This window comes from Martes martes, assembly GCF_963455335.1.
Source record: "Martes martes genome assembly, chromosome: 8".
Lineage (NCBI taxonomy): Eukaryota > Metazoa > Chordata > Mammalia > Carnivora > Mustelidae > Martes > Martes martes.
In genome coordinates, this window is record NC_137895.1 from 14,718,551 (window position 1) to 14,785,276 (window position 66,726).

General features: G+C 41.3%; 1 protein-coding gene across 3 annotated transcripts; it reads left to right on the forward strand.

The window, feature by feature from the left end:
* Positions 1-16,632: 16,632 nt before the first annotated feature.
* Positions 16,633-44,151, forward strand: PRDM4 (PR/SET domain 4). 3 transcript variants are annotated; one of them, XM_080810306.1, is made up of 13 exons: positions 16,633-16,683; positions 17,058-17,324; positions 21,154-21,287; positions 23,314-23,499; positions 24,954-25,748; positions 29,989-30,138; positions 31,285-31,448; positions 32,649-32,734; positions 33,367-33,494; positions 34,147-34,461; positions 35,791-35,959; positions 42,433-42,943; positions 43,538-44,144. In XM_080810306.1, exons 2-12 carry the CDS (start codon positions 17,314-17,316, stop codon positions 42,743-42,745), a joined length of 2,451 nt encoding a protein of 816 aa, XP_080666432.1. In that variant the 5' UTR covers positions 16,633-16,683; positions 17,058-17,313; the 3' UTR covers positions 42,746-42,943; positions 43,538-44,144. The 3 variants fall into 3 exon arrangements, with proteins under 3 accessions (XP_080666432.1, XP_080666434.1, XP_080666433.1); XM_080810308.1 differs by having other exon boundaries at positions 31,330-31,448; positions 42,433-44,151; XM_080810307.1 differs by lacking the exon at positions 16,633-16,683 and adding an exon at positions 16,725-16,861 and having other exon boundaries at positions 31,330-31,448; positions 42,433-44,151.
* Positions 44,152-66,726: the final 22,575 nt, after the last annotated feature.

The window sequence follows — 66,726 nt, forward strand, 5'->3', positions numbered from 1 at the left end:
GATACGAAGGAAGGAATATATACCTTAGCGACGAAGGTAAGTGTCCGAGTATTACGCTCCTGCTTGTGTGGAACGCAGGACTTTTTTTTTTTTTTTCCATGCGTGTGTGTTACTTTTTAAGAGCACATCAAAAGGTTGAACAGTAACAAACACTTTTAGTCAGTTGTTCTCACGGTGCTTACTGTAAACACAGGTTCAACCCTGCTTCCCGACCTCTTCTAATCCCACCCAGGATATAAGACCATTTTTCCATAGTGCAAAAAGTGTATTTCTATTGTATTCTTCTTTTTGTCTTAAAAACAAAGATGCAATTTATTTTCTCCCTTGGGGGCAGGTGAAGAGCCCCAGTTCCAGGGATAAAGGATGATGGCTTTGAAGACTTGTCTTTTTAACATACCACCAAAAAAAAAAAAAAAAGAATAATTAATCCATCCATGTTGGTGAAAGGCTTTGAAGATGAAAGTGTCATTAAAAACCCAACAGTGCTGGTTAATGTCAAAAAGTGTGTTATCACACTGAAAATCAGATTTCTTGTTCTGCAAACCCAACACATTAAAGGCAGCTTCTACTTTTAAAAGTCCAACTTAAAAACGAGAAGCAAAACCCCCCGACATTTATGATCAGACTTTCTGCCTATTCCTCAGGGGCCAGGGTGTAGCCCTGACATGTTTTTTTGACAAGTGCTATGCTTACCTGTTTATCCTAAATGATTTTTGCCTGAAGCAACTGGAAAAACACCTCCATCAAGGCAAATAAAATAGAAATAATTATTCCTTTTAGGCATAAGTTAGTCACATTTTAAAAACTCCCCATGAGGCATGTACCAGCAAACAACCTAATGTGTCACCTTGATTTCTCAGTAGAGTTGAGAACAATCCAGAGAAAGCTCTTCCGATTAGGAGACAAACCCCCCAGAGAGGTAGAAAGACTACTGGACCACAAGGTGCTTTGGGCCATGTTAATGATTTTGGCCTTTGTTCTAAGAGTGGTGGGAAGTAAATGAAGTGTTTTAAGCAGAAGGTGACATAGTAAGATTTTGTTTGTCAACATTACTCTACTCTATCTGCAGACTGGAGAGTAGACTGGCGAGGTGGGAAAGGGAAAAGGGATAAGAGATACCATATTTCATCCTCAGACTGGAAAATCTAAAAATGGCTAATTCCCAGGGAAGGCAAGAATTTGGGGAAAGGGCAGAAGCATAAATTGCTACAAGCTTTTGGGAAAGTGACTTAAAATTAATAGTGTACATCCCATGTCCTTTGACTCAGAGATCCTACATAGATAAATGCACCAGCGGGAATTTATATGTACAATGTTATCTACTGCAGCATTGTTTGTAATGATTTTTATTTTTTTAAAGATTTATTTTATTTATTTATTTGACAGAGAGAGAGAGATCACGAGTAGGCAGAGAGGCAGGCAGAGAGAGAGAGAGGAGGAAGCAGGCTCCCCACTGAGCAGAGAGCCTGATGCGGGGCTCCATCCCAGGACCCTGAGATCATGACCTGAGCCGAAGGCAGAGACTTAACCCACTGAGCCACCCAGGTGCCCCATAATGGTTTTTAAAAGGAGAAAAAGGGGACAGCCTGAATGCCCATCAATAGAGGGAGGGCTAATACTTTGAGAATATCATATTGTTACTAAAAATAACGAGCTAGAGCTATATGTAAGAACTTGCAGAACTGTACATAATGTGGCGAGTGAAAAAAGCCAACTGAAGAGGAATATATGCAGTGTGAATTTAAAACAAACTCTTCTACATGATACATATGAAGACATATGTGAGCACATATGTGAGCACAGGGAAGGGAGTAGAAAGACACACAGTAGATTTCTGTCATTGGTTGCCTTAAAAAGGTGGCTCTGGGGAGAAGAGGTGTTGTTCCTTTTCTTTATAGATCCCTCTACTGCTTAATTTGTTACAAAAGGTATTACTTTTGTATTTTTTTAATCTAGTTTAAATACTTTTTATATGTGCTGCCGAAGCGAGCACTAGTTTAAATAGTTTTTAAAATAATAAGACAGGGGCACCTGGGTGGCTCAGCGGGTTAAAGCCTCTGCCTTCGGCTCAGGTCATGATCTTGGGGTTCTGGGATTGAGCCCCACATCAGGCTCTCTGCTCAGCGGGGAGCCTGCTTCCTCCTCTCTCTCTCTCTCTCTGCCTGCCTCTCTGCCTACTTGTGATCTCTGTCGGTCAAATAAATGAATAAAATATTTTAAAAAATCTTTTTAAAGTAATAAGATAAATAATGTTTAAGACATTATTTATTATAATAATGCATTATTATAATAAATAAAAATAAAAATAGATAAGTGTCTTATAATAAATAAGACAAAATATACAGAAAACTCAAATGATAACCTGATCGGACCCAAACCAACAGATTTATCATTATAATGTAAACATCTTGGGCCAAGTTTTCTGGCTCCTTATAAATTCTGTCTCTGAGGAATAAATATCTACAAGACTTGTTTCTACTAAAACCACATCAGAAAATGGTTGGATCCTGATTCTCTAGTTATCTTTTTATTGGGTCCAAGTAATGTTATGAGGTATCTACATGGTCACAAAGGATGTTGTTAGTCTTATGCTTCCTGAAAGTGCAAGGGCGTTAGAAATAAGTAGCCTCTCAAGTAGGAGAAGCATTGTTTCGTTACATAATGTGAAGTGTTATTGTCGCATAAGAGATCAAAAGAGGAGGTTCTGACTCCTGATCTCTCCGGTCAGTTTTGATCCAAACAGATGTTCTCGCCAACTTTAAAGGTGTCTCCCATCTGGATCAGGTCTACATATGTTGCAGATACATCTAGAATATATGACAGGTCTGCTCAACCTCCAAGGACACTTCGGACTAGGTTTAGTTGTCCTTTTCGGGATCTGCTTGTAAAAAGGGGACATGGGGATTCACTAAAGACTGGGCACAGTAGATTCAAGGATCTCTCTAAGGCTCCGGAGGACTTCCATCTCTAAAACTCAGACAGGTCCCTTGTCAGCTGCTTTAAATATGTGAGCTGAAGACTTTAGATTGGCTCTTCTTCCAGAATGTTTGATGTCACGTTGATTTTGGTTTCCTAGGCTGGTGGCACAGAGGGGTACATACCTGGCTGTCCCCACGCTTGCTGTTTGCATCAGCTGCCACAAGGGGAAACAGGAAGACCCATGTTACAACCTCATGGGAGAAAGATTTCTCACAGGTGTAGCTAACTAAACCTCAAGATTTAGATCATACGATTCTCTTCTATTCAGTTAGTCCTTTTCTACCTTGCTCGGGAGTGAGCTCTCTGTATTTTCATGTGCAACATCTCCCAGGGGCCCTTGGGGTACAACTAAATACTGAGACTCAGCAAGACTCTCCAGGGCCACATTTGGTGTCAGATTCAGTGGCAAAGATATAGATCAAGAACAATGCGTGGTGGGGCGCCTGGGTGGCTCAGTGGGTTAAGCCTCTGCCTCGGCTCAGGTTATGATCCTAGAGTCCTAGGATCGAGCCCCACATCGGGTTCTCTGCTCAGCAGGGAGCCTGCTTCCTCCTCTCTCTCTGCCTGCCTCTCTGCTACTTGTGATCTCTGTCTGTCAAATAAATAAATAAAATCTTAAAAAAAAAAACAAAACAAAACAACATGTGGAGCAGGGCTGAGCTCGGCATTTGACCTCCCTGGGAGTCCTTGTAATACTCTGCATGACAGTCTGCACAGGTGCGTCTCCCGAGGCCCCGGTAGCCAAGTGACAGCTCAGGTGTGTAGAAGGAACACTCACACCAGCCCCGTGTGGTAGCTCTCCCGACTTAGAAGTCTTCCCTTCATGAGCCAGTTTCATGCCCCTCAGACCCCTCAGGATGCCATTGCTTAATTAATTTTTTTTTAGCTTTGAATACTGATTTTTTTTTTTAGTGTTTCTTTTTTTTTCTCAATTTTTATTGTATTATGTTAGTCACCATACAGGACATTAGTTTTTGACGTAGTGTTCCATGATTTATTGTTTGCGTATAATATCTAGTGCTCCATGCAATCCGTGCCCTCCTTGATACCCATCACCAGGCTCCCCCATCCCCCACCCCCCCTCTAAAACCCGCAGTTTGTTTTCATACAAGTAAGGTTGCCTAATGACATAGTTGACATTCTATCTTTATCAGGTTCCAGAGGACCAGAAAACAGAAAGTTAACTGAAGGTCAAATTGTCACGCAGAAGGGTGAAACCTTCATAAATCCTTCACCCGCATCATTCCGTTCTATTTTAAAGATAATTTACAGCAAGATTTAAAGACCCACAAATATTTAGGTACAATTGATTACTAACTTTTCTGTCCTTCTCCAACAGTATTTGCATGCTAGGCTTTTCTCTGCAGTCTTTTATCATACAGCAATGTAAAATTTTGCTGTAGTCAAATATATTTATCCTTTCCTTATGGCTTTTTGTCTTTTCTCTCTTCTTTAAGGCTGTCTTTTCCTGCCACAAATTTTGCATGGTCTTTTCCTTGCCTGTGTCTGGCACCTCGGTGTGAGTTAGAGAAAGAAACCAAACCCAGGTCTTGGAGATTGGATGGCTGACTGCACAAGTCATTTGGAGGGACAGTTCTTGAACAAGGACGTCTAGATCTGGAGAACTACGGAGAAGGTAACATGCACTTTTAATTTCTGTAAAGATACAAACAAAATTTGGGATTCTAATTGGGATTGTGTTAAATATATGGATGGATTTGGAGAGAGGTTGACTTTTTGAAACACTGAATCTCTCCTGTACGAACACAGTAGAATTCATTCATCCAGGTCTTCTTTTTTTGCCCTTTAAGGAAGTTTCGCAGATTTCTTAGTGTCAGTCTTATGTGTTTCTTATTACATTTATCTCAAGACGTCTCATAGGTCTGGTTGCTACTGTGAATAGAATTTTATTCTAGTTTTTGAAGCTAATGATTTAGCACATGTTAATCTTTAATCCACTCATTTCACTGGCTGGTTCTATCAGCTTTTAACTGACAGAAAATCTACATTCAGTGAAATGTACATATATTAAACATACAATTTGGGGCACCTGGGTGGCTCAGTGGGTGAAGCCTCTGCCTTCAGCTCAGGTCATGATCTCAGGGTCCTGGAATCGAGCCCAGCCTCGGGCTCTCTGCTCAGCGGGGAGCCTGCTTCCCTTCCTCTCTCTCTGCCTGCCTCTCTGCCTACTACTTTTTTTTTTTTTTTTTTTTTTTTTTATAAATGCTCAGGAAAGGTCTGTCAACTGAGAGGTACCATGTTGGATGACCTCTCCAATACAGCTTATTTATTTATTTATTTTTTAATTTTATTTATTTATTTGACAGAGAGAGAGATCACAAGTAGGCAGAGAAAGAGGGGGAAGCAGGCTCCCCGCTAAGCAGAGAGCCCGATGTGGGGCTCGATCCCAGAACCGTGAGATCATGACCTGAGCCAAAGGCAGCGGCTCAATCCACTGAGCCACCGAGGTGCCCCGCCTCTCTGCCTACTTCTGATCTCTGTCAAATAAATAAATAAAATCTTTTAAAAAAACATACAATTCAGTGAATGCTGATAAATGTGCACACTTGTGAAATAATGCCCAACTCAAGATAATTCTAATAGTTATTTTCTAAAAATTATTTTCTAGATTTTTTTTAAAGATTTAATTCATTTATTTGACAGAGGGAGAGAGAGAAGCAGACTCCCCACTGAGCAAGGAGCCCAATGGGGACTTGATTCCAGGACCCTGGGATCATGACCCAAGTCAAAGGCAGACACTTAACCGCCTGAGCCACCAAAACACCCCAATTTTCTAGGATTTCTTAAACTACAATCATATTGTCTACTAACAAAGATAGTTTTGTTTCTTCCTTTCAATGTAACTCATTTATTTTTCTTATTAAATTTCACTGCCTAAGATACCCAGTCTAATGCTAATTGTGGTAGTAGTAGCTAGCATCTTCGCATTTTTATATGGGAAAACTTTTTTTTTAAGATTTTATTTATTTATTTATTTATTTGTCAGGGAGAGCGAGAGAGTGCGTGCACAAGCAGGCAGAGTGGCAGGCAGAGGCGAGGAGCCTGATGCAGGACTCGATCCCAGGATCCTGGGATCATGACCTGAGCTGAAGGCAGCGGCTCAACCGACTGAGCCACCCAGGCATCCCTATATGGGAAAATTTCTAATGTTCTACCATGTAGCAGATATTTTTTATCAAATTAAGGACATTTTCTTCCACTCTTAGTTTGCTAAGAGTATTACTAGTACTTAGTGGCTATTAAATTTTATCAGATGCATCTATGAAAATAATCATGTATATTTTCCTCTTTAATTTAGCATTGCAGTGAATTGTGATAATAGATCTCCTATAGTTGAGCTGTCTTCCATTCCTGGGATTGAACGTTACAGAGTCATGTTTCTTTTAGTACACTGCTGGGTTCAATTTGTTAACATTTCATTTAGAAATTTTCTTTCTAGAGTTCCAAATTGTATTGGTTCCTGGTTTTATTTTCTTGTACTCTTCTTTTCTGGTATTAGGATTATTTCAAACTCTTAAAAATAAGCTCAGTAGCTATCCGTCTATTTCTAGGCTCTGGAACCATTTGTAAAAGGTAGCAATTACCTATTCCTTGAAGACTTGGTAAAAACCCATCCTAAAAACCACATGGAACTTTAGAGCTAAATTTTCAGTTACTTTATTTATTTTTTTAAAAAGATTTTATTTATTTATTTGACAGAGATCACAAGTAGGCAGAGAGGCAGGCAGACAGAGAGAGAGGAGGAAGCAGGCTCCCTGCCGAGCAGAGAGCCCCATGCTGGACTCGATCCCAAGACACTGAGATCATGACCTGAGCCGAAGGCAGAGGCTTTTACGCACTGAGCCACCCAGGTGCTCCTAAATTTTAGTTATTTTAAAACTTATTTTATCTTTCCTGTTGGAATTTTTGGGGACCATTAATAATGTTCTGACCAACACCCTCCTCCCAGTTTCCACCCGCCTTCAGTGGCAACTCCTCCTCCTTTGTGTATCATCCTAGAATCACAGTCTATTTTTTGCCCCATAAAAATCTCTAAAATGGATCAGAACAATACTTTAGTTAAATGACCCCCGGAACCTGGTGGGCTAGGGTTAAAAACTCATTCCTGATTCTTTTCCTTTTCTGAGGAAGACCATTCTATTATAGCTGGCTGGAGGTGATGTAATCAAATAATCATCAAGAAAGAATACAGCAAATTTTAAAATATGCCTCCCATATCAAGTTGTGTTAGTTAAAACCCAAAGTTTAAAAAACCTTAGCTTAGAAGTTCACATTTGAAGGTAACCTGAAAATGCCTTTGGTTAAACTCCACCGATCATTCCTCCCAATTTCTTATTCCACTCAGGCTGAACCAGAAGGCTCTCCGTCCAAAGTCTGAGCAGAGTCAGGATTCCTTCATCAGTAACAGCCTGGGGGCTCCTGAAATTAGCATAGCTCTGTCAAGTCTAAGGGATTGAATTCGTTCAGTGACGCATGTGTTTTGCTTCTGAGGTTCAGGAGTGAACAGAGCACACAGGATTATGTCAGCTCCAGTCCTGCATCCCCTACATTTGGAAAATAAGCCCTTCTGCACTGCGTAGAGGAGTGGGACCAAGTCCAGGCACCCCTGAGATATTTTGCAGGTGGAGTTCCAGGCCACCACAATAAAGTGATCATCACAATAAAGTGAGTCAAATGATTTTTTTCCCAGTGCATATAAATGTTACATTTATCCTACACTACCGCCTCTTATGCGTGCAGTAAACAGTATTGTGTCTAAAAAAAAAAAAAAAACAAAACAAAACAAAAAAAAAAAACCAACCTACATACGTTATTGGGACCCTTGGGTGGCTCAGTTGGTTAAGCATCTGCCTTCAACTCAGGTCATGATCCCAGAGTCCTGGGATCAAGCCCCACATCGGGCTGTCTGGCCAGTGGGAAGTCTGCTTCTCTCTGTCCCTCTGCCCCTCTCCCAGCTCATGCTCTCACTCTCTCTCATTTTTTAAAAACATTTAAGAATACATTATTGCCAGGGTGCCCAGATGACTCAGCAGTCGGTTGAGTGTCGGACTCTTGATTTCAGCTCCGGTCATGATCTCAGGGTCGTGAGATCGAGCTCGGTGTCAGGCTCCACGTTTAGCGTGAAGTCTGCTTGAGATTCTTTCTCTCGCTCTCCCTCTTCCCCACCCCCTGCTTGTGCTCTCTCTCTAAAATAAACAAAATCTTTTTTTTTTCAAAGATTTTATTTATTCATTTGAGAGAGATACAGAGACAGACAGAGAGGAGAGCACAAGCAGGGGGAGAGGCAGAGGGAGAAGCAGACTCCCTGCTGAGCAGGGAGCCCCATGTGGGGCTCGATCCCAGGACCCTGGGATCATGACCTGAGCCTAAGGTAGATGCCTAACCATCTGAGCCACCCAGGTGCCCCTAAAATAAACAAAATCTTAAAAAAATATATGTTATTGCTAAAAAATGCTAACCATCACCTGAGCTTTCGGCGAGTTATCACCTTTTTGCTGGTCGGCCGCCTTGTCTCCATGTTGATGGCTGCTGACTGATCAGGCAGTGATTGCTGAAGGTGGGTCGGCTGCGGCAATTTCTTAAGTCTTGAACCTCACCACGTCCCCTGTGAGGGTTGGAATCAACTTCTTCCAAACCCCTGTTCATATTGGTATTTCGACGTCTTCTAATTAATCATGAATGTGCTTAATGGCATCTAGAATGGTGGAACCCTTCCAGAAGTTTTCAATTGACTTTTTCCAGATCCATCAGAGGAATGACTGTTCGTGGTAGCTATTGCCTTAGGAAATATATTCTTTTTTTAATTTTTAATAGGCTCCTCAGGGGAAGGGGCTTGAACTCATGACCCTGAGATGAAGACCTGGGGTGAGATCAAGAATCAGACGCTTGGGGTACCTGGGTGGTTCAGTCATTAAGCGTCTGCTTTCAGCTCGGGTCATGATCCCAGGGTTCTGGGATCGAGCCCCGCATCAGGCTGTCTGCTCAGTGGGAAGCCTGCTTCTCCCTCTCCCTCTCCCCCTGCTTGTGCTCCCTCTCTCCCTGTGTCTCTCTCTGTCAAACAAATAAACAAAATCTTAAAAAAAAAAAAAAGAATCAAGACGCATATCCGACTGAGCCACCAAGGCATTCCCAAAATGTATTTCTTAAATAGTAAGACTTGAACATTGAAATTACTCCTTGACCCACTGGCTACAGAATGGATGTTGTGTTGGCAGGCATGAAAACAAATTATCTGGTTGTCCTTCTCCATCGGAGGTCCTGGGTGACCAGGTGTGTTGTCAACAAGTAGCAGTATTTTGAAAGGAGTCTTTTTTCCTGAGCAGTAGTTCTCAACAGTGGGCTTAATATATTCCATAAACAGATGTAACAGATGTGTTGTCACTGGGCTTTGTTGCTCCCTTTGTAGAACACAGGCAGAGCAGATTTAGCATAATTCTTTTTATTTTTTTAAAGATTTTATTTATTTATTTGACAGAGAGAGAGATCACAAGTAGGCAGAGAGGCAGGCAGAGAGAGAGGGAGAAGCAGACTCCCTGCTGAGCAGAGAGCCTGATGCGGGGCTCGATCCCAGGACCCTGGGATCATGACCCGAGGCAAAGGCAGAGGCTTTAGCCCACTGAGCCACCCAGGCGCCCCGCATAATTCTTTTTTTAAATATATTTTTTAAAGATTTTATTTATTTATTTGACAGAGATCACACGTAGGCAGAGAGGCAGGCAGAGAGAGGGGGGGAAGTAGGCTCCCTGCTGAGCAGAGAGCCCAATGCGGGACTCGATCCCAGGACCCTGGGATCATGACCTGAGCCGAAGGCAAAGGCTTTAACCCACTGAGCCATCCAGGTGCCCAGATTTAGCATAATTCTTAAGGGCCCTAGGATTTTTGGAATAACAGATGAGCGTTGGCTTCAACTTAAAGTCATCAGCAGCTTTAACCCCTAACAGGAGAGTCAATGTGCCCTTTGAAGCTTTGAGGCCAAGCACTGACTCCTCCTCCCCAGCTATGAAAGTCTTAGATGGCATCTTCTTCCCTTACAAAGCTGTTTTGTCTACACTGAAATCTGTTGCTTAGTGCAGCCACCTTAATGATCTCGGCTCGAGCTTCTGGGTCACTCGCTGCAGCTTCTCCGTCAGCACTTGCTGGTTCACCTTGCACTTGTATGTTATGGAGACGGCTTCTCTCCTTGAACTTCATAAATGAACCCCTTCTAGCCTCAAACTTTCCTTCTGCAGCTTCCTCCCCTCTCTCAGCCTTCGCAGAATTGAAGAGACGTAAGGCCTTGCTCTGGGTTAGGCTTTGCCTTAAGGGAACGTTGTGGCTGGTTTGATCTTCAATCCGGACCACTCAGACGTTCTCCAGACCCGCAATAAGGCTGTTTCACTTTCTTATCATTCGTGGGTTCACTAGTGTCGCACTTTCACTTTCCTTCAAAAGCGTTCCGTTCCCCTTCACAGCCTGGCTAACTGTTCGGCTCAAGAGGCCTGGCTTTCAGCCTGTCTCAGCTTTTGACATGCTTCCTCACTAAGCTTCGTCATTTCTAGCTTTGGATTTAAAGCGAGAGAACGTGCAACTTAACCTTCCCCTTGAACACTTAGAGGTTATTAATTGGCCTGATTTCAACATTGTTGTGTCTCAGGGAATAAGGAGGCCCAAGGAGAGAGAGAGAGAGAGAGAAGGGGGGACAGCCAGCTGGCGGAGCAGTCAGAACACACACAGCATTTATCGAGTAAGTTCACTGTCTTATAAGGGTGAGGTTTGTGGCACCAAGAAAACCTACCATAGTAACATCAAAGATCACTGATGAGGGCGCGTGGGTGGCTCAGTCATTTAAGTGTCTGACTCTTAAGACCGCCCAGGTCTTGATCTCAGAGTTGTGAGTTCAGGCCCCACGTTGGGATCCACGCTGGGCATGCAGCCTACTTTATTTAGTTTTTAAAAGATTTTATTCATTTATTTATTTATTTGATGGAGAGAGATACAGCAAGAGAGGGAACACAAGCAGAGGGAGCAGGAGAAGAAAGCTCCCTGCTGAGCAAGGAGCCTGATGTGGGGCTCCCGCTCACGACCCTGAGATCATAACCTAAGCCGAAATCAAGAATCAGATGCTCAATTGACTGAGCCACCCAGGCGCACCAATAATGAAAACTTTTGAAATATTGGGAGTATTACCAAAATGTGACAGAGAGACATAAAGTGAGCAAATGCTGTTGGAAAAATGGCACCAACTAACTGATTGACACACGGTTGCCACACACCTTCAATCTGTAAAAAATGTGATATCAGCAAAGTGCCGTAAAACGAGGTATGCCTGTTCTTGGACGTAAACTCTAAAGAAATACCGTTGCAAATACTAGTGCTTGATCTTTCATACCCATGTAACATTTCCAAAGCTCTGAGCAGAAAATCAGTAGTATCCAAGAAAATAAAGGCAGCCTCCTTCAAGATTATTTATTTATTTATTTGACAGAGAGATCACAAGTAGGCAGAGAGGCAGGCAGAGAGAGAGGAGGAAGCAGACTCCCTGCTGAGCAGAGAGCCCGATGCAGGGCTCGATACCAGGACCCCGGGATCATGACCTGAGCTGAAGGCAGAGGCCCCAACCCACTGAGCCACCCAGGCGCCCCGAAGGCAGCCTCCTTCAGAGTGGGCACCAAGGACATTACCCCAAGACTCAGTCACTTAAGGCAAGAAGTATTTATTTAGTTCTTGAGCCTGAAGGGCAATGATTGAGGCTGAGTTCTAGTGAAGTCTAGTATGGCCAACTCGGAATCAAGGGGCAGAAGAAAAGGACTCTAGGTGATACTGGAATGAGCTGTAAAGTCACAATTTGAAGTCGGTACATTTTAGAGGTTCACAATAACCACATGTGGTTAATGGCCACCATGTTGGAGTGTACAATTCTACCCTCATTGGCCTCCTTGCAGTTCTTCAAACCTGCCAGATGTTCTTCTGCCTCAGGGCCTTTGCACTTTGCCTTACCTCTGACCGAAACTCTCTTCTTCAGGTGTGCATGTGGATCACTCTCTCACCTCCTTTGGTTCAGATTTCACCTTTCAATGATTTGTCTATCCTATTTTACATTGCAGCCCCTATCTCCGAGCATTTTCTTCCCTCCCATAATTTTTCATGGTATTTATTGCCATTTGGAATGTTATATATTTTAATTAGTTACTTGTTTATTATCTGTATTCCTTCACTATAATGTAAGCTCCATAAGGACTGGCATTTTTTTTTTTTTTTGCCCATTTAATTCACTGCTCTATCCCCAGTACCCAGGGCAATGCCTGGCATATAGTAGCTACTCAACAAATATTTGTTGAATAAATTCTACCTTTCCCATGCCTTTCTGCAAATATTATATAAAGAAAAGTGTCAGAATCTGATAGAATAAATTGTAGTTGTTTCAGGCTTAGGGGGAGAATCTCAAGAATGCTGAAGGCTTAGGGGGAGAATCTCAAGAATGCTGAAGAACAGGTTTATCCACAAAAAGTGATATTTCCAGACTCTTCCTAACATGAGAGATCAAAAGCAGGATTTTATACCTTAATTAGAGTCAGGTGAAAAAAAGGGATATCCTGAGTCGCCCAAACTAAGCCCCAATTTACCCATTCTTGCCCATATCTTTAATGCTGGAAGATAATTTTCCATCCAGCAAAAATGTGAATGGTTGTGATCTGGTTTGTCTCATATACACTTACCTCTAAGTTTCAACCTTTGGGTGCAAACCAGCATCTCTGTTTCAGTCACTTAAATACTTGGGTCCTAAAAGAACAGCTACACTCTTTGTTTCTATTTGTCTGATTGGCCAGTCGTTCTCCTATTATTTTTATTGTTTTACTGGCCCCTTGGTGTCTCCCTAAAGTGGCAAGTCATCCTAAATCAGCTCCGTAGGAAACCTTTGAAGCATTCATTTTTCTGTATGTCTCCAAGTAAAGCGATATGTGAGTTAATAAGCATAGTTTACAGTTATGCCAGTTTAAATTTAATGTATTTATTTTTAAAGATTTATTTATTTATTTATTTGAGAGAGGGTGAGAGAGAGAAAGAGGACGAGATGGGGAAGGGTCAAAGGGAGAAGCGGACTCCTTGCTGAGCAGGGAGCCCAATGTGGGGCTCGATCCTGGGACTCTGGGATCTTGACCTGAGCCGAAGGCAGGCGCTTAACCTACTGAGCCACCCAGGTGCCCCTAATTTTCATTTATTAATCAAATATTTATTGAGCTCCCAGTATATGTCGGGTATTGTGCTATCTCATATAGCATTAAATCAGATAGACATGGATCTGGTTCCCAAAACTTAAAATCTACTTGGCAAGACAGAAAATTAAACAATTAATTACAATAAAGATGAAGAATGATGAGAGAGGGGCGCCTGGGTGGCTTAGTCACTGAACATCTGCCTTCAGCTCAGATCATGATCCTGGGGTCCTGGGATCGAGCCCCGCATCAGGCTCCCCGCTTGGCGGGAAGCCTGCTTTCTCTCTCTCACTCCCCCTGAACATGTTCCTCTGTTCTCGCTGTCTGTCTCTCTCTGTCAAATAAATGAAAAAAATCTTTCAAAAAAGAAAGAAGAATGATGAGAACATACAGTGACCTACTCTAAATAGACTTTCTGAGGATTTTTACATATAATAAAATTCACCAACTTCAGTGTACTGTTTGGTGAATTTTGACAAATGTACCCAGTTGTGTAACCACTACGACAATCAAGATAATTTTCATCACCCTTGAAAGCTTCCTCGTGCCCCTTTATAGGCAATCTCATCCCTCCCATTCATCCCCAACTCTTGACAATCATTTATCTGCTTCCTATGCCTTTTTAGCATTTTATATAAGCGGGTACACATAATATGTGTAGTCTTTTGTGTATGAAAGGTGCACTTTATCCACATATCAATATCTTGCTCCTTTTTGTTGCTGAATAGTATTCCACTGTGTGATATACTCCCATTTGCTTATGCACTCACCAGCTGAGCTGTTTATAGTTTGGCACTATTACAAATAAAGTATCTATGAGCATTTTGTACAAGTCTTTGTATATATGTTTTTATTTTCTCTTGGGTAGATACCTATGAATGTAATTACTGAATTGTATGGTATAAGAAATTACGAAGTTGGGGGCACCTGGGTGGCTCAGTGGGTTAAGCCACTGCCTTTGGCTCGGATCATGATCTCAGGGTCCTGGGATCGAGCCCCGCATCGGGCTCTCTGCTCAGTGGGGAGCCTGCTTCCCTCTGCCTGCCTCTCTCTCTCTGCCTGCTTCACTGCCTACTTGTGATTTCTCTCTCTGTCAAATAAATAAATAAAATCTTTAAAAAAAAAAGAAATTACAAAGTTGTTTTCTAAAGTGGCTGTAGCATTTGGCACTCCCACCAGCAAGATGTGAGGGTCCCAGTTGTTTTATATCTGTCCCAACACTTGTTATAGTTAGTCTATAGTTATATAGTCTATAGTTATAGAAGCCTCTGCCTTCGGCTCAGGTCATGATCCTGGGGTCCTGGGATTGAGCCCCACATCGGGCTCTCTGCTCAGTGGGGAGCCTGCTTCCCCCTCTCTCTTTTTGCCTGCCTCTCTGCCTACTTGTGATCTCTGTCTGTCAAATAAATAAATAAAATCTTAAAAACAAACAAACTTTACCCTGTCTAATAGGTGTGTAATGTTACCTTATTGTGTTTTGATTTGCATTTCACTAATAACTATTAATGTTGTTCATCTTTTTGTGTGTTTAAGTGCCATCCGTATGTCTTCTTTGGTAAAGTGGCTGTTCAGATATTTTGCCCACTAAAAAGAGTTGGTTTGTTTACATCCTTATTATTGAATTTAAGCGTTTCTGTATATATTCCAGATAAAAGTTCTTTGTCAGATATTTGTTTTGCAAATATTTTAAAAAAGATTTTATTTATTTATTTGAGAGAGAGAGCGCGCACAACCTGGGGCAAGGGCAGAGAGAGAGGGAGAAGGAGGAGGAGGAGCAGACTTCCTGCTGGACAAGGGAGCCTGATGCTGGACTGGGTCTCAGGACCCTGGGATCATGACCTGAGCTGAAGGCAGATGCTTAACAGACTGAGCCTCCCAGGTGCCCGGGTTTTGCAAATATTTTATACCCACTTCTGGCTTGACTTCATTTTGCCAACAGTGTCTTTTCAAGACAAAAAATTTTAATTTGGGGGGCGTATGGGTGGCTCAGTGGGTTAAAGCCTCTACCTTCAGCTCAGGTCATGATCCCTGGGTCCTGGAATCGAGCCCCGCATCAGGCTCTCTGCTCGGCAGGGAGCCTGCTTCCCTCTCTCTCTGCCTACTTGTGATCTCTCTCTCTGTGAAATAAATAAATTAAATATTTTTTAAAAAGTTTTAATTTTGATGAAGTTCAATTTGTCCATTTTTTAAGTGGTTCTTGATTTTCATGTCCTATTACAGTTACAAAGATTTTCTTCTCCATTTTCTTCTGTAACTATTAGTTTTAGGTCTTACGTGATTCTACGTCATCATGATTTTTTACATGATTTTTACATCTCTAAAATTAATAACGTTTGAAAAGAATAGGTGTGGAAAACTGGAGTAAAATTACTCAGCCTTTTATAAAATGCACCATTATTCTCTAGGCCCCAGGTTTGAATTTGGTGTTTTAGGGAATACTGTGTCTCATTTACTTGTGAGATGATGACTTTCCTGATTTAGACTTCTATTTGTTGTCAACAAGAGAGCAAACCAATGTGACCTGTCAGGGTTCAGTGATTAGTTCCCTCATCTGGAACTGTGCTTTCTTTTCATGAGAAGGGGAGGGAAACACCACGCTCACCTCTCACTCAGAACATTGTGCGTGACTCTTTGCCCCTTTACCTGGGATTGAATTTGCAAAACTCACCAGTCTTAACTAGACAACAAGCTATTCAAGGTCAAGACCTATATCTTGTTTTGTATTGCTGTGTTTGAGATGTCATCCAGTAATTGATTTGTGAAGAAAGGAGGAATTCCTGGATCTCCGCGGTTTTGCTGGTATCTGGAAGGTACTAGGCAGTTTGTTGTAGTTTTAATGTCCAGTCCTCACAAACTTGACTTTAGAGAAAAACGATCCCATCTCAGTATTCCTAGAGGTTAGCACGGAGCTTCGCATACAGGAGAGAAGAAGGGCAAAGAGATGAGGGGAGGAAAATCTGTACAAATCCCACTCCCCCATTTATGACTTGAAGCAGGGAAACTGGGCATCTTCAGGTGTAACGTAAGGTGAAAGCTATTCAAGACGGATTCCCAGTTCCTCCTGGGCAACAGCGCCAACATCTTTGGGCTTAAGTCCCTTACTTCGAATCTTTGGGGCTTGCGTGGACCCACGCTTCCCCAGGAGGAGAATGGTAAGAAGACTGAAACCTTGAGTCTGAGGATTTAGGGGACTCAGAACCCCTTTGCTACTTGCACATTAGCTCTGGTTGCCTAGCAACTGTGGGTCGATAGCTCGGCGCTCGATGCAATCCAGCCAGCCGGAGACGCGGCGCTCCCGGCGGAGCCTCTCGCAGCCAGGCACCCTCGGGCCTGGGTCCCCGCAGTGCGCACGCGCAGAAGGGGCTCCGTTGGGGGAGGGACGCCGGAACGTCGGCGCCGCTAGCGGGCCAAGGCGGGGAGGGGCGCACGCACGAGGGGCGGAGCGGCAGGCGCCCCGAGTGGCTGAGGAGCCGGAAACGCGCTTCGGAGGGTGCGGCCCTGAGGAGACGGCGGGCTGGGCAGGGCCGGGCCGGGCCGGGCGGGAAACGTTAGGCCGGCGGCCCCCGGGGCGCGGGGGTCGAGCGGGCGGGGAGGGCCCGAGGCGAGCTCTGCCCGGATGAGGAACAAAGCGGTGGGGCAGGCGCGCGCGCCCCCCGCGCGACCGGCAGGTGGGCTGCGCACGGGCCCGGCCGGGGCGGGGCGAGGGCGGCGGGGCCTGCGGGCCCTAAGCCGGCGAGCGGGCGAGTCAGCCGGCCGCCCGTGGGAGGCGGCGTCCGCAGCGCCTGGGTTCTCCGGTGGCGTGGGAACGGGGCCTGCATCCCCTTCCCCTGTTTTGGTGACCGCCCTTGTCCTCTCTTTCCCCAGGTTGGGCAGCCTCCCTCCCGAAGCTTCTGGAGGAAAAGCCCCGGGTGTCCCTCGGCATGCCCCACCTTGCGGCGGGGAGCGCGGCCGCCGGCCCTCGGGAGAAGTTGGGCGGCCCTGGGCGGCCGCGGGGCCGAGTGGCCGCGTTTGTGCAGCGGTTGTAAGCAAGATGCGGTAGCACGTGACCCTGGAACGCAATCCCTGATGCCGGTTCCCCGCCACCCGTGTGTTCTTTTCTCTGACACTTGGCCCCAAGCAGATGCATCACAGGTGAGTAGCTTGGTTGGCTCCGCGCTGGTGACGTCTTTGGAAAACATTTGGCAAAGGAGAGTTTAGAGTGCCTTTCTTTGTTTTTTGATGCTATTGGGGGAGGGTTACAGGTGCGATTTGCAAATGGGTATATGTCCCAAAAGGACCAAGAAATCCAGAAGCCAGAATTGGGTTGAATATACTTTGATTCAACCACATTTACTCCAAATGTGAATAGTTCCAGATAGCCACACATGGATTTTTGGCTCATTGACATTTTCCCTATGCCTTTGAGTTGAGCTTTTAATATCTTGATTTGAATTCCAGAGTGTGTTTTTAGCTTTTCACCCTGCTTCACCTTGAATTTTGCTGTTTATCTTTTGACTTGGACGGTAATGTGGAGAAATTAAGTTCTTAATTTTGCAGGTGGAAGTGATTAGTTTTGCAGATTTCATGCTAATGTTTAAAGTACTTAATAATACCATGTCAGTACAGAAATATGCCAGATATAGTTAGGTTTGGCTGTTCTTTTGGGACCCTTTCATAGGCTCTATGTTTAGGATGGAGGAATATAAAACAAATTCATTGAAGTTGCTGAAACTGCCCCTTGCATTTTGCAAAGTGGCTGCATTTCAGTTAGCTTTTTCTTTTTTAAACATGACTAATTTTTTTTTCTCAGATTTTATTTATTTGACAGGGAGAGACACAGTAAGAACACAGCAGGGAATGGGAGCGGGAGAAGCAGCCTCCCTGCCCAGTAGGGAGCCGGATGTGGGGCTCTATCCCAGGACCCCCAGATCATGACCTGAGCCAAAGGCAGAGGCTTAACCCACTGAGCCACCCAGGCGCCCCTCAGTTAGCTTCTTATATGTTGTTCTAAGAAAAGGGCATAAGATTCTAAGGAAAAGTCATAAGATTAGCAACTGGCAAATGATTTATTCCTAGGTCAGTTAAAAACACACACATAAAGTGTAGAAGTGTGAAAGAAATGATTTTACCAGGAGTGAGTAGGGAAGAAGAAAGAGGTTGGTATGATTTTGGCCCTTCTTCCAAGATTGCTTCCCAGAAACTCCTGTGAGAAAGGTAGGTAGAATAGAATTGTACTTCAGAGAGAGAGAGTCTTATGAGGATCATATTGTAAATTCCCTTCATCTGCTTTCCCTCTGCAAGATACTAGTTACCTTTGGTTTATGGCTGCTGAGGTCATCACGTTTTAGTGACTCACAACGAAGCAGAAATCTGCTGAGGTTCTCACATTAAACTCTGGTTTGAACTGGTTTGAGAAGGCCTAGGAGTCAACCTAGAAACACCATTTTGATTTTTATCTGGAGATTAGGTACACAGATTAATATTCAGGAATTTTTAGAATGGGATTTGAAGCTGTAGACTTTTAAGTGTACTTTAAAAAGTTATTGTAACCTCCTGCTCCTGTGGTTGTAGAGTTTTAGTTACATTCATAGCTATAAAAAGTTATGGGAAAAGTCTGTTTTAAACCAACCCACGCCTAGAAACTTGGAAAATTAAGGTAGCTATTGTTTCTTTAGGCTATGAGGATTTTTTTTTGCACTCTTTATAGCATAATTAAATACTGTTATTAATGTGCTCTCCTTTGTAAGGTGTACCTCATTTGTCATGTACTTCTAGTTGCCTTTCTAGTGGCGATGAAAATGCGTTGCTCCATCCAAATCAAATATTTCAGAGTGCCTGTTCTCCACTGTGAACCTCGTTCATTTTATTAATGTCTGAGAGTTTAGTTTAATGAGCTACCTGGCCTAGGGTAAGATTAAAGCCTGTGGATGTAGAATAATGCAGGAACAGGTCTACGTGGGACTTTAAACACAACCCATAATATAAATACACAGATCCTAATTATTGGAACTGTGTAAAAGGGAAATGGTTATTTTAGTGTAATTGTCTAATTGTAGTTAACAGCTTGAGTTTCTTTAAAAAAATTTTTTTTATTGTAGGGGCCCCTGAGTGGCTCAGTCAGTTAAGCATCTGCTTCGGCTCAGGTCATGAACTCAGGGTCCTGGGATCCAGCCCTGCATCAGGCTCCCTGCTCAGCCGAGAACCTGCTTCGCCCTCCCCCTCTGAGCGGTGTCTCCTCTCTCTCTCTCTCTCTCTCAAATAAATAAATAATAAAGTCTTAAAATTTTTTTTTATTGTAGTTGACATACAATGTTATATTAATTTCAGGTGTTGACATACAATGTTATATTGGTTTTAAGTGCACAACATAGTGATTCGGCTTAGATTTCTTAAATTGGAAGACCTGGATTTAAATCCCAACTGTCACTTGTTACATAATCTTGGATTAAGTTTCTTAGCCTCTCTGAGTCTGTTTTCTCATCTCTAAAATGGGATCAAGAATAATACCTACCTCACAGCAGTTATAAAGATTAGGTGAAATAATTACATGTAAATCACTTAGGTCAGTGCCTTATACATATAGTAAGGGAGTAGTAAGTGTGAGCTATTATTATTTTCAGGTTTATTGATAGCTGATACTGCCATTTTTCAGATTAAAACCTATTTAGGTTTGCTTTCACTGCTAAGGAATATGTAGATTCATTTGATTCCTCCTTTCCTTCTTTACTCCTCCCATGGGATAGACACAGAAGAACTTGCATTACTGTGCCCTATGCTTACTCTCAATATAAGATTGGAGATTTCTTTTGTGTGTGAAGATTTTATTTGAGAAATAGAGATTATGAGCAGGGGGGAAGGGTAGAGGGAGAAGCAGACTCCCCACTGAGCAGGGAGCCCGACTCAGCACTGTAGGGCTCTATTCCAGGAACCCTGAGATCATTACCTGAGCCAAAGGCAGACACTTAACCGACTGAGCCACCCAGGTGGTCTGGGATTGGAGGACTTTAGTAACCTTCAGATAACCTGTTGGCTAGCCTATTGAAATTATAATGTTTATAATATGGCAGTCTCTAAATCCTGACATAGGAACTATAGTTCTTGATAGCCTCCAATAGCAAGCATCTTGCTCAAACCAGTGTATTCTGATAATACTGTTAAAGATGATGTAAGATAGGTTGCATAGAAAAGGTGATTCTCAGATTTTTTGGCTTGACAAAAATGGTCTGTAGATTTGAAAAAAAGAGGTTTGATATATTAAGAAATTTCTTGGCAGTGTTTTGCAGCAGCATCTGTGCTCTTCTACTTAATTGCTAGGATTTGGTGCGTATGACATGTCTTCTTTGAGACTGGTTTCCTCATTTATTTTGACGAATTGGTGAGAGAATATGAAGTAAATTTTTATAAAGTATGTAGCAAAGCTTACATAATGAACTTCGCTATATGGCAGATATTAAGATTTTTATACAGAATTTTATTAAAATCTAATCCATGGTGGAAATACAGTGCTTCTTCACACAGTTAATAATCTAATTCAGACTCTGTATCATTGTAACTCTTAGTAAAACAAAAATTATCTTTTGAGTGAGTTAAAACAAACTACAAAAGTCTCATTGCCATCTGAAGAAAATACTGTGAAAGAAGAAACTTGGTGATTGAAAAAAAAAACCAAACTCTTAATTGCCATGTGCTCTAAGGATTGGAGTTTGCTTCAGTCAGTATGCATAGGGTTTGGAACAAAGGGCACCTGAGTTAAAGCCTATTTCTGCTTTGTGTCATTGACTGAGTTAATGACTCTGAATCCCAGTTTCCTTATCAGTAGAAAGAATAGGACCCTCTGTCTCAGAGAACTGTAAGCATAAAAATGAAGTAGTAGCTGGTCAGCTCTCATTTCCCTACCCCCATCGTTTCAAGTTCTTCAGTAACTTAAATGGAATCACTGAGGTAAGATTTTGCCTAACTGGTTGTGTGTGCTCTTCCTTAGGATGAATGAAATGAACCTGAGCCCAGTGGGGATGGAGCAGCTGACTTCATCCTCTGTGAGCAATGCCTTGCCCGTCTCAGGGAGTCATCTAGGGTTGGCTGCTTCACCCACTCACAATGCCATCCCTGCTCCAGGTGAGTAGTAAGGGAGAGCGACTGAATTTCCTCACTTCATTGCATAGTTGTTCTCAGTGGATCCTAAAGGGAGATAGAGCCCCTTTAAGAGTGTAAAGGAGAAGCCAAGCACGTCTGCACACCAGTTCCACATGTGGCACCATCATGGAAGAAATGTTTTTGGGGACTACTGGAGTTCTGGTGGATAGGAGAAGCAGTTTTTTCTGATTAGTTCTCTTGTGGGGTTGGTGGCCTTTATCTAGAGATGTAGTTGACTTGGCATTTTATCTAGGTTTATCGATTCATCTGGTTCACACCCTTGGAACTCTGTCCCTGGGTTAATAGAAGAGAATGAAAGTTACTCTACTAACTGTTCCCAGAAATTAAGAAAAATTGAGCTTTATTTTTTTATTATATCTGAAACTGGCAACAACTGCAAATGCCCCAGGCTTAGAATTCAAAGAGGAGGTACCAGAGATGGAGCTCCTACATGTAACTCCCATGAGCCTCAGTACTCAGAGGAATACTATAGAAAAAGCTCATTTTCCCCCATCACTATACTTGTAAAACCTTTTTATTTGTTTTATTTTCTTTTTCTTTTGAAACAAAAGAAACAAGCTATTTTTTTTTAAAGATTTTATTTATTTATTTGATAGAGATCACAAGTGGGCAGAGAGGCAGGCAGAGAAAGAGGGAGGAAGCAGGCTCCCCGCTGAGCAGAGAGCCCGATACGGGGCTCAATCCCAGGACCCTGGGATCATGACCTGAGCCGAAGGCAGAGGCTTAACCCACTGAGCCACCCAGGCGCCCAGAAACAAGCTATTCTTAATGATCTATGATGTCGTAATGTATTGGGCTTTCTTTTTTTCTTTTCTTTTTTTTTTTAAAGATTTTATTTATTTGACAGAGAGACACAACCTGGGGAGTGTGAGAAGGAGAAGCAGGCTTCCCACTGAGCAGGGAGCCCGATGTGGGGCTCGATCCCAGGACCCTGGGACCATGACCTGAGCCGAAGGCAGACGCTTAACAACTGAGCCACCCCGGCGCCCCTGTATTGGTCTCTCTTAAATCAAAATTAGAGTTAAGGCAGACATCTGGCTGGTTCAGTCAGTGGAACATGTGACTCTTGATTTCAGAGTTGTAAGTTTGTAGAGATTACTTAATAAAATTAAAAAAAAATGTTTAAGAGTATTTTAAATCTTTAAGTTGTTTAAATAGTTCTCTGTAGGGAACTACCTGCTTAATTGCTAAATGCAGCAGCTAAATAAATTCATCTAAACTATGGTCTCCACATTCCTTTCAGTGTCCATAAAAGAAATTTTAAAAAATTTTATTAGTATTTAACTTATTTGATTAATGAGGCATTAATCAAAAGGAATGTTAGGCATTTGTTTTAGTGAACACTCTTATTATGGAGGAAAAGCATATTAAAAAATAGTGCCACAGGCAAAAATAATGCAAATCAACACTGCTCAAGTTAGTGAGTATTCATTGTTATACTTAGGCATGGTAAGAGTCACTTCTACACCTTGCAGGTATAGTCCAAGGTAGATGTAATCTAAAGTTTAAATTTTTTCAATCACAAAATACAGTACATGTACAAAAGACTATATGAAAGTATATTTATACAATTTTGGATTTAACTTCCAAGTATAAACATATCTATGAATTTTTTAAAAGTAAAACATTCTCACCATATAAAATGGTAAATGTAAAAAAGTAAAAAAATTCATAATATCATTACTCAGAGACCACTCCTGTGAACTTTGGTCTTTTTTCCCATTGTATCTCTATGTGATTTGTTCTCTTAAGTTGTATTTAAACTGGGCTTTTAATTGTAATTAAATATTTTCAATTTTAAACTAACTTGAGAACTACCTTTAAGACATATTTGTGGATGTCTGCATAATACTGCCTGGGGATATAAAGGGATTTTAGGTGAGATTTTTTTCCCCCCATATGCAGAAACCTTCCAAAGAGTTTAGTGATTATAGAGAGAGTTTTTAAGTACTTACCTTCTTTTAATTGAGAAAAAACTTTTTCACAGGTCTGCCAGTGGCAATTCCAAACCTGGGTCCCTCCCTGAGCTCTTTGCCTTCTGCTTTGTCTCTGATGCTCCCCATGGGTATTGGGGATCGAGGGGTGATGTGCGGGTTGCCTGAAAGAAACTACACCCTACCTCCACCACCTTACCCCCACCTGGAGAGCAGTTACTTCAGAACTATTCTACCTGGTAAGTATTATGGTTATTTGGGACATTAGAAGAAAGACTAGAGCCTCCTCTTAACCTCCTTAATTGAAGACTTGAATAACACTTTTTTCTGTTTGTCAGTATTGGATATTAATCTCTAGGTGGGTAAAAATACATAGATTTTTGTACCTTTCCTCTTAGAATGTACAGATAACACATTAATATAGCAGTTTGACTAGGCTTAATTTCTTAATGGCACATAAACAGTTTTTCCCCTTTTTCCTCCGGTATTTCCTAGGTTCAGTTTTTATAATTCTGCAGTGGTAATTCTTGTCAGCCACGTGTCCTGCTAATGTCATTGTTTATAATAAATTAAAGTTTGTTTTTTTTTTAAAGTTTACTGACTTTTTATTCTAAGCGTGTATTTACAAAATTTAGCAAATAGGGAGAGAACCACTCATAGTCCCTTCATCCATCTTTTTGGTGTACTTTCTTCCTGCCTTTTATCTTGGTGTATAGAATTTTTACTGTTTTTCATAATTAAGACAATACTGTTTATATGATTGTATATCTTTATCTTTCTCTACTTTGTATTTTTATGTAGTTATTTTCTGTAACTGCTGCATGGTTTCCATAATTACTCTTTTTACTGTTGCATTACAGTCTACTGAATGGATATTCCATGGTTTATTTATATATCAATCTTTCTTGTTGGACACTTTGGTTTTTCTAGGTTGTTACTTTTGTAGGAATGACTTTGTGTATAATATCTATAAAATGCATTTAGGCAGGATTATCCTAAGTGGAATTTCTTGTGCAAGAGCATATGAATATTTTTGGAATTCTTAATACATGTATGTTCCAAAGAGGTTTTAGTAATTAACACTCCCACTGGCAATGCAGCAAGAACCATTTCACCACATCCTGATAAGTCCATGTGTTCAAATATTTCTTTTGGTTTCAATAAAGCAGATTCAATTGTGACTTTTGTTTTGAATAGAACCTAATGTGCTATGATAGTTTAATAACTTAAAACTTAGTTATATTTAAATTTTATTAATTAAATTTTTCATGTGGAAGACCTGCTTTTAAATCATTTTACCTTTTAACTTTGATAGAACAAATTTCAGCACCTTGGGTCTCAGGAATTGCAACTATGTCTATTTTAAAGGCATCATTTAAATGCTTAATTTCCGGTGACTTCAAAGGAACATAGTTAATCTTTTACAGTTTCTCAGTTTCACAAGGAAAACTGAATTATGATATATGCATGTTGCTATTTATAAAGTACATATATATCAATTTAACCAAATAAGGAGCTAGAAGATTATTTTATGTTCTACTTACATTGCATTTTTATAAGGTATATCAGTTAAACCAACAAAGTGGTTAAGAGATTTAGTTAAATTTGTAAGGAATATGGTTTCTAGCATTTGGAATTCCCTATATTTAACAATGTACTAAAAAGTGATATCTCATCTTTTCCTTTTCCTCAGGCATTTTATCTTATTTAGCTGACAGACCACCTCCTCAGTATATCCACCCTAACTCTATAAATGTTGATGGTAATACAGCATTATCTATCGCCAATAACGCTTCAGCTCTAGATCCCTATCAGTCCAATGGAAATGTTGGATTAGAACCAGGGATTGTTTCAATAGACTCTCGCTCTGTGAACACACATGGTGCCCAAAGTCTTCACCCCAGTGATGGCCATGAGGTGGCCTTGGACACAACAATCACTATGGAGAACGTCTCTAGGGTTACCAGCCCAATCTCTACAGATGGAATGGCAGAAGAACTTACAATGGATGGTGTTGCAGGCGAGCATTCCCAAATCCCAAATGGCTCCAGAAGTCACGAACCTCTGTCTGTAGATTCTGTGAGCAACAACCTTGCAGCAGACACTGTAGGACATGGTGGTGTGATACCCATTCATGGGAATGGCCTAGAGCTCCCTGTGGTCATGGAAACAGACCATATTGCAAGTCGGGTCAACGGGATGTCTGACAGTGCCCTCAGTGACTCCATTCACACCGTGGCCATGAGCACCAACTCTGTAAGCGTGGCACTCTCTACCTCACACAACCTCGCCTCCCTAGAATCTGTTTCCCTTCATGAAGTTGGCCTAAGCCTAGAACCTGTGGCTGTCTCCTCCATCACCCAGGAGGTTGCTATGGGGACAGGTCATGTAGATGTATCTTCAGACAGTCTTTCTTTTGTACCACCTTCACTGCAAATGGAAGACTCCAATTCAAACAAGGAAAATATGGCAACCTTGTTTACAATTTGTGAGTGTGTTTAGCCTTTTTCTTTTGGAAATATTGGTAGATAGGGCCAACATCTCTAACAGATTTAATCACAAAGTCAGACATTAAGGGAGTATAGAAAGTGACTAGATTTTGGAATTTTTCTTTGTGTATTGTCCTTTATATTAATGTGCCTTTTCCTCGTGAAGCCAAATGACATATAGGCATTTTGTTGGTTCTTAAAGTATTCTGAAGTAAGGAAACCATAGTCATTTCCTTCTGTATTTTGCAGATAAGGTCAGCCCAATAGTATTCAAGACATTTCCCTGGGTTTCAGAAATAGAGTTATTATAGAAGTAAACTTCAGTGAGATATTGTCTACGTGACATGCTATGTGTTTTTTCAATGTAAGACAAACTTATTAGATTATGTGTACTTTTTTAATCCCCGTGGAAAAATGTAGGAAGATACAGATGCAATTTTTATTTTTGTTCAGAATGCATATAAATTACTATAGTTGGGCATGTTAAAGTTCTTTACGTGGGACAACAATAACAGAAAGCAATATAAAAACTGGTCATTTGTTGGTGTCACTACATGCTTCATTCGTGCAGGAAACGTTCGAGGGCTTATTCTCTGCTAGCCTGTATGCTAGATGCAGGGTAGAAAACAGTCTGTAAGAGACGACACATGCCTTTAAAGAGTTTATAGTCTGATGGGAAGCATAGGCTAGTAAACAAACTTTTACAATATAGTATGGTAAATGGGAAGATGGGATTAAGTATGAGGTCTCAAAGAGCCTCAGGGGGGAGCATCTAACCAGGCCATGGAGGAAACAGGGAAGACTTACCAGGGGAGGCTGTGCATGTGTTAGCACAGACCTGAAGGGCAAGAAAGATGTTGGCAGCTGAGTATCAGGATAAACAGTGTCCCAGACAGGAGCTGGCACCCATAAATGCCTAGAACTAAAAAAATTTTATGTGCTTAAAAATTACTGAAGCATAATATGGGGGTGATGAGAAAGAAGTAGGAGTCAGAATACAAAGGGTCTTCTAAGACCAGTCAAGGGTCTTAAGGAGTGAGGTTTGGGATGGGGGCTCTCTGCAGTGTGAGGCGAGTAGACAGGTAAGGAAGAGGATGCCGTAATTTCAGTGGAAGGTGATTTTTTAACCTAGAGTGGAGGTAATGATGATGAGGAAAGTGGGGGAATATTTACAAAGAACTTAGTAGAGCGTGCTGATGGGTTGAAGTTGGGGGAGAGAATGGTTAAGGAGATAGATATCCCTGGTTTCTGGCATGGGAAACTAGGTGGATAGTGGTACCACTCCATAGGATAATGGTGGAGGAGGACTGCCTTTTTGTTTGTTTTTGAGGAGTGATGTTGAGTCTGGTTTCAGACATGTTGATTTTGGTGTATAAAATACCCAGGAGAGATGTTTATTGAGACTTTAATATGGAGCACAGAGATCTGTCTGCAGATATTCAGGGATCCTGAGTATTAAAACGTTACTTACGGGCTCCTGGGTGGCTCAGTTGGTTAAGCAACTGCCCTTGGTTCAGGTCATGATCCTGGAGTCCCGAGATCAAGTCCCGCATCGGGCTCCCACCTCCATGGGGAGTCTGCTTCTCCCTCTGACCTTCTCCCCTCTCATGCTCTCTCTCACTCTCTCAAACAAATAAATAAAATGTTAATAAATAAATAAAACGTTACCTATAGCCATGGATGTGGGGTGGAATTATCTCCTAGTGAGAGTGGAATGTAGAAAGGCTGGGGATGCCAAGGCAGTGGTGGAGGAAGAGCTTCCAAAGTAGACTGAACAGGAGGGTCAGAGGAGTAGGACAAAGCTTCTGGTGCCTCAGGAGCCAAGCAATGAGGAAAACTATGTTAATCTTTTGAAATCTGGAAATTATAATTTTGAAATGTCTTAATTTGGGAATGTGATTAATGTAGGCTCATTAACTTAGCAGATGAGGTGTCCTAAATAAGTCTCTTGATCCTTTTTTAAGTGGGCATGTGGAACCCCTTGCTCCTTTGTCTGTTTCTTTAAAAATGAGCTATGCTGGTGTGCCTGGTGGCTCGGTCAGTTAAGCATCTGCCTTCAGCTCAGGTTGTGATCTTGGGGTCCCGGGATCAAGCCCCACATTGTGCTTCCTCCTCAGTAGGGAGTCTGCTTCTCCCTCTCTCTGCTCATGCTCGCTCTGTCTCTCAAATACATAAATCTTAAAAACAAGGAAATGAAATAGAATTCACATATACATTTTAAATTATACAATTTAGTGGTTTTTAGTATATTGACAAGATTGTGCAAGCAGCACTACTATCTAACTCCAAAATGTTTTTATCACCCGGTAAATGTGCTCCACTAGGAGTCGTTCATCATTCCCACCCTTCTAACCCCCTCCCTCCCCACAACCATCCTCAGGTAACCACTAATCTACTTTTTATAGATTCACCTGTTCTGGACACTTCATATAATGGAAGCACACAACATGTGGCTTCGTGTGTCTTCCTTCCCTTAGCATAATGTTGTCCTGGCTCATTCATGTCATGGCAGGTATCCGTCCTTCATTCCTCTTTCGGGCTGAATGATAGTCTGTCATGTAGCTGGACCACGTTTTGTTTATCCACCTTCCATTCATGAACGTTTGGTTGTTTCTCCTGGTGACTATCGTGAATGATGCTGCTATGAACATTCATTTACAAGTTTTTGTATGAAAATGTTTTTAAGTCTCTTGGGTATGTATTCAGGAGTGGTATTGCTCCGTGTTTAACTTTTTGAGGAACTGCCAGACTTTTCTGAAGTAGTTGCACCATTTTGAATTCCCAGTATCAGTGTGTGTGTTTTCCAGTTTCTCCACATCTTCTGAACACTTTCTGTTATAGCTGTTTTACTGGCCGTGGAGTGGGTGGGAAGTAGCATCTCATGGTGGTTTAGATTTGCATTTCCCTAGTGACAATGATGTCAAACCTCTATATGTTCTCATTGGCCATTTGTGTATTTTCAGAGAAACTCCCAAGTATTTTTTTTTTGCACTATGAAACCTGACTCTCCTTTGGAGATTTAGCCTGGTGTCTTGTTAAGAGCACTGGAGAATCAGCTCTCACCAGTGTAGGTGATCTCTAATCTGATCTTCAAAGAACTTTTAGTCAAGTAATAGTTGAAGTAAGGTATTATTTCTGCTTTGCCTAAATATGAAAACCTACTGCTATTTTATGTCATTTAAGGAGAAATGTTTAATGATTGCTTAGGGGAAAAAAAAATACTTAGATGACTGTGGTTCTGCGGTTGATGTACTCCCAACTGTTTTGTGGATTAATTTGGAAAGTTTGTACATAACCAGTGACTGATAGGTCACGTGTACTATTCCTTAGCAGTGGTAGAGCACAAGATTTATGGAGAATGACACGCATGAGCTTGGAAAAGTGAAGTTACAGTAACCGTAGAGAGCAGCACCCTTTGACACTGCAAAAAGAACATATGAACAGTAAGAAATTAAGAAATTTAAGCAAACATGTCTGCAAGAATGTGATTCTAACCTACTGTCCCTAAGAGCATTTTTTTTGTTGGCTTTTTTTTTTTTTTTTTTTTTTTTGTCCTAAGAATCTCATCAAAACCTGGGTGACCGGTTTGTTAATAGTGAAGCAAAAGCAAACAGTGTCTCTGACTCTTGATCTATGTTATCATCATCTTTGTTGTGGCTTTGCATGATGGTGTTTCAACTCCAGTTTCCTCAGATAGTTTGGTAGAATTGGAATCTTGGGACTTTAGATATCAGATCTAAAGGTATTATGTGTCTAATGTATCTACTTTATGTAAGAGACAATGTACTTTTTTCTTAAATTAATATAGTGTTTCTTTTTAGTCAGTCTCTATGGACTGAATAGTAAAATTGTCCTGTGAGATTAAAAAAAAAATCAGATCTTACTGGAGAGAGATGTAAGAGTGGGATATGTAGCTTAGTGTAAGAAAGTGATTGTTTGATCAGAGTATTTTTTTAAGATTTTATTTATTTATTAGAGAATGAGGAGGAGGAGGAGCAGAGGGAAAGGCAGACTCCTGGCTGAGCATGGAGCCCCATGTGGGGACCCCAGGATCGTGACCTGAACTGAATGCAGATGCTTAACCAACTGAGCTACCCAGATGCCCCGATCAGAGTATTTTTACTAGACCTTTGCTTTTTATTGGTTATAGTTGAGTAATTAGCATTTAAATAAGAAAGTAGGTGGTACCAGGCTGCTTGAACTAACCCCATTTTTGTCTCTCAAATTTCCTATCCATAGGGTGCACTCTCTGTGACCGAGCCTATCCCTCAGACTGCCCCGATCACGGACCAGTGACTTTTGTTCCTGACACTCCAATAGAGAGCAGAGCAAGGCTTTCTCTCCCCAAGCAGCTTATTCTCCGCCAGTCAGTGGTGGGAGCAGAAGTTGGTAAGAATCTGGGAACCATAAAAGCCTGTCAGTTCTCTTCCTTTGTAGGTTAGGGTTGTAAAAGTGGATATGTATAATTTAGTCATTATTTGGTTGATTCGGAAGTCAATTTACTTAATTGACTTCTTAAGATTTTTCTTTCTAGGAATGTTTGTCCAGTGATAGCAATAAATCAAGTTGAAAGTTTCTTGAGAAAGTTCCTCTTTCTTAGAATCAGAATTGAAGACAGGAAAGAATTGTGGCCTGAGTCTGAAGACTTTTATTCTTGGCTGTATCATTCTTTAACAATTATGGCAAAACATTCCTTGATACTTAAGTTTCTTTTATAAAACATGGTAAATTCATCACTGATAACCTTTGTCAGATTGAATGTTCATAAATTGTCTAGTATCCCTTAAGAAAAAGGAATAAGAAGTACAGACTGCCAGAGTTTGGTTACCCATATTTGAATTTAAAATGGTTTTTAAGGGGCGCCTGGGTGGCTCATTTGTTAGGCATCTGCATTTGGCTCGGGTCGTGGCCCTTGGGTCCTGGGATTGAGCCCCACATCGGGCTCCCTTCTCAGCAGGAGGCCTGCTTCTCCCTCTCTCATTCCCCCTGCTTGTATTACCTCTCGGGCTGTCTCTCTCTCTGTCAAATAAAAATAAATTAAAACAATAATTTAAAAAATGGTTTTTGAATTACTGTCCATTTCTTTGAAAGTATCAAGCTAGGTTCATTATTTTTTTAGCTGTAGTTTGGGTATGAGTCAGTTGAAAATGTTAAAACAGCTTAGATAGTATCGAGCAGTGCTTTAAGCACAGATCATTTTATAAGTTTGATTCATTTTGTAGTAATTGCTTTATGTTTTGATAATTGAGTAATGTTCTCTCGTCTTTTTTTATGTATTAATTCCAAAGTAACACTTGGAGGGACTTGGTTTGGTTCCTTGTGTATAACACTGGGTTTAGGGATTTCTGATACTGCTTCTTACTCTGCATGTTTCTTCTGAGCCACATTTAATCTGCTTGTTACATTTTCTATATTTATAGGATAGAACCCATAAGACTTAGCTACCTTACAGGAGTGCTGGAATATCTGTAGTTGTTCCCCGAAGATAACATTCTTTACATGAGCTAAGCCACTCTCTCTTGTGTATCTTGTTAGATGCTGAAATCATTGATGGGGCAGTTGGTATCTTTTCACTGATAGGTGTGTGGACTGGAGAAACCATTCCTGTGCGGACTTGCTTTGGGCCTCTCATTGGCCAACAGAGCCACTCCATGGAAGTAGCGGAATGGACAGACAAGGCAGTCAACCATATCTGGAAGGTCAGTGTTCATGAAGCTTTTCTGTGACTTTTGGGTGTTTTTACTATAGTGAGGTAGTTAAAAGTGATGTAAAAGCAAAATTGGCCAAGACATGTATGGTGCCATTCACCTGTCAGGCACTTATTTAATATTCCATCCTTTCTGTTCTTTGTAGCCAAATTATAATATTTAGCAAAACACCATCTATGGAATTTAGAAAATAAACTTTTATAGTCCTCCCTTTGCTAGATAATCCAGTAGTTCTTCATTTTAATTACTTGAGGCAGCTGAGGGCATGGAATTTGTTTATATGATGAAAGTCTTACTTTGTAATCAACTAAAACATCCCTCAAATAGTTAGCTTAGGAAACAGTTCTGGGATTGGAAGCTAAGATCATTTCTCTAGTTTTTTTTTTCCTTTTAATGATTTCATTTATTTTTGAGAGAGCAAGCGAGTGCAAGCAGGGGGAGAGGGAGAGGGAGAAGCAGACTCCCTGCTGAGCAGGGAGCCAGATGTGGGGCTATCTCCCAGGTCCCTGGGATCATGACCTGAGCTGAAAGCAGATGCTTGACTGACTGAGCCACCGGGGAGCCCCGGATCACTTCTTTCGTTTTCTAATGGAAATCCTGGAAATGCAGGGTTTTGATGTAAACAGATATTCCTTTAACATGTTTATAGATTCACTTGTAGTCAATAGATTGGGAATGATGCCTGCAAAACTGAAGTGAGAGGAAAGTGGGTCTTGCGAACATTGGAAAGGTAAGGTGCTGCCAGCATTGGGGACATTAATTTTGGTATCGGAAAAGAATAGAGAAGAACGCTAGGTCCATTGGAGAAAGACTGAGAAGAGATGGTTCTGTGACCTTAATGTCTGTTTAGTCACTCCTTGTCACCATGCGGTGGGTGATGAAGACAAATAGGCTGTTTTTGTTTGTTTTTTCCAGTCCAGCCAGAGTGTGAATAATGAACAGCAAGGTCATTGTATCTATACCTTGAGCACTAACTATCGGTCTCCAGTGGTCTTTATTACCTTGCTGGAGATGGGGGCCAGGTGATATGACAGAGAGAACGCCTTGTTAGAAGGCAGCCGTGGAGTTCCACACTGACTAGGAAAGCAGAGGCCTACTGCAGAGTAAATGGGATTGTCGTAGCCGAAATTCAGTAGCACTTTGTGTTGCTTGTTAGTTCCTTTGACATGTATGTTTGCCTTCTGTTCGCAGATATACCACAATGGTGTCCTAGAATTCTGCATCATTACAACGGACGAAAATGAATGTAATTGGATGATGTTTGTGCGCAAAGCCAGGTAAGAGTAGTCTGGGATGAAGAGATGGTTAAGATTTGGATGTTTTTCAGTAGGAAGCTTTGCATAGAATAGGGAAGAGCCCAAAATTCCAGATTATACTGATGTCTAAACATACGTTCAGGACTAAGGCTTTTTACCTTCTCCACTTCAGTAGTTGTTAATTAATAGTGATTATATAATCAACCCAAACAGAAGAAGCTATCCTTTTTTAAAATTAAATAGTTTATTCAACCTACCAGCGCAGTAAGGAATAATACAGTCATCATTGAATTTACAAGTGGGTACCTGCTCTTTATATCTGCTGTTAGTCAACCCTCAGGCTGTTGTTGCAGTTAGCTCTCGTTCAGCTAGCTCGCTCTGTGTCTTTGTGCTGTTGCTCATCTAAAACTTAATTTTACTTTATTTTCTTACTTCAGAAACACTGTAGTGTTTCTGACTATAAAGGGCAATCAGCTGATGGACAGAAGTAAGAATTCTGTTTTCTGTGTCCCTCCTGATAGAATAGGGAATTAGAAAAATGACCCAAAGAAAATAGTTCTAAGTTTTCATATAGAATTTTTGCTTAGGGATATGATATGTTTAGTATATATTCTAAAATTAATATGCTTGATCTATTAAATGTGATAACTTAGGAACCGGGAAGAGCAGAATTTGGTGGCTTATCCCCATGACGGAAAAATCTATTTCTGCACCTCACAAGATATCCCTCCCGAAAATGAACTGCTTTTTTACTATAGCCGGGATTATGCTCAGCAGATGGGTAAGTTACTATGAGACTTGTTTCTCCTGAATTTAGCATAGTAAAAACACCAAGGACCAGAAGTAGTTTTGGTAATGATTTATATGTTAGCGGAAGCAAATCACATACATTTGTATATATAAAAGCAGGGTATTACCCCTATGTTAGAAGTGTTAAAATCTGTGAGGTTCTTCACAAGCTGAATGTTATCAATCCAGCAGTATTTGTATGAAAGGAACTTCTGTGTTAAGATTTTGATTTGGGGTATTTGAAGTTCCTGAGGCTGCTTTTTTGAGGCCAGTACCATTGTAACTTAAGTTCATAAAGAAAAGAAGGTCCTTTAACTGATTTAACCTTCATAGTCTTTTTCTTTGCACTGTGTCGTGATGACAAGCAATGTTTTATTAGAGTTTATACTGCAAAAATTTTTAATGGAAGTTTTTTTGCCTAGGAAAGATGTATTATAATCCATTATGTACAAGTGCTGCTTTTATGCCCAGCACCCTATGTGTGATGCTGGGAATAGAGTATTAAACAAGACATTCCAGTTTTACAGGTAGTGGGCAAGATGGAAATTTTGGTAGAATGGAGAATTGTAAGCAACATTATTAATATCAAGAACGAGTTTTAAAATTTAAGTACGAGGAGACATTGAGTAATTTTTTTTTTGAAGGTGTTCCTGAACACCCAGATGTGCACCTCTGTAACTGTGGCAAGGAGTGCAATTCCTATACAGAGTTCAAAGCTCACCTTACCAGCCACATCCATAACCATCTTCATAGCCAGGGCCACAGCAGCAGCCATGGGCCAAGCCACAGCAAAGAAAGGAAGTGGAAGTGCTCAATGTGCCCCCAGGCTTTTATCTCTCCTTCCAAACTTCATGTCCACTTTATGGGTCACATGGGTATGAAGCCCCACAAGTGTGATTTCTGTAGCAAGGCTTTTAGTGATCCCAGCAACCTGCGGACTCACCTCAAGATACATACAGGTAAGTTATATTAGACCATCGAAATGGAATTTCGCAACAATTAGAAATTGGGATAGTAAATTGCAGCTAGCTAGTCTTCTAGGTGCAGTTAGCCTTAAGAGTGCAGCTGACAGCAGGACTTCATTGGGTGATAAATCTTGGTGGGATAATTGTGCTTCCTCAGTGTTAGCTCCCATTATTACGATGTTTCACCTTCTAAGTGCCCCCACCATAGTTTGAAGGTGACTGGGAAAATGAACTTCATCAGGAAGTTGATGCGTGTTTGGACTGAAAGCAAAGGGAATTTTGTAGAAACACTCAGCCTTGCATAGACCTTGTTCCTAGTCAGTGGCCAGAGCCAGTTTTTTTTCCTGTGAATATTGTCCAGTCAACACTGCCAAATTTTGTATTTTGAGTTTCCATTCACTAAACTCCATGTAAACCAACCCCTTTCTTTTAGCACATATTTTTTAAATACAGCAAAATAACCGATGACATCTTGGTTTTCTTGGCTGGGTCATTGGTTCCCCAAATCTTTGAAAATAAAATTCTGCCTTGTCCTTTTGCATTTAAGACTGTGTGGTCATGATGGAAGCTATATGACCCACAAAGCTCCAGATACAGACTAGACTTTACAAAAGGTTGGCCAATCCCTGACTTATAGTAATCTTATTTCTGCGTTCTTTTTTTTTTTTTTTTTAAGATTTTATTTATTTGACAGATAGAGATCACACGTAGGCAGAGAGGCAGGCAGAGAGAGAGGGAGGAGAGGAAACAGGCTCCTCGCTGAGCAGAGAGCCTGATGTAGGGCTCGATCCCAGGACCCTGGGACCTTGACCCAAGCCAAAGACAGAGGCTTTAACCCACTGAGCCACCCAGGCGCCCCTTATTTCTGCATTCTTAGAAGGATTTTTTTTCGCCTCTAGTTTATGAGGTCATATGTTTTAAAAAAGAAAACTGTAGGTTGTAAAAGTATGTTTGTCTATTCACAGATGTTACAATTCATGAGGTTTTTAAAACATCATTGGGTTAGGTTGGTTGCTAGGATTATAAGTAATTTCTTTCCAGATTTCATATGTGTCAGCTATAAACAGTAAAAAAAAATACGTATAATAGACAGGTAAGTGGTCCTCGAAGGAGGTCAGATTTATTAGCTTCGCTGGCCTTTGTTGCAGAATATAAATTCATTTTCTCTGACTGGTTCTAGGTAGATAGCTCTAGAGAGTGATGTTCCATTTATCAGTTCTGTTTCATTCCTGCCTCTGCCACATACCCATACATGTGTCTGTTTATCTGGAGAATGCTAGTGATTGTTTTATTCACAGTGTGACAATTTGGGTTAATGTGCAGGTCAGAAGAACTACAGATGTACTTTGTGTGACAAGTCTTTCACCCAGAAGGCTCACCTAGAGTCCCACATGGTTATCCACACGGGTGAGAAGAATCTCAAGTGTGATTACTGTGACAAGTTGTTTATGCGGAGACAGGACCTCAAGCAGCATGTGCTCATCCACACGCAGTAAGTTACCCCACAGCCCACATGCTCCTTAGGTGGTGAATTTGAGTTCTTGCAAGTGCTGACCCATTGTCTCCTGCCTTGGTAGCTGCTTCCTGTGTTCACATAGCCAAATGAAGGTTGGAAATCTAAGTTTTCGGGTTTAACCTGGAAGATTTCACTTGTTTGCTTTATTTTTCTTATTTTCTCCTCTATTTACTTACTTTTTTCAACACGTAATCTCATTTAGCAAATATTTTTTAAGTACCTCCTTGATGCCCACCTTTATGCCAAGCGGTGAAAATACGGAGATGAAAGACATAGACTTTGTCTTTAAAGAGCTCAGAGTCCACTAAGAGAGCCAGAACAGTAAAGCACTACCGTACCACGTTGCAGTTAGAGTAAGCATCAGATCCTGAGAGGCTGTGGAAGAGGGATCACAGACCCGGCCAGGGTGTGCTGGAAAAGCTTCCTGGTAGTCTGAGCTAAGTGTAAAGATAAGTTAAAATTATTCACAGAGGCAAAGAAGGGTCAAAGGGTGGGAATATCTAGACATATTTAGAAACACAGATACAAGAAGGACTGTGGAACTCGTGGTTCTTTACAGTTAGAGCGTAGTGTACATATGAGAATGATAGAGAAGCAGCAGTGAAGTCATGAACCTTTTATCCAACTAGGAAAATTAAATTTCTTTCTGGAAATAATGGGGAGCCACTGAAGGGTTTTACCTCCCCATGTAGCAGGCACTGTGCTGGGTGTGTGTTTTAATTACAGTTAAAAAAAAAAAAAAAAACAAAAAAAAAAACCCAACCACGTAATATAAAAGTTACCGTCTTAACCATTTTAAAATTTTATTTATTTATTTATTTATTTTAGCCAGGGCCGGTGGGGGTGGAGGGCTAGATGGGGGAGGGGCAAAAAGAGATTCTCAAGCAGGCCCCATGAGCAACACAGGGCTCCATCTCACAGCCCTAGGATCATGACCTGAGATGAAATCAAGAGTCGGATGCTTAAAATGACCAAGCCACCCAGGAGCCTCACCGTCTTAACCATTTTTAAGAATACTGTTCAGTAATGTTAAGGTGTGTTCATACTCTTGTATAAACGTTGAAGGACTTTAAGAAAAGGATGTCATGGTGAGATGTCCATTTTGTAAAGATTACTCTGGCAGCAGGACAGGATGATTGAAGGAGAAGGTCAAATATTGCTCGACCCATTAAGACTTCATTGCATGAATCCAAGTGTAATTAAATGTCGGGTTGTGTTAGTTACAGTTGTGGTAAAGAGAAAAGAATAGATTTTGTGGCCCGAGCCTTTAGCAAATGTTAGAAGAGGGAGAAGACATTAGCTTGTATTATGGAGGTACTGTTTAGAAAGTCATGTTCAGTGGAAACTTGATATTCTTTTTTTTTTTTTTTTAATTAAGATTTTTAAACGTGTATTTGAGAGAGAGCACACAAGCAGGGGGAGCAACAAAGGGAGAGGGAGAAGAGGGTCTCCGCTGAGCAGAGAGCCTGACATGGGGCTTGATCCCAGGACCCTGAGATCACGACTTGAGCCAAAAGATGCTTAACCGACTGAACCACGCAGGCATCCCAAGACTTGATATTCTTACTCTAAGGTTTAGTTAGCTACTTTGCTTTCATATTCGCACTTTTGTCTGATTCCTAATCAACTGCAACCTGAGGGGCATCCGACTCTTGGTTTTGACTCAGATGATATTCTCGTGGATCGTGGGATCAAGGCGTACATGAGGCTCTGCACTCAGCGGGGAGTCGCTTCTCTCTTTCTTGCTCTCCCCCTGCTCACATATGCGCCTCTCTTTCTCATTCTTTTTCTCTCAAATAAATAAATAAATCTTTTAAAAAATGCAACCTGAGACACTAAAATATCAAATAAGTTTGGATCTACATTCATAATTCTCAAAATGACTTTTTTAAAAAACGGTGTTCATGAGAGAGCTCCATTATTAGTGTGAAATTTTAGAAATTAGACATAGGAATTATCAAATACTATATAGAATTATACATCATTAGAGCCGAAAGAGATCTCTGGGATCATTTAGTCCAGCTGCTTATGTTAGCCAGCTTGAACTCCCATAACAGAATACCTTTTGGAGACTGGAAATCCCAAATCACGTTGCTAGTATGGTTGGATTCTCATGAGAGCCTTCTTCCTGGCTTGTAGATAGCTACCTTCCTGCTGGGTCCCCACTGGGAGAGAGCAGATGAGCTTTGGTCTGTCTTTTCTTCTGACACTTATCCCAACATGGGGGGTCCAGTCTTCATGACCTCATCTAAATCTAATTACCTCCCATAGTTTCCACCTCCAGATACCATAACATTGTGGTTTAGGTCTGCAGCATAAGAATTTACTGGGGGTTGGGGCACACAAGCATTCAGCCCATAGCACTGCTTATAATAATCACTTGGAAGATGTGAAAAACAGTTGGTGCCAAGGCCCTGCCTCCAGGGATTCTAATTTAGTTGGTTAGGGGTAGAGCCCTGGCCGTGGTAATTTTTAAAGCCTCCCCAATCGACTCTGATGTCTAGCCAGTGTTGAGAGCTACTGAGTTCATCCAGATGAAAGGCTTGTTTCCACAGTGTCTCTGGCAAGTGGTACTGTGGTTTCTTCTAGAATACCACACAACTGATTTATTTAGTTTTGAGGAAAAGTTTTGCTTGAATCAGCTTATGTGAGCCTCAATCCATTCACTCTACACTTGTCTCTGGAATGATACATGTAGGTTTAGTATCTCTTTAAACTCACAGACTTTAGTACTTAATGATTGCTGTCATGTTCCCTTTAAACCCTGTTTTCATCAGGGTTAATGTCCTAATTTCTGCAGCTTTCCCTCTTATCACCTGGTTTCAGATTTGGTACCCAGAAGTAAAGACAATATCCTGGATATGATCTGTGCTTATTAATAAATGGAATTATTTTCTTCCTTGACTTTGACTTTCTCTTCTTTTAGGTGATGCCTAAATTTGCACTTGCTTTTTCTGTAGCCATTTCACAGCATAATGCAATATAAATTATTTTGAGGTTAGTGGTGTAACTGTTTCTCCATTGGGCTTGAGAATTGGCTTAATCAGGTATTCACCAATGAAAACAATTTTCTTTAAGTGTGGATCCACACGCTTTGTCACAACGGTGAAACATAATAACCCTCCGTGCCAAACTCCCATGGGATAAAAAGTTTTTAGATCATCAGAGCTTTAACCTAGTGTGTAAGTCATTCATAATTAAGCACTACTCAAAATATTTTTTTAAAGATTTATTTATTTTAGAGAAGCAGAGAGAGAGAGAGTGCGTGTGTGCGCACATGATAGGGGAGAGAGATGTTTGTATTTTTTACCTTTAGACACTTCAAAATGGATATAGCAGCATTGAAATTCATTTTGTTTATCTGCTTAGGAAAAAACTTAGCTACAGCCCTAAAGCAAGTGCAGGAGTTCCTCTCCCACAGTTTGAGGGGAGTGTGAGGCATGTGGCAGAGACTGACTTGGCCCTTTCCCTCAGAAAGAGCAACTTGAGAGCCCAAGCAGGGATGCTTACTACTGGTCATCTCCGTAGTCCCATGGCTTTTTAGATACCATCTTTACGATTTATATCTCCAGCCTTATATATCTAACCATCCACTGAGCATCTTTCAGTTTTGGATGTCCACTAAGGCAGCTCAAACCTGGTATGTCCAAAACTCAGCTCTTAATATTACCGCCACAAACTTGGTTTTCCCCCACTGATCATCAGCTCAGGAAATGGTGTCCCTGTTCATCCCAGTGGCTTAAGCCAAACACCTCAGAGCTGTCTTTAACCCAATGTTCCATTCTCCATTCAGCTTTATCTAGTCCAGACCACCAGCATCTTTTGTTTGGATCAGCTCAGTAGTCTTCCAGCCAGCCTCTCTGCTCCTGGTCTTTCTGCTCCTGTTCTACCCAGACATGCATATACAGGCACTATATTCTGTCATAATAACTGGAGTGGTCCATTTAAAACACAAGTCAGACTGTATTGTCTCTGCTCATAATTCCCCCGTGGCTTCCCATCATACTTGGGTTAGAAAGTGTGAAAGTCCCTTCATGATGTAGTGGTATGAGACTGCCTCTGCCACTTCATTTTTACTTACTTTTCTACTCATGTTCTGCTTTAGCCACATTGCTCCCCCGCCCCTGCCAACCCTTGATGAGACTCTGGCATACTAAACACACTTCAGTCTCAGGACCTTGTCTGCCTACCCCACTTCATTCAGGTTTTTGCTCAAAAATGTTGTCATCTGGGGTACCTGGGTGGCTCAGTGGGTTAAAGCCTCTGCCTTCAGCTCAGGTCATGATCCCGGGGTCCTGGGATCGAGCCCCACATCGGGCTCTCTGCTCCGCGGAGAGCCTGCTTCCTCCTCTCTCTGCCTGCCTCCCTGCCTACTTGTGATCTCTCTATCAAATAAATAAATAAAATCTTAAAAAAAAAATATTGTCATCTCAGAATGGCCTTCCTTGACTATCTTTTTTTTTTAAATTATTTTTATTAACATATAATGTATTATTTGCCCCAGGGTTACAGGTCTGTGAATCATCAGGCTTAAACATTTCATAGCACTCACCACAGCACATACCCTCTCCCTACCTCCTCACCCCCCAGCAACCCTCAGTTTGTTTTGTGAGATTAAGAGTCTTATGGTTTGTCTCCCGCCCAATCCCATCTTGTTTCATTTTTCCCTTCCCTCTTCCTTGACTATCTTATCTAAAATAGAACTCCAACACTCTTACCTGGGGTTTTTTTTTTTTTTTCCCCATAATAGTTTTTACTGTTTGATATGATGTTATGTATTTTTTGTTTAATGGTGTAACTCCTCCATTAGAACATAAACTCTGTGAAGGCAGGGGCTTAGTTTTCCACATTCCATAACTCTACAGAATTCCTCAGTGCCCTCTCCTGCTAGGAGAAGGTGGTAGAAATGGTAAGGAGGCCAGACTTCAGAACTTCTCACTGCGCCCTACCACTTCTTCAAGGATTTTGACCGCTTTTTATCTGTTTTGCGTATTGAGCCTGTAAGATGTAGGGTTCAGGGGCGCCTGGGTGGCTCAGTGGGCTAGAGCTCTGCCTTCAGCTTAGGTCATGATCCCAGGGTCCTAGGATCGAGCCCTGCATTGGGCTCTCTGCTCAACAGGGAGCCTGCTTCCTCCCTCTCTCTCTGCCTGCTGCTCTGCCTACTTGTGATCTCTGTGTGTCAAATAAATAAATAAAATCTTCAAAATAAATAAATAAATATTAAAAAAAAAAAGATGTAGGGTTCAGCTGCTCAAAAAAAGAGTTACAGAATTCCTGATATACATGATGTCTTAGGTTTTTTTTTTTTTTCAGCTCTAAGATGTCTTAGCCAGGGTTACTCAAGCCTTGCCACAACTGACATTTTGAGCTGGGTAATTTTTTGTTAAATGGGATACCATTAGCACCATAGTGAGATCCCATTATGTATTGGGCAATTGTCAAAAATGTTCAAATTTGAATCTTCCAGTTGAGAACGTGGGGCAGCAGGAACTCCCAAGTGGCTGTTGATGGGCATGAATGTATTAATACTACCTCATTAGAGGGGCAGCTGGCTGGTTCAGTTGGTAGAGCATGCAGCTCTTGATCTTGGGGTTGTAAGTTCAAGCCCCATGTTAGGGGTAGAGATTACTTCAAAATAAAATCTTTTTTTTTTTTTTTTTAGATTTTATTTATTTGTTTGACAGAGATCCCAAGTAGGCAGAGCAGTAGGCAGAGAGAGAGGGGGAAGCAGGCTCCCTGCTGAGCAGAGAGCCCAATGCGGGGCTCGATGCCAGGACCCTGGGATCATGACCCGAGCTGAAGGCAGAGGTTTTAACCCACTGAGCCACCCAGATGCCATTTCAAAATAAAATCTTAAAAAGAAATACTGCCATATTGGAAAACAGTTTAATATTATCCAGTGAAGTTGAAGATGTGCGTATCTTTTTATCTAATTATACGGTCCTGAGTATGTGCCCTAAAGAAACTCATGCATATGCAGACCAATGTCAAATATAGTAATATTCATAGTGGTCTTTCCTGTGATGATAAATAATTGGAAAGCACCAAAACATCCATAAACAAAAGACAAATCCGGTACCACAGATAAGTTGTGGTGTATTTGTAAGTCGTATATACAGCACTGGAAGGGAACAAACTGCTGCAAGTGCAGCAACTTGAATTGATTTTGTCACATCAGACACAAAGGAGATACATACAGTGTGATCCCAAATAGGCAAAATCAAATATTAGACTCAGGTCTTGATCTTGGGGTCATGAGTTCAAGCTCTGGTATTGGGCTCCATGCTGGGCATGGAGCCTTCTTAAAAAAAGGGGGGCGGGGGCATGATCTGATTTTAGAATGGTAGAGCTCTTCTGACAAAGACCTGAGGAGGTTATGAAGAATAAATGTGTGCCTCACTTATCATTTGTAACCCCAAAACAAATGTTTTCTCTCGTGTTCCTTGTAGAGAACGCCAGATCAAGTGTCCTAAGTGTGATAAGCTGTTCTTGAGAACAAATCACTTGAAGAAACATCTCAATTCTCACGAGGGAAAACGGGATTATGTCTGTGAAAAATGTACAAAGGCTTATCTTACCAAATATCATCTCACCCGCCATCTGAAAACCTGCAAAGGTCCCACCTCCAGTTCATCAGCACAAGAGGAGGAGGAAGATGATGACTCAGAAGAGGAAGAACTAGCGGACTCCGTGGGGACAGAAGACTGTCGGATCAACAGTGCCGTGTATTCAGCAGATGACTCTCTCTCGGCACATAAGTAAAAAGCCAACGATTTTGGATGGAAAACGCAAAAGGGAAAAACATGAAACTGGTTATCCACTACAGTGGTTTTTATATAAAATGGTTTCTGATTTTCTTCCAGCCAACAGTCAAAGCAGACTGAATGGGAATGGATAAAGCACTTACAGAAGAGTATCCTAATGAAAACACTTTAGAACAGATTGGGAAAAGAGAGCAGGGTAAATTATTTTTAAGTGATGTATGGGGAAGAAACTGTCAGCTTCTGGAGTCCGTTCCTTATTTTCATGATAAACTAGGTGATGCATTTATACCTGAGTCAAAGCTGTCCTCCGCCCAGACAAATCAGATTTATTTGAAATTCTTCCCATTGTTCCTTTTTTCTCCCGGCCCTGTGATGTAGTAGCACTCTAAACTTGGTCCCTGCCTCACTGTCATCCCGATTGCTGATTGTGGTTCTGGTGTTGTGTTTTATGTAGACTGTTGTGACTTAAGTCATCCCAGAATGAATTGGAACACAGCAGTGTAAGCTTATTGCTTTGACTTAAGCTGACAAGTTTAAAGCACCACCTGCCTTAGTCTCTCTTGGCTACTTGGGAGTTTAGGGTAGATCTTCCCAGAATTTCAGCAGATGCCTCAAGGGCAAATAAAAAAGAACCAGCCAGGCAACAGGCAATGGTGGAGAAAAGAAAAGGAGAGACATCTGGGCCACTGTCCAAAAAAACTAGCTTTGATGGAAGCCAGTTTGAGACACCTGTTATTGTTCCTTAGAGATCTTTGTAGGTTTAGACATGTCTCTCTCTCTCTCTCTCCAGTAAAGCTTTTAGCCTCTAGACAAAGGGGAGCTGGAGGTGTAGTGAGTCAAATAATGCCTGTTGGATTATCTCCTGACAACAAGCACATGTGGACTCAGCTGGCAAAGTGGTACCTCGGACTGTGGAAAGAAGGAGGGAATGATCCTTTATATTTGGCTTATCCTACGAGAAAGAACAAGACACCATTAAAATGCTGCCAACTCAGAGTGACGAGGGATTTCAGACATTAGTGCGTTTGCAAGGTTAAGCCTCAGTTGTCTGTGGTGAAGGCTCTCATCAGTTAAGCATGGTGGGTGTCAACGGATTTCGAAGGTATGGAAGGCTTGATGGTCACCACATGGGTGTGTTTTCAGGGTCCCAGCGTATTTAATTCATCCATCCATCTGGTCTTTCACTTGATCTCACACATATATCCTGCTTTCAGCAAGAAGCAGACACATCGTTGAGATGACGGTGGATGGAACAGGTTCTGCTCTAAAGGGCAGCCTCTGGGCTGGAGTAGAGAGGACTCTGGTGGGAGGGTTTTGCTGCTAATGTATTTATGGAATGAATGTATTTCATTCAAATCTGTATTCCTCTAGGAAGGATTAAAATAAAAACCTTTTTTAAAATACAGGCTTCTCTTGTAATCTCATTTTGTGGAAGAAGAAGAATGAGTCATTTAGGGAAAAACTAGGTATAGCTTGGTTTTGTTTTCTACGGTTGGAAGTGAAGAAAGTATTTTCTAAGTAGCATAACTTTGGGATAATATTGTATTGTATTTCTTCATAACGGTGGCTAAGTGAACTATGCTTTCTCTGTTTCCCATTCTCATGTCCGGCCCTCGTCCTCCCTAAGGGAGTGCCTTTACTGCCTTCTTGGAGAACTTGGTTGGGTGTACAGTTGAGGAATTGGGCGAGGTGGTGGTGGTTAGAGCTGGCTGCTGATACTGGGTCATGAAGCCTCTGTCAGATAGCGCTGGTGGGACTGGGGCAGCTCCAGACAGCCTTTTGCCAAAGGCATCCTGATTGCAGGCCACCTAAGTTTCCAGGAAACTTGGTGCTGAACTACCAGCTCCCTCTTCCATCTATCTCACTAGCTCATGCTGGGTTAAATGCCTTCATTTCCCAGCACTGGTTGAGATGCTGTCCATGATTGTTAGCCTGATGGGAAAACAGGAAGCCTGGGAAGTGGTTTGAGAATGTAGCCGTTGCTTATTTACAACTATCCTTTCCATGTTTTCCCTCTTAGACTTATATGGCACATTCTAAGTCATTCCCAGGAAATAAACCAATTGGTAACTGCACTTTTGCCAAGGGTTTACTCAGCCATCTGTTACTGTTGCCGGTGGCCTTGTCTGCTGCTGCTGTTGGGGTCAGTCTGTTGTTGGGTAATGGTCACACTGAGAGGCAGGACGTGAGTTGTGGGCTCCGGAGCCCTGCCGAATGTCTGCGCTCTGGGCTTTGCTGCATGATGGTTTGTATCCTTAGCCAAGTTTTATGAACTCTTTATTCCTCTGTTAACTGTAGAAGAGAATAGTAAGTGTTCCCATTTGTAATGCTGTTTGATGTTAATACATGTAAAGGGCTACCATGGTGCCCCATGTATGGTAAACAGTATTAGCTAATCGTCCAGTTTTAAATTAGCCCAGCATAGATTTCTAGTCTGTAGGTGACCCAAGAAGCTCCAGGTTTTACTAATACAAGTAAAAGACTCATGATTTGAGTTTTCAAGGCCAAACCTAGAAGCTAGTTTGCAGTTTTCTTATAGTTTAGTACACGAGGCTGGTGTTTCTTTCCTTAAAAGGTGAGTTGTTCATAACCTCGTGTGTGTGCTGAGCTGAGTTCCTCAGCACATCGAAGGGCAAAGAGGTGACAGGAGTTAAGAGTCTCCTTCAGCCTTTTCAGCACGTTGGCCTGTATACACGCTTGGAGGTAAACACCTTCAGCTGTGTCCTGAGGAACATGAGCATACCAGAAGCTGTCAGCCTGTCATCAGGTATGTGAACTTGCAGTATCTGATCACCAAAGCGGCATCGTAGGGTCAGACACTCCAAAATCGCCTATCTGCAGGTATACAAGTGACTACTGTCTGTTAGGGGTTAAATTGTGTTACCCCAAAATTCATATATGGAAGTTCTGACCTCTAGTACCTCAGAATGTGTGAGCATATTTGGAGATGACATCTTCGAAGAAGTGATTGAGTTAAAAATGAGTTCCTTCATCCGTGTCACTGGTTTGGTAAGGAAATTGGGACACAGGTGAAGATCACTCATCTGTAAAACAAGGAAAGAGGCCTCAGAGGAAAGAACTCTGCTGATAACTTGACCTCCGACCTCTGGTCTCCAGAACTGTGAGAAAACGAATTTCTGTTGGTTAAGTCAGCCAGTCTGTGGTACTTTGTTATGACAGTCCTGGCAAGCTCAGCAGTGGCCAACTGGAGGTGGCATCTTTATGATGATTGCTCAGTGAGGACCAGCTTCCAGAAGCGTGGTGATAATTGTAACCTTAGCTTTGCAAATCCCCATGAGCAACATAAATGGCAGGAGCAGTTCACCGTGGTGTACACAGTCACAGATTCCTGTGCTTCTGAAAGGGATAGAATCACCTCTCAGCAATGTTTTTTTTTCCTTCGTTTTTCTTGCATATACACACCTGAGAGTCATGAAGTGCCCCCAGACCCGTGTAGTCCTCAGACAAGGACAAAACTTTCTTCTCAAAAACAGTCTAAAAAATACCGGCCCAGTTTTTAAGGCATTATAGGGGAACAGAAAAAAGGAGCCGGGACTCTACCCCTGCCCTCTGGAAACAAAATCTTGCAGAGACCTGATTGTGCAGCGGGATCACCCATGGAGCTGAGATGTCAGGTGTCCACATCGGCCCCAGGCCTACTGACAAGTCTCCTGGGCTCCGCACGAGTCTTCTGTTGGGAGCCTCGGACGACAGGGCTGCAGACGTCTATCCCTGATGCAAGCCAGACTGTGGTGAGTGTTGCAGGTATAAGTATTATTAAAATCCAGGAGCAAGAGTGGAAAAGTCCTAAGAGAAGACTAGTAAAGAAAAGTGGGGTAGACTGGCCTGGATCTAAGTTGTAATAAAGATGGGGCAATGTGTTCGAGATAGAGGACTGAAAATTTTAGAAAACCTGGTTTACCAAATCAATAGCTGCTTTTTGGTTGTTTTTAATTACAGGGATACTGTTTACTTGTGGCAAGCATTGTTCTTCTAAATGCTTTATAAATAACATTTAAGCTGCATAGTTGACCTGTGACCTGTGATTATCCCTACTTGACATCATAAGAGGCTGATGTGCAGAGAGTTAAGTGGCAGATGGTTCCCTGACTAGTTGAGGCGCAGTCTGTGCCTCGCTAGCCAGGCTTTATTGATTCTTCAAGTGGCCCAGTTAAATTTGGAATCTCACCATGGCATATATCCATTACACCTCTTCAAAAGAAATCACAAAATCTAAGCTATACCATTAGATAAAGCTTATTTATAGACATGAATTAGGAAGCTCGTGATGAGTATGCTCTAGTTTTTGTGTTCTCTGCTCTGTGGCAGCATGTCCCCGGCCCTTCTGTACTGCTTCGGACTTGCTGAGGCCCAGGCTGAAGATGGACTTTGTTTGGGGGTAAACATCAAGGTCCATTTACAGCCACAATAAGAGAAGATCACTTAAGGAGGAAGGTAGCGATCTTAGGAAAGTTTGTCAATAGACCACTTCCAGCCCTTCGTAGCTAATAACATGGTCTCGGGCGTTTTTGACATATTTACTTGCACATACGTCCTAGAATAATAGTAGTATATTTTAGTTTAATGTCTGTTTAGTCCTTCTAGAGCATTATGAAAGTAGGTTTTATCTCATTTTATAGATGGTGAAAACGAAGTTCAGAAAAATTAAGATTTTCTACATTTCCTATCAGTGATCTGCCTGGTAGTACTTCCTGAACTGTACGTATTTCAGGGTGCCTGGGTGGCTCAGTTCAGTGTCCGTCTCTCGATCTGAGCACAGGTCGTCATCTCAGGGTGGTGAGTTCAAGCCCCATGCTGGGTTCTCTTTCATGTTCCTCTGATGATGTGGCACCTCATTTCAGGGAGCATCACACTGCCACCTGTAGTAGTTGTGTGTTTTCCCTGGGGTGTGAAATGCATTTTTATAAACAGAGAACACCTTTTTGGGTTATTGTGCTTAATTGGTTTAGAGAACTGGCTCTCACTTTTTCAAAGCTCTCAGCTTTGAAAGATAAATTATTCAGAAGCGTGGGAGATGACATCATACTCAATTACGGAATTTTTCAAGATGCCTGACCCAGATATGCTTCAGTGAAACGAATGTGAGCCAGGCTATTTTACATCTGAAATTCCAAAAACGCAAATAGCATTTCAGTATATACTCTCTTTGGGAAAGGAACATATTAGACTTCAAGGGTGGTAGGGAGAGAGGTGCATATGTAAAGAAAAGCAATGGCTTGTGACCCAGAGATGCAATTTCAAGCTTCTAAAAAGGGAAAAAGAATGAAAAAGGTATAATGAAAAAGATATGTATGGCATCCTAGTCCTTTCTTACGGCTGTGTGGTTAGGACGAAGGACTATATCGGTGTTTTTAACGGTGTAGATGGAAGAACTGTATGTGTCCTCCGGAATGGCGGTGTTGAATAAATCATGGCACATCCATAAAAATAATACAATGCTGTCATCAATCAGGATGAGGTAATCCATATGTTAACGTGAAATTATCTCCAAAACATACAAAGTGAAAAAGCATGTTGTCTGACCTATTACCTATATCTACATAATACGGTAATCCAAATTGTACAAAGAAGATACCATAGATTATCAATTCCCATTTATACTTTCCTGGGCTATAGAGTCTGGAAAGCTAAAACCTGCTTCCCAGACTCCTTTAGAGCTAAGATTCCAAAAAACCCCAAAGTTCTCTGATCAGATGCACTTATACGAGATTTTGATGCAGAACTGAGTTATGTGGGGGGAACAACAAGGCCCGAGGCATCTATTGTATTATTATGCAGGCTTGGATCTTACCAAGGGTGATTTTGGAGCTAATGGCTGTGATGGATGGAGGTTTTCTGATGTGGCAGGAACTTCTTGATCATAAAAACAGCAGCTGTGCCTTGCAATTTCACTTCTGTGATTATGGGTTTGGAAGTCATTCCTGGAATTCAGCCTACAATCCGTTTCAGGCCTTTTCAATGATACCATGAGTTGACGATACTGCTTAATAAATTCCTTTTGCTTAAACTAGAGCAAGGAGATTCTGTTGTCTGAATATAAATGCTGATCAAGTAATTGATATCAGAAATATTGCAGGAAACAAATCCTCAAGGAACTGTGATCTTAGTTTAGTTATATGACCTGGAATTATACTGGAACCTGGTTTAGAGCTTCGCCTTTGATCATTGCATTGAAATGTACCCTTATCAATAAATTCAGCTTGATCTAAATTATGTTTGTCTTCCCTTGGGTTAGCATCCTCAGAGGATTTTGTTTTTGTTTTTGTTTTTAACATATGTTCCTCAAGAGTTATGAAATCCTTGTAACTCTGTTAATATGTAAGCCTTCTTTTCCAGAGTTTGACTTTGGAATTACAGAGAATTTGAAGGTTTGGCTTAGGCAGGGGTCAGAGGCAGTAAGAGGTGTAGGAGTGGTAAATGAGAACTGGAATTTTATTTTGTTGTGGTCATTAGAGGGTATTCAAGAAAGTCAGCCAACCTCATTAGATAGGGGAGGAGGAGCTGCTTCTGTTGACAAGGGAAATCTTTGGGGTTTTGGGTGCTTGAAGTTCCTAGAATCCTCTCAAGTATCACCATTTTACCTTTCAGGTTTTTACTCCACCACCACCACCACCACCACCCATAATAATTCTCATTTAAGAAATCTGTTGAAACTGTGAATCCAACCTGTGTTGTAAATCAGTAACAGCTACAAGAGGGAAGATATTATTCAGAACAGTTACGAATAATCCCTGGTTCTCTGAACTAGCTTATATGTCTATTAGGCAGTTGGATAGGAATGTGAAGTGTGCCTCACTGTTAAGGTTTTCCATTTTTTTCTTGTAACAGTTCTGGTAAGTTGTGCTTTTCTAGGAATTTGCCATTTTGAAAAAACATGTTCAAATTTAGTCACTTAAAGTTCTGTATTTAATCAATGTCTATAACATCTGTAGTGTTCCCTTTTTTGTTCCTGGTGTTGATAAATGTGTATGGTTTTTTATGATTAGTATTACTCATAGGTTTATTAATTTCTTAGCATCCTAAAGAATCCATTTTTTTTGCTTTGATCATTTTCTATTGTATGTTTGTTTCCTATGACATTAAATTCTACCTTCAATCGTTCTGTGTACATTTTGTGTTCAAATCACTGTTCTTTTTCTTAGACTGGCTACTTAAATAATGGAACTTAAAGTCTATTTTGTCTAATATAAGTATTGCTAACCTGACTTTCTTTTGACATCTACTTGCATGATAAATGTTTCTTCATCTCCTCACTTTAAGTCTGCAGGTGTTTTTAGGTCTGAAATGAGTCTTTCGTAGGCAACATGTGGTTGGATCTTGTCTTTTTATCCATTATGTCACCCTGTGTCCTTTGATTGGAGTGTTTAGTACATATACATTCAAAGTAATTATTTCTTAACTATTTGATTTTTTTTTAAGTAAGCTCTATGCCCAACATGAGGCATGAACTTATGACCCCAAGATTAAGAATCACATGTTCTACCCACTTAGCCAACTGGGTGACCCTCAAAGTAATTTTTTTTTTTAAGATTTTATTATTTATTTATTTATTTGACAGATCACAAGTAGGCAGAGAGAGAAGGGAGGAAGCAGGCTCCCTGCTGAGCAGAGAACCCGATGCGGGGCTTGATCCCAGGACCCTGGGATCATGACCTGAGCCGAAGGCAGCGGCCCAAACCCACTGAGCCACCCAGGCGCCCCAGTAATTTTTTTTAAAAATATTTTATTTATTTATTTGACAGACAGAGATCACACGTAGGCAGAGAGGCAGGCAGAGAGAGAGGAGGAAGCAAGTTCCCTGCTGAGCAGAGAGCCTGATGCGGGGCTCGATCCCAGGACCCTGAGATCATGACCTGAGCCAAAGGCAGAGGCTTAACCCACTGAGCCACCCAGGCACCCTCAAAGTAATTTTTGATACGTATTTATTGCCATTTTGTTACTTGTTTGTGGTGGTTTTGTAGTTTTTTTTCTGATCCTTCTCTTGCTCTCTTTCATGGTTTATTGGCTTTCTTTAGTGATCTATTTGGATTTCTTTCTCTTTATTCTTTGCATATCTATTACTGCTTTTTGATTTGTGGTTAGGTTTGTATATAATATCTTCAGATCGTAGTCTGTATGAAGTTGATGGTTGTTTGAACCCATTCTTTTTTTTTTTTTTAAGATTTTGTTTATTTATTTATTTATTTATTTATTTATTTTTTAAAGATTTTATTTATTTATTTAACAGACACAGATCATGTAGGCAGAGAGGCAGGCAGAGAGAAAGGGGGAAGCAGGCTACCCGCTGAGCAGAGAGCCCGATGCGGGGCTGGATCCCAGGACTCCGGGATCATGACCCGAGCTGAAGGCAGAGGCTTTAACCCACTGAGCCACCCAGGCGCCCCTTGTTCATTTATTTGACAGACAGAGATCACAAGTAGGCAGAGAGGCAGAAGGGGAAGCAGGCTCCCTGCTGAGCAGAGAGCCTAATGCAGGCCTCCATCCCAGGATCCTGAGACCATGACCTGAGCTGAAGGCAGAGGCTTAACCCACTGAGCCACCCAGATGCCCCTGAACCCATTCTTTTTTTTTTTTTTTTTTTTCTTTTCCTTTTTGTAGGCTCCACACCCAATATGGAGTCCAACACGAGGTTTGAACTTATAACCCTGAGATCAAGACCTGGGCTGAAGAGTCAGATGCTTAACTTTTTGAGTCTCCCAGGTGCCCCTGTTTACCCATTCTTTATTCTTTTCCCCCACCTTCCATGTTTTTTAGGTAGGCAGTGTCATATTTTATATCCTTTTATTTTATGAATCTTTTACTGATTTTTATAGAAGCACTTATTTTTACTGCTTTTTCTTTTTTTCCTTTCCATTCAAACAGTCCCCTTTAATATTTCTCATAGGGCTGGTTTAGTGGTCACGAACTCATCTAGTTTTTGTTTGAGAAACTACCTGTCCTTCTGTTTTGAATAATTGTCTTTCTGGATAGAGTATTCTTGGCTGCAGATTTTTCCCTTTCAGCACTTTGAATATATCCTGCCATTCCCTTCTGTCCTGTAAAGTTTTTGTTGAAAAATCCACTTATAGCCTTATGTGGTTTCCCTTGTGTGTAACTGTCTTCTGCTTTATTATTATTATTATTTTTTAAGAAGTATTTTCCTTTTTTTTTTTAAGGTTTTATTTATTTATTTGACAGATCACAAGTAGGCAGAGAGGCAGGCAGAGAGAGAGGAAGGGAAGCAGGCTCTCTGCCGAGCAGAGAGCCCGATGCAGGGCTCGATCCCAGGACCCCAGGATCATGACCTGAGCCGAAGGCAGAGGCTTTAACCCACTGAGACACCGAGGTGCCCCTATTATTATTTTAAAAAATATTTTATTTATTTATCTGACAGCAAGCACAAGCAGGGGGAGCAGCAAGCAGAGGTGAAGGGAGAAGCAGGAGCCCTACTGAGCAAGGAGCCTGCTATGGGGCTCAATCCCAGGACCCTGAGATCATGACCTGACTGAGCCAATAGCAGATACTTAGTCGACTAAACCACCCAGGTGCCCCTCTTCTGAGGCTTTAAAAAACTTTTTAAGGGCACCTGGGTGGCTCAGTCATTAAGCATCTGCCTTCGCTCAGGTCAGGATCTCAGGGTCCTGGGATCGAACCCCACATCAGGCTCCCTGCTCAGTGGGAAACCTGCTTCTCCCTCTCCCACTTCCCCTGCTGTGTTCCCTTCTCACTGTCTCTCTCTCTCTGTCAAATAAATAAATAAAATCTTTTTTTTAAAAAGTTTTCTTTATCACTGCTTATTGCCATTTTGTGTCTTGTTACGGACTTCCTTGGGTTGATTTTTTGGGGGGTAATCTCTGTGCCTCGTAGATCTGAATATCTATTTCCTTCCCCAGGATAAGAAAGATTTCAGCTATTATTTCTTCAAATAAATTTTCTGTCCCCCTTTCTCTCTCCTTTTCTTCTGGGATCCCTATAATGTGAATGTTATTATACTTTATGCAGTCACTGATTACCGTAAAACTGTTTTCAATTTCCACATTTTTTTTTCTCTCTTTTATTTGCTCAGCTTGGTTACTTTCCATTACTCTGTCTTCCAGGTCATTAATTAATTCCTCTGCTTCCTCTAGCCTGTTATTTATTCCATCAAGTATATATTTTTAAAGATTTTATTTATTTATTTGAGAGAGAGAGTGAGAGAGAGAAAGTGTGAGAGCAGGAGAGGGAGAAGCAGATTCCCTGGTGAGCAGGGAGTCTGATGCAGGGCTTGATCCAAGAATCTTGGGATCATGACCTGAACCAAAGGCAGATGCTTCACTGAGTCACCCAGGCGCCCCCATCAAGTGTATTTTTAATTTCATTTATTGTCTTCATCTCTGGTTGGTTCTTGTTTTATCTCTTTGTTAAGGGTTTCACTGATGTTCTCCCCTCTTTTCTCAAGTCCAGTGAGTATCTTTAGGATCATTACTTTAAATTCTCTGTCAGGCATATTACTTATATCTGTTTTGCTTAGGTCTCTTGCTGTGGTTTGGTCCTTTCATTTGGGACATATTCCTTTGTCTCATTTTGTCTGACTCTGCTTCTGTGTGTTAGGAAAGTTAGCTACATCTTTTGCTTTTGAAGGTAACAGGCTTATGAAGAGGTCCTGTAGTGCCCTGCCATGCAGTGTCTTCTGTTCCCCAGGGCCTGGCACTCCATGGAGTGTCTCCTGTGTGTGTTGTGTGTCCCTTGCTGTTGAGTCCTGGCCTTTTTTTCTTTCGGTCCAGTTGTCTGCAGTAGCTTTCTTTGCCTATTGTGGGCAGTGTTTGGTCCCTCAATGGTCAGGGCATGATGTTTTAACAACGTGTATGTTGGTCTGCTTTCGAAATGTGACCTGCTGCCACCACTGCTGCCGGAACCAAGGCCTGCAAAAGGTGTGGGTCAGGAGATGAGATATTGGTGGGGTTTGTGCCTGTGTTCTGGGGGAAGTGGCCCACAGCACCAGGACTGAGGCAAGCTTGATTAGGAGGGGCAGATGGGGGGCGGGGCCTGGTGTAGGCAAGTTAGGCAGTGTCAGAGCGGGTTCGTGCAGGTGGCCTATGTTTATCCTGGAGGGTGGGAGAGGAAAGTGGTACATGCCAGTTCCTTTGTTCCCGGGGTTGGGGCCTCCCTGCACTCTGTCTCTCCAGGATATACTCTGAGATGAGTAAACAACTCTCCCATCTGCCCCCCCCCCGGCATTTTTCAAATTGCTGCTTCTACACTGTATCTCTCTGCTGGCTGTTTAAGGGTGGGGACTCAGATTCCTAACATCCTCCAAGCTGAAACCCCCAATTTAAAAATTCCAGGCTTGGGGCACTTGGGTGGCTCAGTGGGTTAAAGCCTCTGCCTTCGGCTCAGGTCATGATCCCAGGGTGCTGGGATCGAGCCCCACATCGGGCTCTCTGCTCAGCAGAGAGCTCTCTCTCTGTCTCTCTGCCTGCCTCTCTGCCTACTTGTGATCTCTGTCTGTCAAATAAACAAATAAAATCTTAAAAAAAAAAAATTCCAGGCTTTAAATCCCACTGATTGTAAGAACTCACAGGATTCAGCCGCTGTTGCTTTCAGAGCCAAATGTTATGGGGATTTGTCTTCCCTGTGTGAGCTTTGCAGTGAGAGAGTTAGTTTCCTGCCCTTCTCCACAACCCCAGTTTCCTCTCCGGCATGGATGATGGCCATGGTCCCTTTTGTTCCCAAACTACATCTTCATCCTTCCTACCTTCTTCAATGTGACGTCTTCTCTGCCTTTAGTTGTGGAGCTTGTTCTGCTTGTCTTGGGGTTGTTTTTTGGGTTATTTATGCTGATGTGAGTGTTGTCTAGTTGTATCATGAGATGAGGCAATCTTAGGGTCCTCCTACTCTGCCAGCCTCCCCCACTCTTTTACTTTCAATCTTTAAGTATTTTTATAGATTGTGGCTCCTGGAAGCAGCGTATACTTGCTTTATTTGGTTTTTACAGATTTGAATAACCTGCCTTTTAATTACTTAGATCATTTACATATAATATACTTCTGACTATATTTGGGTTTAAGTCTTCTATCTTACTACTTGTTGTATATTTATTTTGCTCATTCTGTATTCCTTTTTCTCTCCTTACTTCTTTTAGATTAATCAAATATTTAGTATCTGTACTCCTCCTCCCTTTTGGCTTGTTGTGATTTTTTAACTATTCTTTTAGTAGTTAGCCTATGAATCACAACATGCATCCTTGATTTATTAGAGTGTAGTATTTATTGCTTTTTTTTTTTTTCTTTTTTGAGAGGGAGAGAGAGGAGGCGAGGGGCAGAGGAAGAGAGAGAGAACCCTAAGCAGGCTTCATGCACAGTGTGGGGACCGACACAGGTCTTGATCTCATGACCCTGAGATCATGACCTGAGCTGAGATCAAGAGTTGGTTGCTTACTTGAGCCACCAGATGCCCCATATCCATTGCTTTTATCCCTTCCAAAATAACATTGGTATCACAGAATAATGTACTCTCTTTGTCTCTTTCCAGCCTTTTATACTATTGTCAGGCATTTTAATTTTACAGACATTTTAAATCCTATGCAAAATTGTTGTTGTTTTATATAGTAATATTTACTTAAATTTACCCACATTGATCATTATTCCTTTTCTCATTTCCATGTTTCCATCTGGGATAATTTTCATTCTGCCTAAGTTTAATTTTTTTTTAAGATAGGTTCCACAACCACAGTAGAGCACAACATGGGACTTGAACTCACAACCCCGAGATCAAGACCTGAGCCGAGATCAAGAATTGGATGCTCAACTGACTGAGCCACCCAGGTGCCCTATGATTCTGTATAAGTTTACTGTAGGTTTAAAGATAATTAATCTTCTTAAAGACAATTGCATCTTAAAACATCCTTGTTTCATCTTTTAAAAAAACGGCTTTATTGAGGATGTTCACTTAATCATAAAATTCACCCATTTAAATTGTACATTCCAGTGGTTTCTAGTATATTCAAAGATGTACAAGCATCACCACAATCCTATTTTAAAATATTTCTGTCACCCCAAAAAGATCCCTTGTGCCTTTTTGCCCTCACTTCCCATTCCCACTGCTAGTGCCAGGAAATCCGTAGTCCAATGTCTCTACAGATTTGCCTTTTCTGAAAATTTAATGGCTATGGACTTCTATAATATGTGGTCTCTTATGTCCGGCTTTTTCCATTTAGCATGTTTCAAAGGTCCAGTCACGCTGCAGTGTGTATCAGTTCACTCCTTTATCACAACAGAATTCCGTTGTGTGGATATGCTACAGTTTGTCTACTCACTTATCAGGTGATAACGTTTGGGTTGTTTCTACTTTTTGGCTATTATGAATAATGCTGCTGAGCACTTGCATACACATCTTTGTGTGGACAAGTTTTCATTTCTCTTAGCATTTACTCAGAAGTGGAATTGCAGGTTCATAAGGTAAATTTATTTTTATTTATTTTTTTTTAAGATTTTATTTATTTATTTGACAGAGAGAGATCACAAGCAGGCAGAGAGAGAGGCAGAGAGAGAGGGGGAAGCAGGCTCTCCGCTAAGCAGAGAGCCCGATGTGGGGCTCGATCCCAGGACTCTGAGATCATGACCTGAGCTGAAGGCAGAGGCTTTAACCCACTGAGCCACCCAGGCGCCCCTTTATTTTTATTTTTAAAGATTTTATTTATTGGACAGATAGAGATCACAAGTAGGCAGAGAGGCAGGCAGAGAGAGGAGGAAGCAGGCTCCCGGCTGAGCAGAGAGCCCGATGCGGGGCTCGATCCCAGGACCCTGAGATCATGACCTGAGCCGAAGGCAGAGGCTTTAAGCCACTGAGCCACCCAGGCACCCCAAGGTAAATTTATTTTTTAACTTAAGAAACTGCCTATTTGGGGGGCACCTGGGTGACTTAGTCGTTAAGTGCTGCCTTTGGCTCAGGTCATGATCCTGGTGTCCTGGGATTGAGCCCCACGTTGGGCTCCCTGCTCAGCAGGAAGCCTGCTTCTCCCTCTCCCACTCCCCCTGCTTGTGTTCCCTCTCTCACTGTGTCTCTCTCTGTCAAATAAATAAAAAAATAAAAATAAAATATTTAAAAAGTGCCTATTTTCCACAGTGGTCGCATCACTTCACATTCCTGCTAGTAATGTGTTAGGGTTCCAGCATCTGCACAACCTCCCCAGCACTTGTTTCTATGTATCTTTTATTATGGTTTTTCTAGTGGGCGTGAAGAGATAACTTATTATGGTTTTAATTTGCATTTCCCTGATGTTGAGCATTTCCCATAAAGGGCTTCTTTTTTTTTTTTTAATTTTTTTTTTTAAATTTATTTATTTGTTAGAGAGAGAACGAGCGAGCACAGGCAGACAGAGTGGCAGGCAGAGGCAAGGGAGAAGCAGGCTCCCCGCCAAGCAAGGAGCCCGATGTGGGACTCGATCCCAGGACGCCAGGATCATGACCTGAGCCGAAGGCAGTCGCCCAACCAACTGAGCCACCCAGGCGTCCCCCTCAAAGGGCTTCTTTTATTGGTGCCTTTCATCAGTTTTGGAAAACTTCTTAACCATAGTTTCTTTGAACACTGCTTTCTCATCCGTTCTCAGATTGCAGTTATGTGTATGTAGACTTTTGCACCATGTCTGTTGGTGTGTTTTATGTTTTTTTTGTACTTTTCTTTTTTCTTAAGATTTTATTTATTTACTTGACAGAAAGCACAAGCAGGGGGAGCTGCAGGCAGAGGGAGAGGGAGAAGCAGGCTCCCTGCTGAGCAAGGGCCCCGACAGGGCTCGATACCAGAAGCCTGGGATCATGACCTGAGCTAAAGACAGAGGCTTAACTGACTGAGCCACCCAGGCGCCCCCTATACCTTTCTTTTATGCTTTAGTCTGGATAGTTTCTATTGACCTACCCTCACTAATGTTTCTTTACCTGTGTCTGGCTGGTAATTATCCCATACATAAAGTTCTCTATATCTGTTCTAGAATTCCCACTTGATTTTTTATAGATTCCAGTTCTGTGATGATAATACTCACTGTTGGCTCATATTTTATTGGATGTATCAATCGTGGTTATTTCAAAGTCCATGTCCGGTCAAAGTCCATTGTGTGAATTCCCTGTGTGGGTATGTTTCTCTGTAATACTTGATCTTCTTAAAAAATATTTGAGAGAAAGAGGAGCAGAGGGAGAGGAACAAGCAGACTCTGCTGAGCCTGATGCAAGGCTCAGTCTCACGACCCTGAGATCATGACCCGAGCCGAAATCAAGAGTCAGACGCTTAACCAACTGACTAACCCAAGCACCCATAGATCTGTTTCTCTTTTGGTTCTATTTCCTGGTATGTTTGGTAAGTTCTGATGAGAAACTGGGGACTGTATATGAAAAACAGTAGAAGCTGTGGATGAAATTACTTCTTCCAGAAAGGATTCACCATATCCTCTGGCAAATAACTAGAGCAGGGACCCCTCAGTCCAATCAAGACTGGTATTTTTCCTGGCTGGACTTCAGATGTGATAAAGTTGACTACCTGTAGCGCACCTCAGCTTCTAGATGTAGCCTTTTAGGGATCACAGTGAGAGCCTGAAGTTTTTAGAGGCCTCCCTCCTGAGGTCCTCAGGTGGTTTTGTTTTTCCAGGGTTGTGAGTCTAATGAATGCTCTGCTGTACCCACCTTCCTTCCTTCCGTCCTTCCATCCTTCCTTGAGCAGCAGGCAGAGGGAGAGGGAGAAGCAGGCTCCCGGCTGAGCGGAGAGCAGAAGGCAGACAGGTAACCGACTGAGCCACTAGGCGCCCCTCTGCTGCACTCTTCACCTGCATGGTTTTTCCTTTAGTTTCTCACCTGACACAACATAAAAATTAGTGAACACCTGAGAAGACAGCTAGCTTAGATCACTTTCCTACATGTCCTTTCTCTCAGAATCTTTGCACCTTGGGTGTTAGTTGCCTTAAAAACTCTCTAGTGACTTTGAATCGATGTGGCTCGTGTTTGTTCTGCCTTTCTTCTTTTTAGTGGCAGTGTTACAAGCTCACCTGGCAGAGCTAGAGACAGAAGGATAGAACAAGTTATTTTTGAACCCAAATTCTAGATGTTTGCTCTGATGGTATTTTTCTTCCTGTTTATTAATTTATTTGAGACCAGGAAAAAAGTGTGTAGTATATTGAATAATCACCTTTATTGAGAACATTTTTGTAACATGTAGCTGGGGTTGTCACGAACAACCGAGGCCTTACCATTACACGTGTATAACATTACTCCCCAGCCCTCAGAATAAGTTGCTATTCTACTCTGTGTAATAATTGGTCTCAGTGAAATTGAATTCCAGGACCTCATTATGTAGAGCCTACCTATTTCTAGGTCAATTAAAAAAAAAAAGTGTTAATTTTTCACTTTGACAGACATGATCAACCCCGTAGCATCCCCACGTGCTGTCTACTAAGAACGCCGATCACCAACAAACTGTCAATGTTGAAAATAATGCCACATCTTGTTCTCCCATTTTCCCCGCGACAGGCGTTCTCTCTGGGTTGCAAATCTTTGGGCTCAGATCTCTTCTCACTTAAGAGTGGTGCCTCCCTATGGCAGGAAGTGACAGGGGACCCTTCTCTCTGACTGTATGGCACCGTTGAGCTTCCTTTGAAATCTATCATCCCGACTTGGATTTGAATCCCCATGTTTGCGTGTTTGCTCCCATGTCTCACCTGCTGCCCGCACTGGCTTTCAGCAGCAGCTACAAGCCCGGCCCAGCCTTCTTCTGCTCCCAGGTGCCCAGATCGCCCCTTCCGGGAGCTCCACAGGCACATTCTCTTGGCTCTGAGCACACCCCTGCTCAGCATTCATCACGCCTTGTACTTCCAAGTTGGAAATAGAAGTGTCAGCTCTATTTTACTATTTAAAATTGTTCTGTATTAAATACACATTCTTATTGTTAGACGTATTTTAGGCAGAGCTATATGTCAACATAAAACAGTGAAAATTCTTTATTTTTTATACATAACTCTTTTCCTGAGAACCGAAGTCCAGGAATTTTTTTTTTTTTTTGTAAGTAAGCTCTAACAGCCAGTGGGGCTTGAAATCATGACCCTGAGATCAAGGGTTGCCATGTTCTATCAACTGAGCCAGCCAGGCACCCCCCCCAAAATGCATTTTTTTTTTTTTGCTGTTCTTTGTATTCAAAAACACCAAATTTGAGATAAAATTAACATTGAGTTTAAACCTACCAGAGGTCTCCTTCTAGCTGTCACTGATTTTTAGTGGTCTGGGGCTTATTTTAATATCTAATTAAAAGCCAGATCAAAACAAAGAAAAACCAAAATTGTTACCCTGTCCTTCAATCTGCTGTTTTATTTTTTTTTAAGATTTTATTTACTTGACAGACAGAGACCACAAGTAGGCAGAGAGGCAGGCAGAGAGAGAGAGAGGAGGAAGCAGGCTCCCCGTGGAGCAGAGAGCCCGATGTGGGGCTTGATCCCAGGACCCTGGGATCACGACCTGAGCCGAAGGCAGAGGCTTTAACCCACTGAGCCACCAGGTGCCCCTAATCTGCTGTTTTAGAAAGAGATTTTGGTGGACCCAAGTTACTGTGCTTTTATACCAGTGTCTGACTTGGAACATTTCACAGGATTCACACTCAAATGTTTGAAGTCATATTCATGACTGACACAGGAGATACTAACGGTTCATGGACTGATAGCTTTTTTGTTCTACTAAGTTACAATGGATCTCAGAAGGCCATTTTTACTGCTTGTTAAAATTCACAATCTGTAATTATATTGTTGTCCCACTGGGTAGAGAGCAAAGGCTTTCTTCATTCACACTGGATCTCCCATGCTCCATATAGCACGGGGCACAGGAGAGGCACTCCATGTTTGAGAATGAACAGTATGCCTCTTCTTTCTCTCCCTTTCCAAGTGTCCATTTATGTATTGTCTGTGGCTATTTTGGTGCCACAAGAGAGTTGAGTGTTGTGACAGATGCAGTTAGCTAACTAAACGGAATGTCTGCTTTTTGGAAAATTTGTGATCCCTTGTTTTACGTCATAGTAATCAGGAAACACCTCATGGCCAAATATGCTTCTGGGCATTTTCATCCTTTGGGTTAGGTTTCTCTTTATCACAGAATTCTTCTTCTTCGTATATTTTAATATCTGCCTGTTCCACTTACTCTAGTATGGGCCTCCTGATAGGGAGTACTCTTTGTTTATTTGAAAATAACTTTTAACTTTTTTCCTTAAAGGATACTTTTGCTAAGTACAGTATTCTAATATGGCTATTTTTTACTTTGAATATATACATGTTCTCCTCCGGCTTCCACTATTTTTGTTAAGCCACCCGGAAGTCGAACTGTTGCTCCTTTAAAGATAATATGTTCCTCCCTGTCTTGCCATGGCTACGCCTTACCTTGCTTTAGTTTTCGGCAGTTTACCATAATGTGCCTAGATGTGGTTTTCTCTGGCATATTCTGCATGGGGTTAGTGGTGCTTTCAAATCTGTTGTTCAATGTCATTAGTTCTGGAAACTTTTTACCCAATAATTTTACACATACAATTGGCTTTTTCTTCCCTCCTTCGAGAGAATTATATATGCCATTTTGCTTCTTTTCAGTTATAGCTTATCTGTTGTTAAAGCCACTTACCAAGTTTGTAATTTCTCTTATTATGCCTTTCAGTTCCAGCTTTTCCATTTTATAGATTTTATTTGTTGGGGGGCGGGGGGGAGAGAGAATGAGAGCACAAACGGGGGAGCGGGAGAGGGAGAGGGAGAAGCAGGCTCCCTGCAGGGAGCCCATTGCGGGGCTTGATCCAAGGACCCTGGGATCATGATGAGCCAAAGGCAGGCAATTAAACGACTGAGCCACCCAGGTGTCCTGAGCTTTTCCATTTTAAATTCAATTTCTACTTTTGGCCAAGATTCTCAATTTTTAAATTCCCTTGACCATGTTAAAGATAAGTTATTACAAAATCTGTTTCTGATAGCTCCTTTATTTGGATCTTGTATGTTCCTTTCCATTGTCTGTATTTTTCGGTTTTTAATTATGTTTGGTTTCCTTGTGTACCTGGTTATTTGTGTGCCCTGATTTTTACATGTCAAAATTATAATAAAGAGGTGCCTGGGTGATCTCAGGGTCCTGGGATTGAGCCCCGCTCTGGGCTCCTTGCTCAGCTGGGAGCCTGCTTCTCCCTCTCTGCCTGAATTCCCTCTGCTTATGCTCTCTACCCCCTCTGTCAAATGAGTAAATAAAGTAATTAAAATTTAAAAAGTTTTAAAAAATTATAATAAAAGTGTGAGGCCCAATATGACATTATCTTCTTCCAAGGAGGATGTGTGTGTTTGGTAGACAGCTAAGGGTATCAACAACCCTGGATTACATTAGTGAATTATAATTCAGATATTTAAAAACTGGCCTTCAGTCTGTGGAAGTTTCTGGTAATCATTATTTCTAAGCCAACTCAAAGCCTTGGGTGGTTATTCAAGCACCACCTACTTGATCCTTCTTGATACCTGTTTTGTTTCCCACTAGCACTGTTCCGTTCCTCAGGCCCTTAGCCATCTTTCTGGAATCTACACATATTCATTCTTAGGGAACAAATCGTCCCAAATGCCAGGCTCTTTTTCTGGTTTGTTTTCTCCTGGCGATTGGTGCAGTATTTCCTCAATGATTTAATTCCTCAGGACTTCTGGGCTTTCTAGGACATGTATTTCTTAGTCCAGCATTTGTAGAATTAGATGGTGAACTCTGTATGGATGCTGGGATGTACCACCTAGAATCCCTTCCATGAATAAGCAGCTCTTTCCAGAGGTGCTGGCTACTGACTGCTCCCAGAAGCGGATGTTTTCTCTGGAAATGGCTCTCAGCTTATGGCAGCTGCCTTGCCTGGGAAGACTGCTTATTTCTGGCAGAGAGCCTGAACCAAATGCTGAGGTGGGATATGTCTCAAAACCACAGTGCCTTACTTAATTCCAGGCTTTTGTGGAGGGTCATTTCAGCTTGACAGCTAAAGATCTGAAAGGGACATCTGTTGAAACTTCATAATGGTTCAGCTTTTCCCTCAGACCAGCTCCGCATCTCTGATTTCCTTACAGGTTTTGTTTCGGAGTACCTCCCAATTTAAACAAATTCCAGTAAGCCAACTTTATGTGTCTGTTTAATTTCTTTTCATATAATCATTATTATTTATTTTTTGTTATATTTAACTCCTTTTGGGGGGAGAAAAGTTAGTGTTGGGATAAGTAGAACATTGGGGAGAAGTAATATACTTTGGCCATGACAGAGCAATTAAGATAAGATACACTGTTTTTTGCCTCAGGGTGCAATCTTTACTTTGTGTTTCACATTCACTTTTTAAAAAATTGAGATATAATTGACATATAACATTATATTCGTTTCAGTTTATGACATTTAGATTTTGCTCAGAACAACTCTAGTTAATACCCATCCACATACACTTACAAATTATTTCCTTGTAATGTGAACTTTTACAATTTATTCTTAGCAACTTTCAAATAAACAATACAATATTGTTAGCTATAGTCACCATGCTGTATATTATATCCCTATGACTTACAACTAGAAGTTTGTACCTTTTGATCACCTTCACTCATTTCACTCACCCATCTGTTCTGAGTTCAAATTAAAAAAAAATTACACATATAAGCATGATCATATGGTATCATCTGACTTATTTCAGTTAGCATAATTTATGCCCTCAAGGTCCATCCATGTTCTTACATACAGCAAGATTTCCTTCCTTTTTATGGTTGAATAATATTCCACTGTGTGTGTATATGTATGTATATACACACACACACACTTTCTTTTCCATCCATTGATGAACACTTAGGTTGTTTCCCTATCTTGGCTGTTATAAAGCTGCAATGGCAGTGTAGCTATCTTTTTGAGTTACTGTTTTTGTTTCTTTTGGATAAGCGTTCTGCTCATTTCTAATCAGATTTTTTCTTTTTCTTTCTTTCTTTCTTTTTTTTTTTGCCATTGAGTGGTAGGAGTTCTCTATATATTTTGGGTGTTAACCCCAAAGCAAATGATTTGCAAATATTTTCTCCCACCTTAAAGTTGCATTTTTTTTTTAAGATTTTAATTATTTATTTGACAGAGAGACAGTGAGAGAGGGAACACAACCAGGGGGAGTGGGAGAAGCAGGCTTCCCTCAGAGCAGGGAACCTGATTCAGGGCTTGATCCCAGGACGCCGGGATCATGACCCAAGCCAAAGGCAGACACTTAACTGAGCCACCCAAGAGCCCCTGTTAAGTTGCATTTTCATTTTGTCAGTTTCCTTCACTGTGCAGAAGCTTAATTTGATGCTATCACATTTAGTTTTTGTTGCTATTGCCTTTGCTTTTGTTGTCAGATCTAGAAAATTATTGTCAAGACCAATGTCAAGATTATCACTGATGGGGGGCGCCTGGGTGGCTCAGTGGGTTAAGCCTCTGCCTTTGGCTCCGGTCATGATCTCAAGGTCCTGGAATCAAGCCCCGCATCGGGCTCTCTGCTCAGTGGGGAGCCTGCTTCCTCCACTCTCTGCTTGCCTCTCTGCCTATTTGTAATCTCTCTTTAAAAAAAAAAAAAAAATCACTGATGTTCTAGGAGTTTTATGGCTTTAGGTCTTATGGTCAGGCCTTAATCTATTTTGAGTTGGTTTCTATATATGGTGTGAGACAGTGGTCCAGTTTCATTCTTTTCCATGTAGCCATCCAGTTTCACCAAACTATTTATTGGAGAGACTGTCCTTTATCCATTGTATATTCTTGGTTCCTTTGTTGTCGGTTGACCATGTATGCGAGGGTTTATTTCTGGGCTATTTGGTTCCATTGATCTGTGTGTCTGTTTTTATGCCAATACCAGATTATTTTGATTACTGTAGCTTTGTAACAGAGCTTGAAATAAAAAAGCATGATGCCTCCATCTTTGTGGTTCTTTCTCAACACCGCTTTGGCTAGGTGAGCGTGGCTGGCTTAGTTGGTGGAGTATGTGACTCTCAAACCCTGGATTGTGGGTTTGAGTCCCATGTGGTGTGTGGAGATTACTTGAAAATAAAATCTTAAAAAAGATTGCTTTGGCTATTTGGGGTTCTTTGGTGGTTCAACATAAAATGTAGTGTTCTTTCTATGAAAAATGCCACTGGAATTTAGATAGGGATTATACTGAATCTGTAGATTGTTTTGCGTAGTGTGGACATCCTAGCAATATTTTTCCATTCCAAGAGCATGGAATGTCTTTTCACCTATTTGCCTTCAATTTTTTTCATCAGTGTCTTATCGTTTTCAGTGTACAGGTTTTTCCCCTTTGGTTAAATTCCTATCTTGTTCTTTTTGATGCAAATATAAATAGGATTAAGAAATTTCTCTGATAGTTCATTGTTAGTGTATAGATATACAACAGATTTCTGCATATTGATTTTTGTGCCCTGGAACTTTAGTGAATTTTATTATTTTTAATAGTATTTTGGTGGAGTCTGACTTGGATGCTTTTTCCTTTTCCAGAACCTAATTGCTCTGGTTAGGGCTTCCAATACTAGGTGGAATAAAAATGAGGAAGTGGGCATCTTTGTCTTGTTTCTGATCTTAGGAGGAAAAGCTTTCAATTTTCCACTACGTTGGCTGTACACTTGTGGTATATGACCTTTATTATGTTGAGGTACATTCCTGCTAACCCACTGTTTTTAGAATGGATATTCAATTCAGTCAGATGTTTTTTCTTCATCTATATTAAGGTGACCTTAGGATTTTTATCCTCTGTTAATGAGATGCATCATGACTGACTTCCAGGTATTGAGCCATCCTTGCATCCCTGCAATAAATCCCACTTGATTATGATAAATGATCCTTTTAATGTTGAATTTGGTTTGTATTTGGTAGAGCTTTTTGCACTTATGTTCATCAGGATACTGGCCTATAATTCTTTTGTGGTATCCTTTTCCAGTTTAATACCAGGGTAATGGCCTTATAAAATGAGTTTGAAGTATTCCTTTCTCTCCAATTTTTTTTAAAGAGTTTGTGAAGGATTAGTTAGGTATTATTCAAATGTTACTATTCAAATGTTTTGTAGAATTCACCAGTGAAGCTGTTTTGTCCTTAACTTTTATTTGTTGGGATTTTTTTTTTTTAAAGATTTTATTTATTTGACAGACAGAGATTACAAGTAGTCAGAGAGGCAGGCAGGGAGACAGGAGCAAGCAGGCTCCCTGCTGAGCACAGAGCCCAATGTGGGGCTCGATTCCAGAACCCTGAGACCATGACCTGAGCCGAAGGCAGAGGCTTTAACCCACTGAGCCACCCAAGCACCCCTGTTGGGATGTTTTTAATGACTGATTCAATCTCCTTACTAGTAATTGGTCCCTTCAGATTTTCTATTTCTTCATGATTCAGATTTGGTAGGTGGTATATTTTTAGGAATTTTCCATGTCCTCTAGGTTGTCTGATTTGTTGTACTCTGTTCATAGTAGTCTCCTAGGATCCTTTGTATTTTGGTGGTCTATCAGTTTTAACAACTTCTTTCTCATGTTCAATTTTGCATCCTATGTCCTCAGTCTGCTAAAGGTTTATCAATTTTCTTTAAAAAAGAAGCTCAGATTCATTTTAGTTTCTATTTCATGTATTATTCCACTCTGATCTTTATTTCCTTCCTTCTACTAACTCTGGGCTTTGTTCCTTTTTGTAGTTTCTTGAGGTGTAAAATTAGGTTGAGAGCTCTTGTTTCTTAATCCCAGCATTGAATGCAGTGAACTTTTGGTATATCCCTTAAGTTTTGGTATGTTGTGTTTCCACTTGTCTCAAGGCCTTTTTTCTCCTTTCTTATTTGACCCATTGGCTGTTCAGTAGCATGCTATTTAATCTCCATATATTTGCAAATCTTCTAGTGTGCTTCATCAAATTTTCTAGTTTCATACCATTGTGGTCAGAAAAGATAATTTCAGAAAATTGAAATATCAGGTTAAGACTTTTTTTGGTGGTACATGTGATCTTGGAGAATTTTCCATGTGTACTA

What these genes read in the sequence shown, in the direction of transcription:
- PRDM4 (XM_080810306.1), top strand. An exon ending in AGTGGTGGGAGCAGAAGTTG is followed by an intron (nt 30,139 to 31,284) that starts GTAAGAATCTGG and finishes GTATCTTGTTAG; the next exon opens with ATGCTGAAATCATTGATGGG. An exon ending in CAGTCAACCATATCTGGAAG is followed by an intron (nt 31,449 to 32,648) that starts GTCAGTGTTCAT and finishes TTCTGTTCGCAG; the next exon opens with ATATACCACAATGGTGTCCT.